The sequence below is a fragment of the Dreissena polymorpha genome, chromosome 1 (assembly GCF_020536995.1).
Source record: "Dreissena polymorpha isolate Duluth1 chromosome 1, UMN_Dpol_1.0, whole genome shotgun sequence".
In the NCBI taxonomy this organism is placed as follows: Eukaryota; Metazoa; Mollusca; class Bivalvia; order Myida; family Dreissenidae; genus Dreissena; species Dreissena polymorpha.
In genome coordinates this window covers 122,114,565-122,186,653 of record NC_068355.1, presented here as the reverse complement: position 1 = coordinate 122,186,653, position 72,089 = coordinate 122,114,565, and the positions used below count along the sequence as shown (strand labels likewise).

At 33.9% G+C, this 72,089-nt stretch overlaps 3 protein-coding genes across 11 annotated transcripts in view; 2 read left to right on the top strand and 1 right to left on the bottom strand.

Annotated features, from left to right (window-relative positions):
* The first annotated feature begins 20,913 nt into the window (after positions 1–20,913).
* LOC127847497 (uncharacterized) lies at positions 20,914–55,476 on the top strand. 2 transcript variants are annotated; one of them, XM_052379496.1, is made up of 18 exons: positions 20,914–21,076; positions 25,879–25,939; positions 26,275–26,405; positions 26,724–26,950; positions 29,797–30,026; positions 30,366–30,475; positions 35,472–35,545; positions 36,047–36,229; positions 38,305–38,519; positions 38,877–38,974; positions 39,429–39,548; positions 41,041–41,125; positions 41,391–41,534; positions 45,501–45,624; positions 52,712–53,439; positions 53,867–54,144; positions 54,354–54,482; positions 54,725–55,476. In XM_052379496.1, exons 2-18 carry the CDS (start codon positions 25,909–25,911, stop codon positions 54,833–54,835), a joined length of 3,018 nt encoding a protein of 1,005 aa, XP_052235456.1. In that variant the 5' UTR covers positions 20,914–21,076; positions 25,879–25,908; the 3' UTR covers positions 54,836–55,476. The 2 variants fall into 2 exon arrangements, with proteins under 2 accessions (XP_052235456.1, XP_052235466.1); XM_052379506.1 differs by lacking the exon at positions 20,914–21,076 and adding an exon at positions 21,351–21,412.
* Positions 55,477–63,365: 7,889 nt separating this feature from the next.
* Positions 63,366–66,975, bottom strand: LOC127847942 (uncharacterized). 4 transcript variants are annotated; one of them, XM_052380196.1, is made up of 3 exons: positions 66,910–66,975; positions 64,643–65,398; positions 63,366–63,614 (listed from the first exon to the last, which is right to left on the bottom strand). In XM_052380196.1, the coding sequence occupies exons 2-3, from the start codon at positions 65,316–65,318 to the stop codon at positions 63,400–63,402; spliced, it is 891 nt and encodes a 296-aa protein (XP_052236156.1). In that variant the 5' UTR covers positions 65,319–65,398; positions 66,910–66,975; the 3' UTR covers positions 63,366–63,399. The 4 variants fall into 4 exon arrangements, with proteins under 4 accessions (XP_052236156.1, XP_052236171.1, XP_052236178.1 ...); XM_052380211.1 differs by having other exon boundaries at positions 66,814–66,939; XM_052380218.1 differs by lacking the exon at positions 66,910–66,975 and adding an exon at positions 66,395–66,797.
* Positions 66,976–69,683: 2,708 nt separating this feature from the next.
* The window catches only part of LOC127847922 (uncharacterized), a 12,126-nt gene continuing 9,720 nt past the window's right edge, over positions 69,684–72,089 (top strand). The window contains exons 1-3 of one of the 5 annotated variants that reach the window (XM_052380165.1): positions 69,684–69,724; positions 70,544–70,673; positions 71,826–71,952. In XM_052380165.1, coding sequence (XP_052236125.1) covers positions 70,652–70,673; positions 71,826–71,952 — 149 coding nt within the window. In that variant the 5' untranslated portion in view covers positions 69,684–69,724; positions 70,544–70,651. Of the gene's footprint in view, positions 69,725–70,543; positions 70,700–71,622; positions 71,953–72,089 lie in introns of those variants that run through there. The other 4 variants (XM_052380162.1, XM_052380173.1, XM_052380184.1 and 1 more) reach the window with 4 other exon arrangements.

Here is a 72,089-nt window from a genome sequence, read left to right as displayed (position 1 = left end):
TTTGAAAAACTATACACCGCATGTATTACACCAATTCTTGAATATAGTGCTTCGGTGCGGGGCACTAAGACATATCAATCACTTGACAATGTACACAACCGAGCATTAAGATATTTCATGGGCGTGTATAGATTGACCCCACTACCGGCACTCTATGGAGACTCTGGCTGGAAACCAGCCTTGTCTGGAAGATGGGTATGTGTCCTCATGTTCTGGAATAGGCTTATCAAAATGGATGACAATAGACCTACCAAAAAAGTGTTTAATTTTGATTATACCAATGTGTGAATAATTGGTCAAGCGACGTCAAGCAGATACTATCAACGTTAGGGATTATCGATCGGTTTCACGCTAAATTATGTATCGATCTGGATGCAGCAAAATCTTTGATGACCCAACATTATATAGCCAAATGGTCACAAGACGTGTTGAACATGCCAAAACTGACAACATACGCAACATTCAAATCGGAATTTAAGTGTGAAGACTATGTGAGGATGAACCTCTCAAAACATGAACGCTTATTACTATGTCAGTTTAGATCAGGAATATTACCACTGAGAATAGAGACAGGAAGATACGCTGGTGAACCAGTTGATAATCGAACATGTAGGTTTCGTGATCTAACGACCGTAGAGGATGAGAAACATTTTCTACTTGTATGTGATTTATATAACAATATCAGGACTGACGTGTTTGGTGATATTCTCTTAAATCACGACTTTATCCATCTTAACCCAGAACAAAGGTTTTGTCATATATTTAATGTATACCCCAGGAAGACTGCAAAGTTCATTGTTAAAGCATATTTGCTCAGGCAGTCCGTAATGTATCCACTGTAAATTTGAATCTGTATCAGTGCTGTAACTCTTATTGATAAAAATATATTAGCTTTTTGATATTACAGTATACCCAATTGTTTTATGCTGCTTTTACTATGAATAACTATAATATTTTAAACATTGACGACATAATCGGGACCACTGTATATATGCTATCTGTTTTCTCAGTCCCACTCGTACATCACTTGTTATGACATAGAACTGTATATATATATGCTTTACGTGTAGATTGAGCTTAACAGCTAAGGTGACTTATAGGTCCAATGGGTCGGGTGCTTTTTTATATGTATATATTATTTTTTATACCATACGAAATGCACATGTCACTATAATAAACTATTTACTTACTTACTTACTTACTTACTTACTTACTTATAGATCTCTCAAATAAATAATTGTATTCTTACCGGAATAAAAACGTGCTATTATGAGTTGTGTACTTGTAGAGTTAGAATAGACGATCAGAGTACATTAAACAAATGAAACCTAACAAATCAGTTAACAATTTAAATTGTTAAATAATTTTCTTTATTTTTGATGCACTGAGAATAATAAATGATGATTTATGAAAATAAATCAAAAATTTAGTTGATATACAAAAATATCTTTGCGTGATATTTGTTATTTTTATTTATTGATTTTTTATTAATGTTGTCTTCCGAAGATGAGAGATGTTCTAAGTAAGTGCCAAGTATTAATCATTTTGGTACAATCTAAACCACTTTCCTTATATGAAACAATGGCTTTGCTGACAATAAGGCTTAAATCAGAAAAACAAACTCCCGTCAAGATATATCGCTTAAGTATAATCGCAAAGAAAATGATGGATTCAAGCGCGAAATATTGATAAGTCGAAAACAGCCCAAAGTTCATTTTTAAAGATTCAATTTATGCCTTCCTCACAAAACCATCATTACGCTGGTGCTTTAAAGGGATCTTTTCACGCTTTGGTAAATTGATAAAATTGAAAAAGTTGTTTCGAATTCGCAAATTTTCGTTTTAGTTATGATATTTGTGAGGAAACAGTAATACTGAACATTTACCATTATCTAATAAAGCAATTATATGCATCTTTTGACGATTTAAAAACCTGAAAATTATAAAGCGTTGCAACGCGAAACGATTGAATAATTTGGAGAGTTCTGTTCGTTTAATTTTGTGAAGTATGAAATACGTCTATAATAGACATTTGGCAGGATGGCCGAGCGGTCTAATTGGATTTTACTCCAGGACTCCGGGGGTCACTGGTTCGAGCGCTGCTGCGGGCTACTGTTTTTCCCTTTTTTAATGTTATTCTTGATTTTTTACTGGAGCTTTTTAGATCCAATGTTTACATTTATCAAAATAAAGCATATAATGACATACTTCAAAACATGCAAAAATCTGTGAAAAGGCCCCTTTAAACATAAATTGGCATTTAGTAGTAAAGCCGACAAAAGCGAATAATATATCAGTGACCAAAATGTACGTACTACGTAATTTCGATATAATAGTTTGTACAACGGCAACAATGCAGCTATCAAGAAAACAAGCAATACGATCAAAAAGAAACAGTGTGATTGTACTTAAATATGCAGTACTTTCTAACATATATGTAGTCCGTTGTTTGTTCAATACTCTTGAAAACGATAAACATATCCATATGATGCAATGCGATCACAAAATCATTCCTACTTGATGAAAACGGCGTAGCCATACCGGAAAATTAATCAAAGTACTGACAGTACTGGTGTGACGATGCTTTTGAAGAGGATTGATATAAAAGCATATATTTAAGTTTACCTACATCACCACAAGTATGTATGTGGGTACGAACATTTTGGGTAGGAAAAAAATGGGTACGAAAATTTAGGGTACAAAAATTATGCAAAAAAAAATAGGGTACGAAAAAAGATTTGCTTACGAAAACAAAAATGGGTAGGAAAAAAATGGGTACGAAAAAAAATTTGGGTACGAAAATAAATTGGGTAAGAACAAAATTGGGTACGAAAAATGTAGGGTACGAAAAAAAAATTGGGGTACGGGGAGGTTGTACCCGTGAGGAAATTGATCAATTCAGCGAAACTGGGAGGCGGGTTACATTCTCGATCAAATATAACAAGAAACTTCTTTAAAAAGATATTCGACGTGTATTTTCTATACCACTTATCGTAAAAAAACGTTCTGTTACAGTAAAACGTTTGTGGGTTATAACATTACGTTTCAGCATATAAATTCAAAACTTGACATGCTTTTTCATAACACCATGCTCTTCAATTTCACGTGAATATCATACCAAACTTTATATTTCGCCGTGATATGACCTTATATGTGTTTAAAACAGCAAACATTATCCAACAAACGAATGAATTATCTCACATAGTATGTGCACTGATGTGACTCTGTAATTTCTGTTTGACAAGTTTCTTAAATATGCAAAATGAGAAAGCACGCATAAGAGCGAGTTTCACATAAGTCAGATGGCTATTATGCTGTTTATATACCATAATCGCTACAACGTTTACAAATGGCAGGTTCGAAATAATTCGTTTTCTTTACACTCATAATCGCGTTGAAAGTTAATTATACACGTTATAATTCGCAATTTATTTACTGAATCACTACAAATACAATACAGAAAATGCATAGTTGTTCTATTGATCTATAAACATATAATGGATTGAATATAATTGATTTAAAATTTACGTTTTAAAACTATTATTAAATCTTTTCCCAGAATATGCTGTCCTATTTATAGCTGAGCTTCGCATACCTTTATCAATGATAATCAGCGAGGTATGCCGATTAGAAAAATCGAGCTATCTCAATCGGACTGGCTCGGTCTTTTACATAGGTCGCCATTGTGAAGAATTTTTTCATGGTATGATAATTTAGACGAGCTGCTTCGCAGCATCGTCAAAACTTGCTGAGTAATCAATATGAGCCTCGTTCTGGGAAAACTGGGTTTAATGCATCTGCGAAGAGTGTCGTCCCTCATTAGCCTATACGGTCTGCACAGGCTAATCTGGGACGACACTTTTAGCACATACACTAAGCCCAGTTTTCCCAGAACGAGGCTCATATGAAAAATATCTGAATGCATCATTTGCAAGTATCATTTATGATAAGATTTACTGAACACAAACTAAATCTTCATTGTAAGTTGGTATATTAGATTCTAATGAATATTTATGTGTTCACGATTCTAGCCCACCGTAAATTTCACACAAAAAACAGAATATGCAATTATGTATTTTTGTTTAATGAACATTACGTAAACCTAATTAAGCATCTCTTAAATAATAAATTCGTTTGCCATGCTTTGAATATTTCCTTGATCGTAACTTTTTTATTTTGGGTGGTAAAAACTCTTAGCAAACAAAGATTTTAAGTTCTGGGCCCCTATTCACCATTAAATTCTCTTAGACGGAAGAATCAAGAATAGACTTCGATTCAAGAAAATTAGTTCAGTGTTTGAATATATAGAGGCCTCAAGTGGTGATTATGTCATTAACAAAATGTTATACATGAAGAATGTTACAGATAGAGGTATTTAATGTCAAGTCTGACTCAAATTCATGCGATTCATTAATAGTCAATTCAATTCAATAGTTTATTGGCAATCCGGCATTCTGCCTTTGGCCAACAACATATATACAAAAAAGATGTGGCCCAGACAGGGACTCATACGATATAACATATAACCTATTTAAGTATAAACAAATATGTCAAACTAAAAATCGTGTGCATAATAACAAATAACATTAAGACTAAGCAATACATTAATGTGTGAAAACATGTAATTATACATGAGCTAAACGGTTTACTTTCTCAGTTCTTATTTTAAAAGCTTCTGTACAACAAAATGCAATAGTTTTGAGTTTTAGAACATTTGTGCAAGACATCATTGATATGTATTTGCTAATGGTAGTACAGGATGTCCTGATATTATATTTTATACGCAATTCGTTATATAATGAACAACAAAGTCAATTACTAGTCTACATGCCTCGTTAAACCACATTGATTTCTTATCACGTTTATTTTTACTTTTATTATTGCCTGTGTGAATAGTTTTACCGTTAATCTGAAAACAAGATATCAAAACTATCATTTGATAAAGCATCGATACAGTTATCCAGAATTGCCACGGTCCGATAACAATATATTTCATATTTCATCAAACATGTACCTTTTCTCTTCTATTAAGTATTATTTAACAGATCTATATTATTTTTTCCCCAAACTATTGTTTTAAAGCTGAGTCCCTTTTGTGATTAAATACATTTATTACAAAGCAACGTTAATTCAATCGGGCAATGATCAGAAAATTCGGTCAAATCTAGTATGTTCATAAAGCTTACACGCGTTAACATATTTTAATTAACGATCACGTAATTAACACTGCTTGGCCCGAAAGTGTTTCGACACAAATTGTAACATGTGTTAAGTCCTGGATCTAGGCGCCAATTCGCAATAAAAAAACACTATTTTCTTTACAAAGCGTAAGCATTTTATTTCCGAACGCATTCGTCTGTTGATCCGCCGACAACCGTAACGGTAAAATATCAATTGGTAAATCTGGCTAAGGCGTATTAACATAAAGGTCGAGATTTATAATATGTAACACGTCCGACTTTTGAGTTAAAATCACCCATTAAAATAATATCTCCAAGTAAGGTATACAGTTTAAGATCGTTCGATATTTGGTCAAATCTAAGTACTGACAGTACTGGTGTGACGATGCTTTTGAAAAGGATGGATATTAAAGCATCAATTTAAGTTTATCTACATCACCACATTTGTGTATGTGTGTACAAAAATGTTGGTACGAAAAAAATCGGGAACGAAAATTTTGGTACAAAAAATTATGCCAAAAAATATTGGGTACGACAAAAAAGTACGAAAAAATTTGGGTACGAAAAAAAATGTGGGTACGAAAACAAATTCTGGTACGAAAACAATGGTAACGAAAAAAAATGGGAACGAACAATTTTGGGTGCGAAAAAGTTTTGGGGTACGGGGAAGAAGTATCCGTTGGGATTTTGACTAATTCAGCGAAACTGGGAGGCGGGTTACATTCTCGATCATATAGCTACATTTGAGGTTTTACCAGCGTCACAGCGTTTGAAGTGCCAACTGGCAGTTTCCTGTCTGGTTCCTGTCCCAAACCTCTCGATACACTTGAAAGAGGACGGGAATCAAGCTGCCTTTGCCTTTATCAATGATAATCAGCGAAGTATGCCGATTGAGAAAATTTAGCTAACTCAATCGGACTGGCTCGGTCTTTCACACAGGTCGCCATTGTGAAGAATTGTTTCATTGTGTGATAACTTAGACGAGCTGCCTCGCTGAAGCAGCATCGTCAATAAAACAAAATCTTGTAGAACGGAATTTACATTTTTAAACAGAAGGGACTCAGATGGTGTTATATAGATAATATATGGTTGGTGACTTTTGATAACATGTGATATCAGACGAGTCTGATATGGCGTGGGAAAAGGCGAGGCTTACCGAACCTTTTCACACGCCATATCGGACGAGTCTGATATCACATGACATCAAAAGTCACCAACCATATATTCCATCTATTATGCCACATTTAAAGAAAATAAAAAAAATAAAATAATAAAAAAAACGCTTAATTTTATTAATGTACGGTAGTAAAATATGCAAATGAGAAGTAGCCGGATTACATCCGCTAGCGTCTATGTATATTTACACATACAAAATAGTTCGCAAGTAAACAACACACAATAAAAATTAAACACACATAATTTAATAAAGCAAAAAAAAATGAAGTGAGAAATCGATACTTAAAATTACAATTTCTCAATGAAAACGAATAACCAATATTTTGTATTATAATCATTCGACATGTACATGTACTTACAAGTACACGTTAACCGCTTTTTTTAAGCGAATGTGTAGTGTGAAAATTTGAAACAATTGTGTCATTTTAAACTACTGTCATTGGTCTGTGCTCTTGTTGAAAGTAGAATTGGTTGTTAAGATCCAATAAGCCATGAGCCTGTTTTTAGTTGTTCGCTTGCGAACAACTGATGTTAGTACTACGCGTTGCAAGTTGGTCTGCTCTTAACTACGCTAGGAACGATAACCACCGTATCTGCCACATCTGAGGCTATTAAAAGATGCGGGAAAATCTACTGATAAACAAGTATAGTGGAATGTTTCGTAACCTCGTTCATAGTGCATGCTACATGTACTACAGCGGGGTTAAATTTGATATTTCTGGGAAACGTTCTTTTGTTCTCAACATAGAGCGGCGATATTTTGTATTTACGGGTGCAAACAAACATAGGTACCTGGCACAGTGTTAGGATTGCATAAAAAACTAATCTAGAAAAAAATCATATATGATAAATAATATATAGACTTCTTTTCCTGGTAACTATTAAATGGTTTTCGATTCCCGTTTGCGTATTTCATTACCAATCATGTACAGGATTCCGATCTATTTGGTATGTTCTGGAAAGCTGTATGCTAATTAAGGTCCGAGGGATTTACAGTTCTATACATATGTATGGACGGTGCTCAAGCTAACCGATCATTCATGCATATGTGCGTAGGACATAAGCCACATAATTATATTGCAAGAAGCCCATGTTCATCAAACGACATCATATTTTAATGGATATTTCACACGCTGTAAGAACAGTGCAATTCATTCCAAACGAACCAGAAATTTGACATTTTATAGTTTTAACACTATTCAGTGACAAATGTTCACTGACTTTTTCAACTTGGACCAACACAATGCTCTACAAACTCACAAGAAGTTATCAAGACAACATTTTCATCTTGACTCACAATTAAAAATTAGAAACCATCTAGACGAAGATGTGCTAAATTCTGAAATCCTGCTTTATATACAATTATATAAAGGCAAGATGTGTTTGTTAAACACTATGTCCTCTCATATATTTGACCTATTTAGATATTTTTCGTGGCATGAGACCTATAAAATCTTTAGATCGTTTTGAATTTTCCCGAAATTCCAGGAAAAGAGAAAAGGTTGTTACAACAACAGTGTTCGGAAGATATACACTCATGTATTTCGGGTTTTACAGCACTTTGTAAAACAGGTCTCAGTAAGTCATCTGTAATGTATGTTACTCCAGGACAGAGCAAACGACAATCCTAGTGCCTTATAATACCAGGGAGCTGTTAACAGAATTCTTGTTGGACAAAATGCTGTGTCTAAAAAGTCTAATGCTGGAAATACCAAAGTGAAATAAGAACCATACCGTTTGGATATAAAGCAGCCATTACAAAAAAAACTTCTTCTAGTTCTACTTCCAGTGAATTTAAGGTAATAAGATTGTAACTGTTCGGTCTTCAAAAATGTATGTGTATGCTGCATTTCAATATAAAGAAGTGAAACTCCAGCTGCTGGAGCAGTATTGAATTTTCATTAAAAACAATTAAACAAGGTTTCTTAAAAAATAATAAAAACACAATACCGCTACCAGCCTCTGAAGGCTGAAAATATAACAACATCGAAGATATGTACGGGGATACACGCTACTGCATCCACGCAGCACACATCAAACTGTTGTGCAATGCAATATAAAGAAGTGAAACTCCAGCTGCTGGAGCAGTATTGAATTTTCATTAAAAACAATTAAACAAGGTTTCTTAAAAAATAATAAAAACACAATACCGCTACCAGCCTCTGAAGGCTGAAAATATAACATCATCGAAGATATGTACGGGGATACACGCTACTGCATCCACGCAGCACACATCAAACTGTTGTGCAATGCAATATAAAGAAGTGAAACTTTAGCTGCTGGAGCAGTATTGAATTTTCATTAAAAACAATTAAACAAGGTTTCTTAAAAAATAATAAAAACACAATACCGCTACCAGCCTCTGAAGGCTGAAAATATAACAACATCGAAGATATGTACGGGGATACACGCTACTGCATCCAGGCAGCACACATCAAACTGTTGTGCAATGCAATATAAAGAAGTGAAACACCAGCTGCTGGAGCAGTATTGAATTTTCATTAAAAACAATTAAACAAGGTTTCTTAAAAAATAATAAAAACACAATACCCTTCATATTAAGGAAACTTTTTTAGTATTTACATCACAGTACATGTATATCAACAAGTCTACTTCATGAATAGTAGCTACTTACAGCAGGTGGTTGCTTAACAGAGGAGCTTGTGCACAATAAAAGGACAGTTTTTGCCTAATATAGGTGACCGCTAACACAGGTTGGACTGTAGTTCCTTATTGAATTATAAATGTTAGCAAGATTGCAATTGTGCTTTTATTCACAAGAAAATTATACAGATGAATTACATGGGATTGCACGAATTACTACAGTGATTCTGTATGCAATTTGTAGAAACGAAATCTGAAAGTGACAATTTCATTCAGCCAGAACTACAGAAATTAAAACAATTTTGGCATTGCAGAAGCTATTCTGAATGATCTGCAAAATACTTTGATCTGAATAACATCACAAGCATTGTGTTAAGTTTAAAGTCACCAGCATCATAACATGAAGTTGACAGCAAATTTGTTATCACAAGTTATAGGCAGTTCCATAAAGTGAGTATGATTTATTTCCTTGTTGCGCTTAAAATTAATTTAGAGAAAAATCTTTTGGTGGTTATACATGTACCAATAATGCTTTAAGGTGTAGATACATTTTCATTCTACAGCAGCTGAAATTTTCAATTGTTTACAGGCTTTTCATATTCAATATCTAACGTATAGCAACAGGTGGGCTGAATATGTGCCGAGGGTGAACATTTATGACACGTAACCCATCTGAAGACTTAACTCAAGAAATAGCAACTCCAAGCTGGCCTGGCTTGAATATATTTTAACAGTCTTCTTCAACCCTGAAACATTAAAATAAAATGATGCTTAACATAAAATTGTAACAATTTTATATTACTTTTATTTTAATTCATATACTTTTGGCAATGTTATAATGTTACATGATGTTTACAGATAACAATGAACTGTATTTACTATACATCATTCCCTGTGCATTATGTTTTGTAAGGGCATATGCAGGCTTCACCGGAAACTGAAATCTGCTTGCAATGTCTTTGTTGAACAAACACTGTAAAATAAAGAAAACTTCTGTTGCAATGTACGAAACCTACTAATTTATTTCACTAACAAGGAAACATTTAATTATGAAGTATATGTTATTGGTCAATTATTATATTTCTAATAAATCTAAAACAAGGGAGGCAAATAAGACTTAAATGAAGTATTTCTTTTTCAGATTTGCTTGCATTTGCTGGGTTAAGTATTATGGAAAACAGTAACATCAATTGGCCTAATTACTTCATAAACATTATATAGCAAAACATTACAAGTTATTTGTACCTGTAAATGACTTTTTATGTAAGATATAGCTCTTTTGTATAGTTGGGAAGTATACTTCTAGCTGTGTTTAAGAAGCAGATCTCAAAGTCCCCGTTAAACCATTCACAAGATAATCACTTATTAAATTACGCAGTAAAATAACTTGACATCCAACCTTCAACCATGATGTCTTATGAACAGTCAAATCTGTTAATTCTGAGGAAATCCCAGAATATGTAGCTTTGAATTCATACATGTCTCTGACTGAATTTGTTAAACGATTCCTATTGTACATGCCAACAAGTAAATTAATTGAAAACAATTTCATACTATTGCAACCTTCTGGTAAAGGTTGTGTTAACACAATCTGAAAATTCTCCTTGATAAATATCGGAAATAACTTCAACAAAACGTTCATCATTTTGACGTGCATTTTCACTGAATGTTACTACATGAGGGACTACCGATTTTAAAGTGATAACTTAAAAACAATAAGTGCCATCATCACTTTACCTTTTTTAAGGTACCGGTGGCAACTGGAAAAAGTCACCAATGAATAGTACGTGGATGCATTTTAAGATTGTATCAGGATTATTAATACAACAAACATTTTTTATGGTCTCAAATGTACGTTTACTTATCATTGAGCACTCATCAACAATTAATGCATCAGTTTCCATTATTGCACATACACTTTTATCATATATAGCATTGTTCTTAAATACTGATGCAATTTCCATGGATTCATGTCTTCCATCATCTATTACAGTGAATTTGTGCACTGTTAGGTGATTCAAAAGGGTGGGGTAGACAGTACAAGCTATTTAAATGCTGCACGTCAGTTTCAATTTTTTTTTTAACCTTTTCAGTAAGTTTTTGTTTACATATTTCTTTAATAAAATGGCTTTTACCAGTTCCAGCCGATCCTAATAACATAAGGCTGTGACCTCCGCTTGTAATATCAAATGCAATATTTTGGCGTTTATTTAAAATCATTTTAACTTTTATGTTACATAAAACATTATTTTGTTTATATTGGTAACTTGTTGGTGTTGTTCGTTACTTTTATCGTTTTATTGTTACAGCTTCCTGAATAAACAACTGTAGCGCCGGGAGCCAGGTAACGGGTCACATTAGTAATGACAAATGAATCACATATATAAAACAGAATTGCATAAGTAACACAGTAAACTAGTGAAATAAAGATATTAAAGAAATAAAGCTTTATCGTATTAGATGATACACCATTAAATAAAGTTTGATAAAGCAAAACAAAAGATTTCTAACGGAAAACTAAAAGCAAATGCCCTTACTCATTACTACATGTTCCTTAACAATAGTACATGAATGTAAAATGTACTCAGTATAAAATATGTATGAAATTCAAAGTAATACAAAAGGCCTACGATTAACTATAATTCAACATTTTACATAATCATTATTCATAAATAGTATATAATATAATGCAATGTATCTAAAGTTACACAGATTTTAACAAATTACCAAATTAGTTCTTTTATTGTAGGCATTATACAAGAAGGTGGCAAATAATTAGATAATATGTTGTTCTGAGCTCATAAGCAAGACAAATTTCTGTTCATTTGAAAGTTTAATAAAAAAATTATATATCTTTTGTACATGTTTTAATAACTTTTCTCTATCATCATGAAAAAATTGAAAATATTGTAAAGTGAATTTCATCCTCTACCAAATTTAATTTACATAAAGTACAGAAACGCTGCTCAGCTGGGATTTTCTGATATTTACCAGTTTCAATTCTTAATTTATTACAGCTAACTCTAATCTTTGTAAACAAATATCTCTTTCTTTCAATATATTAAAATATGGCTCTTTACAACATCTGTTTTTGAACAGGGACAAAGTTCTAAGTTTACCACTCGTATTTGTAAATCTTGATCGCCAAGTTGATTTACACAGGGACACCAACTTTCGCTTTATAAGACAATGAACCTTTTTTATGCACAATAGTAGAATATATATTACGACTTTAAAAAAATTGATTAACACTTGAAACCCAGCTGTTCTTATCACTATTAAAAAGTTTATTGCCTTCACTCAAGGCAGATGACAATAATGCATTTACTTTATTAGAATACATTCTCTGATAACATTTCGCAGTATTACATATAATATCAACATATACAGTATAACGTCCCAGTTCACTATATACAGCATCATAAGACGTTTGCTTATGAACACTAAAAACATATTTTAAAAATTTCACATGATTTTTTTCACAATGAATATTATCAAAAGATTTCAAAATATTATAGTTGTACTTCTTGACTATTGGACTATTGCTATTCACTGTTCCCCATATTTCCCTTCCATATAAAATAAAAGGTTTGATAGTGGGATCAAAAAGATGCAAAACTGTATCAACTTGTCGATGTAATTGCCCCAATGTTTTACTCAGTTTCAAACTTGCCTTCCTAGCCCTATTGTAAAAATCAATTTGGCAATAACTAAATGTTCCCGAGGATGAGAAGATAATTCCAAGATATTTATAGGAAGTTACATGCTGAATTTCAAATTCTGTGTTAAAGTACATTTCCTTAGATATTCTACAATTTGTATAAAACGTTATTATTTTTGTCTTTTTCAAATTAACAACAAGACCATTATTATCACAAAAGTGCTCTAGCTTTCTTATACACCGTTATAGTCCATTAGAACTTGTTGATAGCAACAACAAATCATCAGCATATAATAAACAAATAAAATTCATATTACCAAGAGTAACTTGATCATAAGAAATATCAAATAGATGGTAGATCATTAATGAAGATTTTAAACAAATAAGAAATAAGGTTTACACCTTGTCGAACACCTATCTTTGGGTTGAGTACAGTTGTTAACTTCTTATCTATATTAATATGAACTAAAATATCAGTGAACATATTTTTTATCATGTGGTAAAATGGACCTCTTATACCAATTGAAAATAGTTTACAAAGCAAAATAGAATGCATAACAGTGTCAAATGCTTTCGTAAAATCGATGAAACATGCATACAACTTATTTCCTTTCCTAAAATATTGGTCTAAATAAGTACGCACAACATACATTATGGTCTGATGTTCTTGACATAGGTTGAAATCCAATTTGGGCCTCATTTATAACTCCATTATCAACAAATTTGTGAAGTCTCTTATTTATAATACTATTAAACAGTTTTCACATGAAGTGCATTACAGATGTGTCCCTATAAGTATTTGGGTCTTTAGTATCCCTTCTTTTTAACAATGGTTATATATAGCCAACTTATCAAGAAGATGGGTACACACCTATCTAAGTATATTATTAAAATGTTTTAATAAACAAGGACTTAGAACATGTTATCCTGCTTTCGGCATTTCATTAGAGATGGAATCAAGTCCTAAAGATGTCTTATTATTCAAGGACATAATTGTTTTTGACAATTCTGTTTCAGTGATTGAAAAATCTAATTCTGAAAATGTCTTATTTTTCTCTGAAGATGGTAAAAGGTTTTCAAATTTAAGGTCAATTTCCTTGAACTCAAATTAAATATTAAAGAATTTGGAGAAATAATTAATCCACTCTTCTGATGATATTTTACTTGAGGGGTCATCTGCCTGGCCATCTCCCTTAAGATCTTTTTCTAAACTCCAGTACTCGTTTGGGTAATTTTCATACAAAGAATCTAATTTGCCTATTACAGTTTTCTTGAAGAGATTACATTGTTATCTTACAACAACGTTTGTATAATCTCCCGTACTTAAAAAGGGATCCTTTCAAAAGAGTGACATGAGGATTTTTTGAGTCAAGATAACTTTTTCTTAACAATTCTGTTCTCATCACAGAAAGATCACCATCAAACAATTGATGACACACTCTCTTTTTCTTTTTAGTAGCATTTTTTCTTTAATGACCTATCACATACCTTATAAATAATATCATTTAACTGTTTGGTCATTTGGTCAACATTTTCCAAGGGTGCATTTTGAAAAGAATCAAGTATATGTTTTACATCTTGAGACATGAAAGCTAAATAAACTCAGAATATGACATTTCATTCCATTGCCATGATACAGGCAAATCAAAAAGTACATTTTTGTCAATAGCATTACAATCAAATTTAGCATGCAGCTTCACAGAGATTTTGATCACTTACATGAGGAATAAAGTTTTCAGCTTGAAAATATCAATTGTTTTCTCAAAATTGATCACCAACTTTACAATAATCAACCACACTATTACCATTATACTGAAGACATGTTGGATTGCCATGGCTAACTCCAAATGTACACCATTTAACATAATGAGATTTGCTGAAGTGCATAACTCTAAAAGCTGTTTACCCCTCGTATTAAGTAAATTATCTTTACTTTTCCTATAAGAAAAAGTACCAAAATTTCCAGAAAAAGCTGGATCAGGTAAATATGTGGTGTTCAAATCTAAAAGTTAATTCTTAGCTGTTGTTCTTGCATTTACATCTCCAATAATCATCACATCCCCCATAGTATTATACATACTAACATAATTTTCAAGAATTGACAAGGAAACTAGGTAATTTCTAAATACATATGATGAATGTGGTGCAATATAAGTGAAACATAGGTAAAGATCTTTTTTCCATGTAAAATAGTTTTTACACAGCTTCAGTCATTGGATTTCACTACTAAATTTTTCAAAAATGTAATATCCATACTAAAAGGGGATTTGTTAATATTAACAAAAAACCAAATGCAGGGGAGTTTTCTTCATAAGGTCTTAAAACTACTGTTAGTTTGGTATTCATTAAAACATATCACTTGAGTTTTGCTACATTTGGTTTCCTGCAGGCAAAGTATATCATAACCTTTAATACCCTTCCTAAAATCATACTCATCAATCTTACTTAACAACCCGTTGACATTCCAACTTCCTAATTTAAGAAAACTTCTTGACATGTTCCTTGAGAAAAGGCACTTCACACAAACACAAATGTGTATAGATAATACAAGTAATAAACAAACAAACACTCCTTAACTTTCAAAAATAACTCAAATTTACACAGAAACAACAGTGCACTAATAATACAATTAAAAAGCTATTACAGTATTACTCACAAGATAAATCTTATTTTATAATCCAAGTAAGTGAATTTCATATCTGAGATCATTAACCATAACACACACAATGACATATATAGGTCCAGTTATTGAAATACATGAAATATAGAATTTCCCGTTATATTATGTATATTTTATTCATTTTAAGAAACTAGTATGCAACATCTCAAAAGTTCAGTTATTACAGGAAAACGTACAAGTTCAGACTTAAAAAGCATATTTTATAACTGAATATAATATGATAACATGAAATAAAAACACAAACATAAAAAAAGATAAAGTGGTAAAAAAACGATGATTTTGATGATCGTAAATTTCCGTAATGCGTTCGGCACTTTCCGCAACCATTTTCCCTGATGACGTAGTCGTGAGCAAACTGCGCATGACCCAGAACGACTTCCATTGTTATATACGCAATGCAGTTTGCAATTTTCCCGCAAAACGTCTGAGTATAAAGAACTGTGTTTGTCGATTACAAGCATTAAAACACTTTTCAATCTAGACTGAGTTGATCTCCATTCGATTTGTAACGTGACATTTAGGATTTACCTATTTGTACGATGGTGTAGTGCGTAGCGTTTGGCTGCAACGCTCGTCCCGAGAAGGGGACAAAAGGATTCTTCGGGTTTCCAAAGGACGATGCTATAAAGCGTAAATGGATTCGTGCCGTGAATTCAGGAAGGCTAATTGACGGAAAGGTTGTAGACTTTGCTCGTACGAAAAATTCAAAGTTATGCAATTAACATTTTGAGGACAAGTGTTTTGTTCATCCTCGTAGCGTAATGGCGAGTGCGGGCATAGGGCTGAGACTCTTGCTGCATCCTTATGCAGTGCAAACTCTGTTTCCTGACATGGTCAACTTCAATTCATTACAGCAGAAAGCCCTGAAGTATGTCGAGTAAGGACCACCCAAACGGAAACGGGACACATATGGTGCTTTTACAAAGCGCAATCGTAAAACGGTAAGACCTTAGTACTAAGGTAATGATAAGATACGCATATAAAGTTAATTAGACAAGTTTTATGTTCTTTAAAAAAGCTCAAACACTGGCAATGTAAAAAAAATACTTTGACGTTGAATTAAAAATCAATTACTGGCTGGCTGCCAGTAGCAAAACTGACTTTGGCTGTACTGCAAGATCTAAGTGTTTGCCAGGCATGAGTTTGAGTACGACACATGTTAGTCTTACTCTTTTCCGACGGGGTTAATTTAAATCAGTTGCATAATTGTATAACTTTTTACCAAAAATAAAACTTCCATAAATAATGTGCTGCTTACCTTTTTATTGTTTAAAATTTGAAAAAGGCATCTTTTACTGATTCTATTGTTGTTATTGCCCAACTCTGACCAGGGTCATATTCCTAACAGCAAAAAATATATTTTTAACACATCTACGTCTCTAATCTTATGTACTACAGGTTTATTGCTTTATAAAGTACAAAAGTGGATGAAAAGAAAAGCATATATTATAACTATTAGGAATACAAAGTTAAAGTTATTATACAAGTTTGTGTGACAAACCTTGTAGAAGAAGACAATAAAGGAATTTTACTGTCATCGAATGTAATCATGAGTGTAAAATTAAATCAGCCATTTACAGGTATTTCTTTAACATGTCATTTAGTTGAATCAATTTTGTGGTTTCTGTACAAAGTAAGTAGGTCGCTAAAGTGGAAATACATTTGCAAATCACCATGCCAACAAGTCTTGTAAGTTTCACCAAGTTGGCAGAATTTCGTGTTTTACCACCTTAAAACTTCCATAAATCAAGCTGGTGTCATAAATTTGTTTGTCCTTTTTGTTTCTGTGAAGTTATGTTATCAGTGATCTACTGTTATCAATTTAATCTGGCATCGACAGTAATACAACAAGGTGACTATCAGTCTGCATTAATCATAAAAACAGAATATACAACATACTGCACAAGCAGAAGGGTATTTGAAACTAGATATGAATTAAAATGTTAATATAATAAATAAACTTTTTACTTTAGAACAAAACTTTTAATTGTATTCTTGTTTTGTACGTTTTTGTTTTAATATGGTGTAAAACACACTTATTGTTCATCTTGTTATAATTAAATATCAAATCTACTCAAATTGTTTTATTGTACATATTTTTTTGTATGCAGTAATAAAATTAGAAGTTGAAATTTAACTTAATAATGTCAAATTTTTTTCACCTACATATATAAGCTGGATCATTAAAAATAAAATCACACTGTGATTATTATTCAGGGAGATGAGATTCTGAACTTGGCAAAAAGTTATTTGTCTTCAGAATCACCACTTGGAGCGGTACCTGCAGGCCTTTCAAAAACTGATATATAATATATATATATATATATATATATATATATATATATACTATTTATATATATATATATATATATATATATATATATATATATATATATATATATATATATATATATATATATATATATATATATATATATATATACTATTTATATATATATGCTTTATTTAAAATATAATATGCCATAGGGATAATGTGAACACGTGTGCTTAAGTGCCTTTAAAAAAGAATAAGCCCACCGGATCTTTTCAAATCCTAGGTGGAGGACTGATCATGTTTTGCTTAAAAATTAACATAGCAACTTCGATTTATTGTGAAATCATGTGAATGTATTATTTAGATATATATGTTTTCATTATAACTCCCAGTTGATGGAAATATAACAGTAATTAAAAAATTTGTTCAATATTCCCCATATTGTGTTAAAGTGTTACTATAATATATTACATGTCTCCACCTTTATTCACACGTGTTTTGGCCATTAAGTTTTTTTGTAAGTATTGCTGAATAAAATACGTTTAAATAGTGATTTTAAATGGTAATAGCCTTTATTATACATCACAAATAGATATGTTTATTAAGCATGTGGTTCTTTCGAATATTTATTATTCATCAAAAGTAGATTTTTATATATAGTAGGAGATTAATGCTAATTTACAATATCCCCACTTTGTCCTGAGAACCCAGCAAGCACATCACACATTATACACGCATCAAATGAGCTCCCCGCCAATGTGACATTATTTTATGACAAGCACGTTTTACAAGTACATTTTAGCATGTGATAATTGCGAGTAATTTGAAGACTATATCCTCACCTTGTCGCAAGAACTCATCAAGTACATCATGCATTATACATGCACTCACTGAGCTCCTGCCAAGGCGACAATATCTTTTTTTAAAACAGTGTTGTAAATTGAGCCTGTGATAATTGCTAGTAAGACTATGTGTCCCCATATTGTCGCAAGAACTCGACACGTGCATAATGTATTATGCATGCCCCTGCCGAGCTTCTCTGCCAACATACCATACATAAAAAACAAAAACATATCATTAATTATGACCATATCAATGAATAATCATGATTTAAAAGTTTTATTTCTTTTTCCTCAGCAAGATGTTGATGACCGTCTTCAAGTTCTTGGTTAAAAGTTATGTGCCCAATCGTGACAGGTGCTTCCTATCGTACATAATGCCGTCCATTGGCCTTCCCCGTAACATCAGGTTATTATTGTTTCTTGAAATGACATTTAAATGCCTGAACTGTTTACTTGTCATTTCAACTGAAAGCTTATGAGCCTTCTCATTTAGAGGGTATACCGTTCTTGGTAAAGGTAGCGAAATCACTATTGGCTTCTCCCCAAAAGCCGTATTTTTGGCACTGATCAGGCTAGGCTGTCCATATCTTCGACGATTTTTTCCGACGGGTTCGCTTCAAGGTCATTAATTGCACGTCAGCTGGTATGCGACAATGTCTGGCTTTGTGCCCTCATAACTTACCACACAATTCTGGGCATCCTTAATGGTGTATATCAGCACTTTTTTAACGCAGATGTTATTTTCAGCGATGTATATGGCACTTACATATTTAGTATTAAAAGTTCCAACCAAGAGGCCGAGGGTATTGTTTTTGAAATTCTTCCCTATTAAGGTGTTGTCATTCTGACTTAGAATGTTCTGAGTATTGTTCCTGTTTGAGGGTAATTTTCGTTCCTTATAACTGTTCACTTTTGAGGGTGAGTTTGACTTTTTCTCATTTTCAGTTCTATCTGCTTGCTTGTGGGTTTTCTGAGGTGTCGCCATTTATTAGTCTTTATCTACAAGCTCTTTTTTAATTACCAAAGATTTCGTTCTCTTGATTGTATCTTCCAGTTCAGTTATTTCCAAAGCTTTTTCATCTTTCACCTTTTTTTCCAAGTTCACTTATTTCAGAGCATTAACTTTCGAACCTCGTTGGAATTGAATTCAGCTCAGTCTCGTACATCTCAATCGTATGACCTTGACAGTTAATTTTAGCTTCTTTAATCTTGCTTTCACCCTTTAATTCTGCTCTCATGATTTCTTTTTCCAAGCGAGATTCACTTAATTTCAAGTTGATTTCCCTGATAGCATTCTTTTTTTGCTGCTTCTGTTTTTCCATGTCATGTTCGTAGGATGCTTTCTGTTTCTCAGCATCACCCCTCATTCTATCATTTGAAATTGTAAGTTTATCCAGCTCATTTTTGCATTTCACTGCTTTCTCATCATTCATGGACATTTTCTTCGCATCTGACACTTATGTTTGAGCTTTACCTGTATCTCATTTAAGTGCTTATTTGTATCACTGATTTGTCCAAATTTTCCATAAGGCCTTTTTAAACCAATGAAATTACTCGTTGGAAAATTGGTCACAACAACAACGACGCTTTGAAAAATGGCGACCGCTGATAACTTTCACTATCTATCTATCTATATATACTGCCAAGCGCCCTTTAGAGCATTATAGGCAGAGGGACATTATCGAGTCCTTTTCCTGGGAAGAACCAGTACTAGGTGTCTATGGAGGAGATAATGAGAACGCTCCCCGAGTGGGGAGCGAACCCACGAACTCCCGATCGCTAGGCGGACACCTCATCCACTACACCACCGCGACCTATAACGGAATGGATGTAAATAAATGAAAAATACTTGCTCATTCTGATTGTATTTTAATTAGTTTTTATGGGTAGTTGTTTATTTAACTCTTTTTCATCATTGAAAAGCGATAAATTGTGATAGTATTGTTTGTAAGCACGCATTTACACGAAGGGTTATGGTTAGATTGGAGTTCGGAGTTTTGGGTTGCCTAGTGAAAACTGTCGAGTTCGTCCGATGTGTCAGTTTGTTATTATTAAACGGTTGAAATGAGATTATTTTTTTATGGCCAACGTTTGCAGATGATTGTTAGCTACAATTTTATATATAGGTTTATACATTTTAAACGATAATGACTTTGTAATTTGCATGTTCAACCCCTTGTCTATATATTATATATCATATATGAATTTGTTATTTCTAGAAATGTTTTTATGCAATCCCAACACTGTTCCGGGTCCCTATGTTTCACACAACGACACGACTAAATAACAAGCACATTGAACAAATGTATGTCATATCCCGATCGAACGATATTGAAAACAAACACACGTGATTAGTCAATATTTTCACAGTAACGCGTAGTTTTGATAATACTTATCAAAACGACGCAATGAAAGCTTACAGAGGACATTCCGGTGTTTCATAATACTTCTCATTGTGTCCACACGAGTTGTAATCTATTAATAGAACGCTCCATATTCAACTAGATTAATCCCGCATGTTTACATTAAGCGTTCCTTAAACTGTAAAGAACGAGTGTTATGCTTGTCAACTTAAAACCTTTTATAAAGTTCAGTTCCTAACGAATATGAATAAGAGACACCAAACTGGAAAATATGGCTATATAAACCTTTTAAACAGGTACTGATATCCAAATAAATTAATAGTAAATTATAATAAATATTCATATTTCTTTGTAACGTTTAAGTAGGTCGTGTAATTATAACTGTTATGATATAGGGTAATTACTGATGAGAGTACGTGCTGATACATTAACGTATGTTATTTTATTAATGTGTATTTATTTCATAAATCTATTATCGATATCTTTACATAAAACGGGTACAAACTAACGTTGACCAGGAATGTCTTATTGCTACTTTCGATTTCCATAATGTTACAATTAAGTTTATTTCAAGCGCACTTTCGAGTTCAGTTGGCGTATGCGGAAGATTCATCTAAGGATTGTTATGCCGAGTAAGGAGTCTTAGTTGGTTTTTTATTAACACAAAAGACAAGTGAAGTTTGTTATATAATATACAATATAATATACAATGTGTTACTGAAAACAAACACAAACTTACATAAATATAGAGCATGTTTTATTAATGTTTTGTACGATTTCTTTCATCTGTGAACGTATCAATATACATGTGATGAAGTTTAAAATGGCGAACCCGATTTACCACTACATTGGCTTGATTAGACACGTCGTAAAATCATCGACAAATTGATGGTTGTTATATAGTATTTTAAAGATAACCTTCAGTATGGTTAAATATAAGTGTCATAATGCTTACGAATTATAATTTTGTGGTGTATTAAAGACACAGTGCTACACTGATTTTAAATGCAAAGTTACAAGTAGTTCAGATGAGCGTCTAACCAAAAGGGTCACATTACATGCCCGCGAGGTTGACATACTTAAATAGGTCGACTAATAACGTTAGTTCTTTTAATGTCTTGCAATATCAAATCACACTGGGGCTATTCAAAAATTGATTGAAAATGATCAACAAGTACATTATAGAATGTAGAGTTTTCACCCTTGTATGAATTATATGCGAACTGTTTTGTCTTAAGTTTATATAAGATCATGATAAATATGTGGCGTAACATAAGGAAAAAGTTAAGATTCAAAGCTATTTAGCCATTTATCAAGGGCATGTGGTAATGACGAAAGAATACATAAGATATGTTGTGGTTCGATATATTCGCAAAACAGATTAATCTTGTTCCATACTGATTTAAACTCTGTAAACTTAACATTGTCATTCGATTACCAAGCTAAAACGTTTACCTACCATTGTGTTCATTTTTTAACTTTAATTTAAAAGCGTTTATATAATCATATATACACGGTTCTATGTTATACAAAACATCACCTCTCAAAAACATCCTTTTTGCTACAAAAAATGACATGTTATTGAAGAGAGTTGCTTTTATACACACTTATTCAAACAATTTTAACACAAACAGCGTAATTGAAGAGAATTGTTTTTATTTAAACACACACTTACTTAAACACTTTAATAACAGTTTAACAACGAAAGCTCTTAAATAGTAAAGAATGCCATGCTGCAATATGCTTAAATGTTAGAGGTGAGAATTAAAAACAAATGAGCAGAAAACTATTTCTCGGACTAAACCAGATTTCATCTCATGTTGGGACTATGGCTGAAAGAACTAGTACACTTTGTTATGGTGCACTGAGGTGCGTCGTAATATTGTTTTAATGAGCACACTCTTTTGACTACTTGACGGTGAATGTTTACCATTTCTGAAAATAAATACTAAGGAAACCACAAGTTAATTTTTGGGTTCAATTTTTTTGTTGTTTCAAAACGTGTGTATGAACAATCTGGTAAGTATCCATGTGGCATTGTTTTCCCCGTGTTTGTAACGACACGCGAATGTATGTTGTTCTTGAGAAGTACATCCAAGTCAACACACTTGCTTTTCACAACAACAAAAAACACAACGACAAAATTAATAAGAATAGACTACATTTTTGTATTGACGTATAATGCTAAGGCTTATTTTAACATATTTATTTACATCCGGAACTACCAAAGAAATCGACAAACAACTGCACGATTTTGTTTACAAAAGATACTATTGTTCATATACATGTGTATACATTGACAGTGAATAAATACACTAATCGTGAATAAAATTAACAGCTCACAGAATGATATAGGCTGGTCATTTAGTTATAACTTCTCAGGGAAGTCAGTGAAACGTAATATTTGGTCTTATATATAAACGGAGCGACAGCTAGGAAATTATCATAATGAATTATGGTTTATTTATACAAGTTCATTAAGCTGTCGAACAATAACGCAACATTATTGCAATATATTTATGATTGTATGGAGTGTGGGCATTTAGCTCCGCACTTGACCATTCGTGCGTGTGTAATCCCTTACGTAAAGCGTACGTACGTCTAAACTTATGACGTACGTTTCGAAGCTTTTGTTTTCATTTCCTTTTACCAGCTGTATGTATCTCTCTCAAACGGAGATTTCGAAAGAATACATTTTAGCTGCAAACAGTCTTGTGAGGCAGGATTACTTTGTTTTGTCTGTTGTTTTTTTTTGTCTGTTAAACATGTGTTTTCAACTACCCTTAAATTGCTTGGTGAATGTCAGTTTTGCCGCTTAGTTTCATTAAGATGTGTTGATGATCATCGTAAAGGAAAAAGCGTAAACACATTATTTCCTTTTGTATTTTTTAATCTAAGGAATATACAGGACATGCACTTATGGGCACTCAGTTCCTCTGATCTGCTTGTCAGATTTCGCTCAAACGAATGCAGTTGTAAATACGGGAAGTTTGCTTTGACAAGTGATAGCTGTATTTTTGCCATTTTTCTGTATTTTCACGATATCATATATAGTTCCGAAACTTTGCGTTTTTAACTGCGATAAACATGCTGCGTGGATTTGGTTCAAACTCTTACCTTAATGTTTATATACTGGCAAGGGAAAAGATTGTGTTTAAAATCAGTTTTTCGCAGAATAATGTCAATTTTTCTTTTCTACATTTTTATGTGAAAGCCCCACAATAAAATGTACTCAACCTTTTAAAATATTGCCATATTGCGCTCAATATTTCACAGCTGAGTGCTCCCAAAGAGTCAATGGTCGAAAGAAAAGAAAAATTTGATGCTACCAGTGGCGGAATTATGATCCTATGTCTATTTTTACTCTGTTTTATATGCATGGTGCCCGACGTTTTGCTTACTTACTCTTCTTTGAAAGCTTAGGCCACTCCAAATTGATTTGTTGGTCTACGGATTTAAAAAGAGAAAAAGTGGCAAGCGAAAACAAAATAAATATTTATTTTTTGAAAACAGGAAAATTCTCGAGCGAGCGAAGAGCGAAGAATAAAAAAATCACATTTCGATAGAAAAATATTGCATTAACAAGAGATACAGTTTTAAACAGCTATAGTTTACATTCAAATTAATTCTTATACAAAGAAAAGAATCTATGTACAAACAAGCAATACTATATCTATGAGTTACATTTTTTTCACATAAAAATGCACTAAAATTAGGTTTCAGCATTATTTTGAATAACTCTTCCATGAAGATTCTCTGCTGTTATATGAATTTGCAGCCGTTAAAGATTCCGATATGAATTCATGTCAGAACGGTGCTACAGCAAATTTACGTTAAACGATATGAGGTATATCGACCTCATATTTATAGGAGTAAGTTGCATATGACCTTTCACCACGAAATATAACCATATCATTGAGGTGAGGGACACATGTCTTCCTTCTGCTGCTTATATTTGTTTGAAGTTTTAAATATTGAAAGCTGTGAAAAGGTATACCATGATGCAAGCTGTGAAAAGGTAAACCATGTTGCAATAGCATTTGACGAGGGGCAATCATCAAAATGATAATGACAGACAGTCGGACATAGGCAATGCATATAATCCATTGTCGCTACCTTATTTTCAAAGAGAAATATCAATGGCTAGTACGTATTGTATTTTTCTGAAATAAATTTATACATTACAAAGAACTTTTTTGGTGTTTCTGAAATACACGGACCTATCTGTAAAACATGTTCCGTCAACCATGTATTTTAATACTTATAAAACCTGTGACACTTTTAGAACCAGCCTTTAATGGTTTTATGTTTATATTTTGTTCACTTAAAATTGTGTTATAGGAAAAAATTGCCAACATATAGGGAAATACCGTCCATATGCCCATTTAACGAAGAAAGTGCATACAAAATCTTACGTCATGTTTCCCGATGTTGTTTCAAATTGAACATGCTTCAACGGTATCTGCTGATAGTTGCATGTTGAACGTGAACAAACGCATCCAAATAATTCACAGAACGAAGCAAATGTGTTTATATTTATAAGGGTTGCCTGCAGAAACTTTTCACCGCAATTTGTTAAAACAGTCACGACAGCGAAACATGTGCTGGTCACACAGGAAGCCATTTTTTTTTGGTTGTCTAAATCGAAATTTTGAGCGTCTGCAGTTATTGATTAAAAAGGTTACGAAACACTATATTTTGCATTCGTATTCAGCGTCAAAATCGTTTCTGTGAGATTGCTTTTTTTCACAAATAAAAAAAGAACACAGAGGACACAAAAATTAGTGCGAGCGGTATTTTTTTTTCCATTTTGAAAAAAATGGTGCGGCAAATCCGACTACCAACAAATCAATTTGGAGTGGCCTTATTTGATTTCGTTAAAACTTAAAAAGCTGAATGAACTTCAAGTGCTTTGATTTTTAAGAAAGGAATTTTGACTGCGACCGGTTTCCGGCAGAAATAAGGCAATTAGAACTTGTGAGTATTGTGAATATGTAGTATATGAACATGCGTCACGAGGGCATCAGTATCTGTGACAAATTTCTATTGTTTACCTTTAAAAGAAATTGGCCAACCTTTCATAACACGTTTGTTTCAGAAGTATGCATTGAATCTAATCAGCACAGCAATGGCTACCGGAATGAACGGACAGAGATTAAGTAAGTATGACTTATTTTAATAAGATTGTGTTTTAATTATTAGCAATAGTAGTATTAGAAGCATAAGTAGAAGTAGTAGTAGTAGTAGTAGTAGTTGTTGTTGTTGTTGTTGTTGTTGTTGTATTAGTTCAATTAGTATTATTAATATTATGCTTATTTAGATGTGTGAATATCATTGAAAAAAAACTTGGCCGTGTGATATTGTTAAAACTTGCTATAGTGTACTCGCTAGAAATAATTCATGTCAATACATTCGATTCCGTTGATCACTATAGTCATTAAAAAAATTATTTGAGTCTCAGTCCGTTGAGTGGATATATACATGATTATTGCAGCTGACGACATATGCCGTAGTGTCCTGAGCAGGGCTCACAAGAAAATTATTGACGTGATGAACGCAGACACAGTGCTGGATAAACTACGAGACATAAAATTTCTGTCGCACGAGGATTACAATGCCATTAGGGTATTACATGCATTAAAAAGGCCTGGCCACAGCATGCATACGTTTTTTCCATATGTATTTATACTTCAATGTAGTATGAATTTAAGAACACAAGGCGTGCTCTTTGTAAAAGCGTTAATAGCAAAACGGAATAATTCAAAACTATGACACTTGGTATTGACAATAGAACTATACATAAGAATGAATTGTCAACCGAAGACATACACACAAGTGGATATTGCTTCGAATTGCATTGCCAATTTATAAATATAATTTTGATATTTGGTAATTGTGTTTACCTGAAAATATATATAATTCATTGATATTTTGCATTTTCAGAAAGTAGTCGACAAGTCTACAAAGAATCGCAGCCTCGTCTGTAAAATAAGCCAAAGCGGCAAAAGGGCGTATTGCGATTTCAAGAAAATTCTTAAAGAAACCGGTCAGAACGTAATAATTCAAGAGCTCGAGTCAAAAGAAAAAGAGTTAGGAATTGAGACTGCAGAAAATTCTGCACAATCCGTTCAAAGGATAATTAGTATAGTCCGGGATTCAGCTCCCGAAAGGTGGGTTTGATTTGATTTTTAATGGTTACAGGCCTTTTATCGTGCAATCGAACTAGAACAACATGGATTAAGTAATACCTTGTTCATATAGACAATTCAATTCTTTATTTCGAACATATGGCCTCCGGCCCATGTACAACATATAAACAACATAATATCCAATGGTGAGTCAAGGATAGAACATATTCGAAATTAGGAGATCTTATAAGAAGACACTGTATTATCAATGAATAAACATAGAGTAAATATGGAGTATCCACACCGCATGTTTATAATGTGAGGCGTACGATATGGGTTGTCCATATTTTGCATTTATAATATGACAGGATATATAATTCCAATAAATCCAAAAGTACCAAGTCTACACAGTTTCTCATTACTATACGCACATATAAAGCCAAAAATGCAAAGTATATATAAGAAATGACGATGAGTTACTCTTTACCTTTAATGAATTCATCTCGTTGCATGAAAGCATAGTATATATACAAAGCTAGGTTACGGACTGTTTCAATTTCTGTAGAGCAAAGTAAATTTATAAAATTGAAGTAGTGTTTGTTTTGTATATAGTAATGAAGTAAATATTTTTGACGAATACTTTCAAACAATGGACAAATCAAAACAAAGTGGAATTCGTCTTCAACGACGATTTGACAGAAAACACATGCTCTCTCTCTTCTCTACCAATATTATGATATATGCCTTCTCTACCATTAGGCTTTGAGACAAACTTTTAAACATAGCTAGAGCTTTTCTAAACCTAGAAACGTCTACAACATCAATGTATAATTCCCTAATATATAATTGTTTGAAGTCCATATAATAGGCTTGTTTGGCGTTGTTAGCAACATTATCCCTCCAAGTTTGATTATACTGGTCTTTTAATCTATTTAAAAACATACACAAAAAGTGTCTATTGTTTAAAACATCTTGATTTTCCCAGACAAAGCTAAAACCACTTGAGTATAAGACATGTTTAATGTCTGTAACCCAGTTGCATTGGTCGATAGAATCATAATATCTAAGCATATTGTAACACATCCTTTCATATCTTGAATCAGGCAATGAAAGTGTTTTTAAGCCAATAAGCTATAGAAAAAAAAGATACTTGTGCATTTACAATCAATATAGTCGATTTATCCAAAATTCATATTGCTCACGATAAGCTTCGTTCAATAAACGCATACGTCTAAGAATATATAAAATCATTAAGGGAAATAGTTCGGAATAAATGAAACTGGGTGTATGCCACTTGGTTGGACATCTCCCAAAGAAACATTATGCATACAAAGAAGACAAAAAATTACTGGATATCAGGATATTCATTATTTTCCGCTAATTTTTCATTTAAAGCCAACCACAACCTACTAGAATACAGTTATTAACGTAACAAGTTTTATTGGTATCTATTAAATATATTATAAACATATTTAACAAATGACAAGTAGATTGTTAACTGTTTTTATATGTTGTTGATATCAGTAATATATGTACAAAAAATCTATCCATTTTCATTTCGTTTGCCTATCCAAATTTAGTTATAAGGTACGCGTGTAGGCACTAATATGAGGGGGGTGGGTCGATACTGATACACAGCTATCTTGGAAGAAACGTATTTACAAGTGCAACTTTTGAAACTAGAAGTATGTTTCTCGTTAACGCTGTGTTCCTTATTTTTTACAATTAAACAGGTGAGATAATCGGAAACAGAAAATTTATAATCAGTTAACCCAAAACCAAAAAACATTTAACACACGACGTTTAATTTTTTAGCTTGACAATATTTAAGAGACATTCATGACATTCTTCTATTGCTACTTTAAGCAAGAAGTGCACAGGTGAGCTATGGTGATCACACATTGTCCGGCGTCCCTCATTCTTTGGTGTGTGTGGCGTTCGGTGTGCGGTTTGTGTCGTCAACCTGAATCTCGTTACCCTTGAAGGAGCTACATTTTTCATCCAAACTTAATGAAACTTGGTCAGAATATTAACTATACAATAAATAGGCCGAGTTCGAATCTGCGTCATATGCGTTTAAAAACTAAGTTAGCAGTTCAAGTCTTATGAAAATCTGGTTATTATACTGTTGGCCACATTTATGACTTTATTTAAATGAAACATGGTCTGCATATGTATCTTAAAAATATCTTTAACAGGATCGAATCTGGGTCACGTTTGTTAAAAAAAAATAATTGCCAGGTTCAATTTAAGATAAACGTTGTTACAAATCTGGGCCACTTTATGACTCGACATTGATGAAACTTGGTCAGAATGTAAATCTTTGCAATATCTAGGAATCTCAGTCATATGCGTTTAAATACTAGATCAACAAGTCAAATCTTAACAAAACCTAGTAACCACTGTGATGCCACATTATTGACTTATTTATGATGACACTTTGTCAGAATGTTATTTTTCACATAACCAAGGCGACATTGGAATCTGGTGAGGTGCGTCGAGAAACTATGTCACCAAGCTAAATCTTAAACATTTATCAGCACTTCATGGGCAACATTTATTTCTCAAGCTTGAATTTGTTCAGAATGTGTAAGATGACAGCATCCAGGCACAGTTTGAATCTTGATCAGGTGTGTCAAAAACTTAGGTCACCATGTGTGGTGATTGAAAATTCCATAGTTTTCTCTTTTCATGAAAAAGTACAAATTTTAGAATTAACGGATATAATTTTCTTACGTTATTGAACTCAATTCCTAAAAAAGCGAATCTTCAACGATCAGCTCGATTTATAAGGGAATGTAGTGGCTGTGATGTTTTACAGGCTTACATTTAACTTGTCAAATATTAACCATCCGATTACATGTTTGTAATGTGTTTGCATCGTCTAGAATGGAAACGGACCAACGAGTAGAACCGCCGTCGAGAACATTGCAACCTACAGTACAAAATTCACTGGATGATTTAAATCGTAGTCGTACAGTGACTGTTGTCAAAACCATAAAAAAGGACCTGCAGGACGGTAGACTCATTGAGCTGGACAATAAGACGATCCAATATTTGAAGGAAGTCAGTAGTACCGATGATACACTAGTGGGCGGATTTGGGAGAGTGTACAAATGTTAGTAAGACGTTTTCGTATGCAGCATTCCAAAAATACTATTATCACGAAATCTTATCTAAATCATTTTCCCCTGTGCGAGTATAGTTAGTATATATCAGATTTAAATCATATTTCTTGCTATAGTTCACTTTATTTTGGAAGGGGCGATTGTAAACCATATTGGAAAGTTTGAATTCGTAATGTGCAAGGTAGTCGAAATGAATACTGCATTCCTTCGTTAACGTTTGAACAAGCTTGTATTGAACATACAATCCATGTCGAAAGACGCATATATTGTTTGTTCAAATGTTTTTACCATTATCTGGTATATCTAAACTATGATGATTGTTTTTCTAGCTAAAGAGCCAGTCAAAGGATTCGGCATTAGAGTTGTTCTTAAAGAAATCGATATGGAACGTCGTACAGGAAATCAATCTGCTACTCAAATAATAGGATCAGTAACTAATGTAAGTATCTATGATATTTTTATATTTACGTTGTAAATATATTTAACCAAGTTGAATATCATGTTTATAAGATAGGTAAAGCGGACAGGCTTTCGGGCTAGTTGAGAGCGTTGAATTTATTTGCATTTGCTGATCCTCATGAAACTTGAGATATAGCAAGCTTATACGGAGACCGGTCAATGACTCTAGGGACCAAATTAATGAAATTCCAATGACCAATCTGTTGCATGGAGACCTTGACTGGGAATTATTTGGATCCTGTAGGCTTTACGTCAAGGTCATTAACTAAAAGTAAAAAATGTCTTACGATCAATAATATGATTTGGGTTTGGTTGGGTTATTAACAGTATGATACGCTTTAAACCGTATGATACGCGTTTAAGACTTTTGGACCGGTTCGTTTGTTAAACCGTAAAAATGTGTATCATACCATCGTATTAGACGGTTTAGCTAGAATGGTATCAGACGGTATTTGGGTCATAAACCGTCTGATACGATTGTATCAGACGGTTTTGACTTTTGGACCGATTGTACGCTTAACTGTTTGATGCGAAACCGTCTGATAAGATTCGTATCAGACGGTTTACGATTCATACCATACGGTTTAGCGTAAACCGTATCATACGGTTTACACTGAATAAATCCATTTTTAAATTTAATAATACATTAAATATTACCCGTCATAAACCGTCTTATACGATTCGTATCATGCGGTTTCGAATCATACGGTTTAACTTATGAACCGGTCCAAAAGTCTTCAAAGCGAATCAAACGGTTAAAAGCGTATCATACGGTTTAAAAACCGTCTTATACGATTCTAACTAAACCGCCTGATTCGATGGTATGGTATACATACGACTTTTGGACCTATCCGTACACCATAATCCGTACACCATAATAAACCGTCTGATATGATCGTATCAGACAGTTTTGACTTTTGGACCGATTTACACTTAACTGTTTGATGCGAAACCGTATGATACAATTTGTATCAGACGGTTTACGATTCGTATAATACAGTTTAGCGTAAACCGTATATTTGGTGTACGGATAGGTCCAAAAGTTGTATGCGTATCAAACGGTTTAGTTAGAACCGTATCATACGATTTTTAAACCGTAGGATACGCTTTAAACCGTTTGATATGCTTAAAAGACTTTTGACCGGTTCGTACGTTAAACCGTTTGATTCAAAACCGCATGATATGAATCGTATCAGACGGTTTATGACGGGTAATATTCAATGTATTATTCAACTTAAAATGGATTTGTTCAGTGTAAACCGTAGGATACGTTTACACTAAACCGTATGATACGAATCGTAAACCGTCTGATACGAATCGTATCATACGGTTTCGCATCAAACTGTTAAGCGTACAATCGGTCCAAGAGTCAAAAACGTCTGATACGATCGTGTCAGACAGTTTATGACCCCAAAACTATGAGATACGGATAGATCCAACAGTCGTATTCGTATCAGACGGTTTAGTTAGAACGGTATCAGACGGTTTATAAACCGTATGATACGCTTTTAAGACTTTTGGACCGGCACGTACGTTAAACCGTATGATTCGAAAACGTATGATACAAATCGTATCAGACAGTTTATGACGGGTATTATTCAATGTCCAATCAGCCAATTTATAGATTTATTCAGTGTAAACCGTATGATACGGTTTACGCTAAACCTATCCGAATCCCATACAAAACTGTCTGATACGATTCTAGCTAAACCGTCTGATACGATGGTATGATACGAATACGATTTTGGACCTATCCGTACTATGGGATACGGATAGGTCCAAAAGTTGTATTTGTATCATACCATCGTATCAGATGGTTTAGCCAGAACCGTATCAGACGGTTTTGGGGTCATGAATCGTCTGATACGATCGTATCAGACGGTTTTGACTTTTGGACCGAGTGTACGCTTAACTGTTTGATGCGAAACCGTATGATACGATTCGTATCAGACGATTTACGATTCGTATCATACGGTTTAGCGTAAACCGTATCATACGGTTTACACTGAATAAATCTATAAATTGGCTGATTGTACATTTAAAAATACCCTTCATACCCCATACCGTACACCACATAATTCAGTTCACACTGAATAAATCTAGTTTAAATATCTGTCATAAACCGTCTGATACAAATCGTATCATACGGTTTCGAATCATACGGTTTAACGTACGAACCTATGGTGTACGGATAGGTGTAAAAATTCGTATGTGTATCAGACGGTTTAGTTAGAACTGTATCATACGGTTTATAAACTGTATGATACGCTTTAAACCGTATGATACGCTTTTAAGACTTTTGGACCGGTTCGTACGTTAAACCGTATGATTCGAAACCGAATGATACGAATCGTTTCAGACGGTTTATGAATAGTATTATTCAATGTCCAATCAGCCAATTTATAGACTAGTGTTCGTATACTTGAATTATACTACATGAGCTCATGTTATAGGTGTCCACACATGGAAAATTATAAATTAAACGTGAGGGTGATATCCAACATTAAAATATTTTGTATGTTAGTATTTTACTAAGATGCAGTATGTTTTTCACAAATTCTAGAAACATATTTTCGGTTATTTCATCGTGGAGATTCAAAATCTAACCACGATAATCTTCATTAGAATATTCAAATCAGACTGTGTTATAATAAGCAACCGAGCAAAGGTCGGTAGCGTATTTAAGCTTTCAGCATTTCCGCTTACCGCGTACTGAACTTGATATCCTGCGGCATGAAGCTTTCAGCATTTCCGCTTACCGCGTACTGAACTTGATATCCTGCGTCATGAAGCTTTCAGCATTTCCGCTTACCGCGTAAATTCAAAAAAATGTATTTGAACATAAAACAAAATAAAAGGAAAAGCAATAATTATATGATATTACGTATAAGTACGCCTTATGTAATATGAACATAACTGTTAAACGTAAGATCGCAACCTCTTAATATAGACACTCCGACAAATATAAAGAGATTCGCATATTAAATTATTTGGAGAGTTGTGTGAAGAACTGTTTTACCCGTTCATTATTTCTATACGAGATTCTCACATTCAGTTAGCATCGTCGCAAAACGTAATGTTGCATCACTATACTTTTCAATTTGGCTGATATAGTAGTAGCACATGTCTACTATATTTTATTGCCTACTGATAAAGGACAACTAAACACACTAGCCTATAATGTGAAAGTTTAAGTTTCAAACATTTTATCTTGTTGGATTTTCTTAACCTGTAAATTTATTTAATACGTGTATACTTATTAAAATTTCATTTAACTCCGCTGTTATGCCCCCTCACTTTTCGAAGATGCTAGCATATAGAAGTTGCGACTTCTGTCTGTCCGTCTGTGTTTCAGTCCGTCTGAGAAAAATGTCCTGCCCATACGTTTGCCATATATTGATTGATGTAAGAATATATCATAGATGTAAACCATCATAACAAAATGTGTCGCGTGTTACAGTAAAGGTCGAGTTAACACTTGAAGTTCAATAGTCAGTTTTGGTAATGACACAGCTTTATGTGTGACATTTGTTGAGTTAGGAGACGCAAGTGGAATTTGGGAACATCCGCTACAAATGTCTCTCGTTTAGATTCCTTGTAAATATTAATAAATATAAATAAGAAAACATATATTTGATGATTACACATGGACGCGTTCATTTCATGAATGTTTTATCATTCTCGGTATACCGGTTCATTCGTGTATACTTTTCAATAAATTGAACACAATTTTTTTAATGAAACAGCAAAACCAAATTATGTTGCGTTGTTCGAACAAGGATTGTTCGCTTTTTCGATTAAATAAGTTCAAATCCAGAAAATTATGGATACTTTGACAGTTAACAAAAGAAGGACAATATTTCTGTTCTTATGTACAAGTTTAGTATAGTTTGTTGGTCATTTGCTTTAATGAAACGACTAGCTGACAATAATTTCTCCTTATTCCTGTATATTGAATAAAGCAACAACCAAATTTCGGTGTAGGAATTGATATCACAATACAAATACAATTTATTTTTAAAGAAGAAGACGGCATAGTCAATCCTTCTGTCTGCCTGTCCGTCCGTCTGTCCGTTCGTCCGTTCGTGTCTGAGTGATAACTCTGTCAAAGTTCACATTTGGACATACAACAGTTTGAACATTCCTGGCTCAGTCATAGGCTTACAATATATTGATCAATTTTGACATAAATTGGCTCGAATGTTAAATATTATAAGACGTCTCAAGAGTCAATGTCGTAGTTACAGGTCAAAGGTCAATTTTGGCAAAACACAGCTTGAACATTCCGTCTCAGCATTTACTTTGCAATATATTGATGGATCTTAACCTGGCACAAATACAATCCGTTATAAGAACACCTATCGCTTGTAACACTTTTGTCCCTTCATGAAAAGTCCAGGCCACACTTTGTTTTCAAAGATCAACTTAAAACAGCTTGTCCGGCATGTACAATTGTTGTTCATTGAGTTATTCTATAACAATTTACCACTAATGACCAACATTTCGTGTGTAAATCATATTTCTGTACCTTAGACGTCAGTCAAACTTAAAGGTCAAATATCAAAGTTGGAAATTAAACAGCTTGTACCGGCAGTTACTTTATCATTCATCATACAATTATTAAAATAATTACGATGAGGAGACTGAGTGTAGTGTGTACCACTCGTGTTAAAGCCTCAAAGGTCATCGCCACATTTTCAGATACAAATTGTGTCATTTACAGCGTGTTTGCGACATAAGCGGAGTTTTTAGTCAAATTGGAATGCGGCGGAGCCATGGGAACAAATGTGATTTGTTATTTATTAACTACACACACGTTTATTTAAAGAGTAATATTTAATTGTATGAAAAGTATTCACTGTATTGCATCTTTTTAGTTAAATTAATTATAAAGAACTGTGCGTTTTTGTGTTTTCTCGATTTGCAGTTTTGTGAACGTATGTTCATAATACAATATTTCTCCATTTTCTTGGCAGGAAAAGATTGCGTCTCGCTTAATGCATTTCGGAATCGTCCCCGTACTGGCTTACCATGATGACTTAACTCATGGGTGAGTTCATCGTTTTGTATAACATATGTGGACTATTATAATCAGGACCGAGTACATTAAAACCTTAACTTATTGAGAAAAAATCGAACCCATTCCCAAGTGGTTATTGAAATTAGAATATTAATTATTAAAGACCATTACGATTGTTTCCTTCTTATGATAGTTTACGAGTTAGAGAAGGGAAGTCCAACATCAGTGTGTGCTTTTTCCAGTATTATGAAATTCCAAGATAAGATCTATGTTAATTTACATTTCTGTGACAGATATTGAATTGAAAAAACACTACACAGTTAAAATTATCTTAATCGAATAATTCTAATTATGGTTGATCTTTTTAGAATAACCATATTCTTAAATTCGGTAAACAAAAAGTCATGTTTAGACATGTTAATGTATTAACTTGGTATTTATTTAATTGGGAGCTTTGTATGGCTCCTAAAAACATATAACGTTTATGTTTATAAAATATTGCGGATATATGTTGAATGTTACATATTTTAGGAAGTATTACTTGTTATCGCCATATCTTGTGAACGGGGATCTGTTTCAAGCCATTGCATCTGACAGAAGAAGTTGTTTGGAAAATAAAAAAAATGACATTCGCCTCAAGTGGAATATAAGAATTAAAATCATGTACCATATTGCATGTGCCATAGATTTTATGCACTCAGGAAATGAATTCAGGTTTGTATTTAACTGAAAACTCTATAGTGTTCCACAATTTTGTTATTGAAACTCAAGCATTACTCAGCGGTGTAGGTAACAGCCCCTGTCGCACTAAATGTTACACAAATATTCGACTTAAAATCATCCATGTTTTAACAACTGAAAGAGGGAAATCCTTACATAGTTTTCCATTAAAGGGGCCTTTTCACAGATTTTGCATGTATTGAAGTTTGTCATTAAATGCTTGATATTGAAAAATGTAAACATTTGATCTTAAAAGCTCCAGTAAAAAATCAAGAATAAAATTAAAGAAAGAAAAAAAGGAACCCGCCACGGGGCTCGAACCACTGACCCATGGAGTCATGGAGTTAAAAGTCTTCCATTTAGACCACTCGGCAATCCGTGCTCATACAATGAAAGAGGAAATTTATACTATATATAAGCAATCCTCGTAATTTCACAAAATAAAACGACAACGACGGAACTCTCCAAATTATTCAATCGTTTCGCGTTGCAACGCTTTATAATTTTCAGGTTTTAAAATCGTCAAAAGAAGCATGGTAAATGTTTGGTATTACTATTTCCTCACAAATATCATAACTAAAACGAAAATTTGCGAATCTAAAACAACTTTTTTTAATTTTGTCAATTTACCAAAACGTGAAAAGGTCCCTTTAACATGCTATGAACTTCGTTATTGTATTTATATTTTACGTCATGGTAGATAATTCTGAAATAAGGGAGTCTTATGCAGGTACTTCATACTCTTCGTGATCTTGCTTTATTGTAAAGTAGTGTAAGAGGGAAGTTTCGCATTGAAAAACGACCAGGTGTGTTGAGGTGTTATGCTTTAATACCATAAAGTCGCAATTTTTCCGTCCTTCAGAATTCTAACTTGATAAAATTGAGTTTTCGTCGGTCTGAAATGAATTTCCACGTCACTCGTTTCTACGCTATTCGAATTTTGTCCGTCCTTCCGTCTCTTTGTCTGTACTTTATTGGGTCCATCCATCCGTGTGCCCGTTCATCCGTCCTATCGTCCGTCTCAGTTTGTTTCTGCGCGAGATTGCAGGCACTTATGATCAATTTTGAAGAAACAAGATATGCAGCATACTTGTCAGGACGTTTAATAGTAAGTTTGTTACCTTTAGTGCCGCTCAGAGCTCTCAAGATTCTAAATATTCGAATTTCATAAAACTTGATATGCTGAATCCTTACATTTGGGACATTCGCACGTTTGCAAAAATTGTCCGACTCATTATTTTTCCCAGCGGTTTTGCCATTTGATTATGAATATGTTGTTATTAAATTGATGTTGTGTGTTTTTCTCACAGAGATCTCAGGCATTTAATATCCAAATTCGATTAACTTTTATATGCATTTCCCATTAAGGGTGGATATTAACCCCGTTGTTTATGGGCTGTTATTGCTTGAGGCTTGAATTTTTTATGTGGGTATTGTTTGCAAAAGGTCAGCTAAACAATACAAAAATGCTGTTTTTGCGTTGTTTATTATAGGTTCTATAAAACAAACAGACGATATCTTGTCAAGTCAAATGTTGGTTAAAACGTCGTTCTCAGAAGTAACCTGCAGCAGTTGTTGATACGTAGTGTGTCCCCGGTATCAATATTGAAGATATGACATTTCTATTGTATTGCGTTCTTTCATTGGTTTCGTTGTTGAATATGTGTACTGGCATTTATTGCTTGGTTTTCTGTGACAACGTACGCTCATATTTTTACAAAGTAGGACTGACATACGTTGCTTTAAGTACACATTGTTTGAGGTTAATGTAGACACAGTACGTTCAAAACACGACCCATGACGGTGTAGTTGCGTAGTCTTGTGACAATAGAAACTATCTGAAACTGCTCGAAATTAGAGCTTTTCGTAAAACACAATACACAGTGATATTGGCAATAAACTGCTTCCATTGGAATTACAATTAGTGTAATATGTATAGAACAGTAGAGTAATATTCATGACACAGTCAAAACAATACGTATTAAATGTTTTTATTTTATGATAAATAATGTATTTCTGTATCGTATACCACGAGTAACAAACCCCGAAACTACTTTTCGTTTGTTCAGAGGACCAGTGCTACATATGGATATTAAGTCAAAAAACATTGTTTTGGATAGCCAGTTTAATGCAAGATTGATTGATTTTGGTATTGCCCGAGAGTTAAAAGAAGACGCTGAAACATTGCTTGTGACCTCCACAAACTATGGAACGCCGGGATACTATTCAACAGTCCCACAAATTGTGGTAAAAAAACAAAACGACTATCACAACTTCGGAGTCGGTAAGTATTTTCCATCTGCAATGCATTTTAAGAGCACGCTCATTGCATTATTTACAGGGTATACTACATTTATGCAATTTATAAAAGGTTTTATTTGCTTTGAAAAGTTTGAGAAAACATTAAGATTGAGCTGTTTTAATGTCTAGCACGTATATATATATTCCATGTCTAGTAAAGCGACACACAGATGAGGAGATTGCAAGGCCGTCTTGCTATCTATCTATCTATTAAAATGTCAGATTTTCTGGTAAAATTGTCAGGTCACTTCATATTTCTGGTCTTCTTTTCTTAAAATTTATTCGAAAGTGTTGTTTAATCTTGTGTATAATTTCCAAAAGGTATTTCGAATATATTCAGTTCTGCTTGAGTTGATAACTGGTCTTGAGAGATCTGCGAAAGTGGAGGGGATTGAACTTCGAAAGTGGCACGTTAACCTCATATATGAAAAACGACAGGTGAGCTATCAATTAATCTTTTTTCGTACTGATTATTATACCGTACGCATTTCAAAACTGTTCAGTGATGTTGTTGTTCTGACGATATGATACTTAAATATGTGCATATTCAGTTCGTAATTTGCGCAGCTAATATTTTAGGTGCATATAGTAACATAATTGTAGTTTGGAGACGATATAGAAACTTGGAGTGAAAAGATCCGTGTATCAAGGACACATAATGAGTTGTTTTCGAACATACCATAGTTAAAAGTCTGTATCGCCAAATTACAAAAAGTAAGCACAATTGTTTGTAATGCAGGATTTGTTAGAAACATGAGTCATTTTTGTTCAGTAAATATCGATTTCGTTTAATACGCCATGCGCAATTTTGTGATGTTTAGGGTCAGCCCTAAATTATGTTCTGAGGTTTAACAATCAAACAGGTTCAGCTAAAATAGAATTATACATTTAGGTCTTGGTGTGGCATGTCGATAAAGTTGTCAAGAATGTCGCTGAAATAGCTGTCAAGTGTATTGAAAGTGTAACAGCAAACTCTTCGATCACATCCGAAGAGATCAAGAAAACATTTAAGGTAAGATGTAGGATTTTTGGAACTCCAGATACTCAGCAATAAAGATTCACTCGTTAACATAAGATGTTATTATAATCAATATGTTTGGAATGATTTATTTGATGTCCCTAAGTAATAATCGATAAGTGTACTTAAGCTCATACCTCCATTTCTTTGTAATGTCGAAACGCTTATGTTTTGTTAAAAATGTAGTTAACCTGGTAATCTATTAGATTTTATTAAAACGCTATGGCTCACGACGAAAACATCTTGGGTTTTTACATGCGAATGTGCTTATTCTTATCGTGTTCATCAAGCGATCTGTAATATAATTATCAGAATCCTTAATTGTATTAAGATAGATTTTTTAGCAGGCGGCACCAATATCGCATCCATTCATCCATTCATTTGGTGTATGTCTATATATATATATCAATTTAGATCAAAATAATATATACCAAAATTTGAATAAGATTAAATATTACAACACTGTTCAAAGGAATGTAAATATTACGTTTCTTGCTTGCCACTTTAATAATCTACTAGTTGCAATAATTCAACTCTCAGCTTTATAACCCAATGGGTTGCAATGCGCTCTCTCTTGTCCATGGGTGCAAAATGTTCTCAACAATGCAAGGGTTAAGGAACATTGAAACTGCGAAAAATTATTAAAGTTTACCTGTCTAAACCGCAAACTCATCCAAATGGTACCATAAAAGCAAAAAATAATTGCTTTTTATTGACTTAGTTTTTCGTTTGTACGCTGTATCCGCCATATTGGAAAATTGACCCAATATTGGTAAGGTCGCAGTACACCAATATTTTGCACGTCGGGTTATGTGTTGGGGCCTATTAAAGTCGATAACGATGTTGTATTCGAAACAGAATACACTGTTTCAAATTTAAACATAAAAATGTCAGCGAGAAAAGTGTGTTGAAACATCGTCGTGTTTTTATATGGTGCATGCAAAGGATAACATCCGTAGGTTGCCATTCAGGTAAATTTAACATGTTTATGCAGTTTATTCATTATTATCCTCAATTTGTCACGAAAGACGTCTGTTTAGTGAAGCGCACGGATTCTGTGCGCTGAACTGCACCCATGTTTATGAAGGGGTGCATATGGGCTGCCAGAGCCGCCATAGCAAAAATTATCAAAGGCTCTGGGAGTCCGTTTATATGGACTAATAATCTACATGAATAAATGTCAGCAGCATTCTTAAAAGCGTTTTAAATGCCGATAAGCACAATAACGTAAAATTAAAATATGTCAACATGCTATGGTTGTGAAACAGTAAAATGAATGCGACAATAACCGTAACGCTCAATGCAACACATAAATTAATACATGAATACATCAAAACCCAATACGCAAAGAATATATAGCTTGTCCACTTGATAAAACATTTGCGACGATAACACTAATTCATTTTTTTAAGTAATAATCACGTGTAAGTACAGCAAAACGTTTTTTTCCTGATGAAACGATGTAATAACAATATTTTTTATTAAGAACATGTGCAGAAAACACGAAGCTGTTTGGGATGCCATACAGGCCGATCAGTGTGAAATATGCTTGGTAAATGAAGAAATGAAAGGTATTCAATCTTAACGTGTAATATAAAGCAAGAATATATTACAGTAATTGAAGATTTGTTGTATTATATAGTAAATCAATGTTGATATGTTTCATTTGTTTGATTTAATAATTGTCAAAAGTCAAATGTAAATGAATTTAGAATCAAATAAGTTTATTTTGCCGTCTTCTGTAAAAGCAAAGTTAATTGAGAAAAACTTCACATTTAACGAAAGTGTTACAATTTTTTAATGATTCTATATTTGACAAAAACTCTGGCGTTTTAGTTGGATTTGACGGACATGACACTGGCTCTGAAGAACAAGTGTTATGTTCAAAAAGGATCCGCATTTGCTGCTCATGCATGAGGAATTCATACATCAATCCAGTCCAGTGCCACACATGTGGGGAGACAATTAAGCCATTCATAAGTAAGAATGTTTATTCAATTCAAAACGTACACTTACACATACACAGTCAGTATAAGATATCATAACATATAACATACACTTAGTTCCTCTTGTTATTTTTGTGAGTAGCTTAACCAATATAAGAATACACACATACATGTATTTTTAAGTGTTACAAATAGATTTAATTCGGAACTCGCGCGCTGTGGGTTTTTCCGATTTCTGAGTGCGCGCGGGAGGAACAAACATTGTCATTAATACAGTAATGACCAGTAACGTCGATATCCGATTTGCTTCCCATTCAGTAGTGTATAATAAGTATCTAAACGACAGTAGTGTTTCTTTTAGGAAATGTCAACATTCAAGTCTTTTGTTTTCATTACTATTATTAATAATAATTACACATAACATATCTAACACTGATATACATGTATGTTAGACGTTTAATACAGGATTAAAGTATAAATACATCGTTCAGATGTACAGCCGCCTATACGAATGGGTCCAGTAGCTAACATGAAAAAGAGACTTTGTCAGCTGTATGGTAATGAAGGAACCTATACAAACGGCTTGACATATGCAACATTTCTTCTGAAAAACAATTTTCATGTTCTTGTTTTTTTCGGCATGCTTTATAGATATAGCAAATGAAAGTAATGTATGGTTAAGCTCGTTGATGATGTGCCTTCTAATCTTAAGGTCTTAGTCTTTAGCGAATAATTGTCTTTACTGTTCAGATAAGATTAAAGAAAAGCATCACAATAGAGCTATATCAATAGACATATAAATATCCTAATGATATGGAACGATACATTAGTTCTAGTACTACGAATGGACTGAGAATAGTAAGTTTTTTGTTGTTTGGAACTTGCATGTATGACTTTAAATATATTTGAATAGTATAATATATATATATATATATATATATATATATATATATATATATATATATATATATATATATATATATATATATATATATACGATGGAGTCAATGTCTTGGTAGGTTCGTTGACAAACTTCCATTAAAACTGTATGCCCAGGCCTACGCACAATATATGCAATTACATAGTTACGTTACCGAAGCTGTTTACATGTACATGCAGAATTATATCATGTTACATAGTATTCTTACAAATTAAACACGATCGAGAATAGTTCATCGTAAGAAAAATGATTAAATCATGGTATTTGTATCAACTATAACAAACGTTTGAGCAGAAAAAAGTGGTGTTTAATATTCAGCGATAAGAGAAATTATTGATTCACTCTCTTTTAAAATATGCTAGTCAGCTTTTGTTTGTACCTAACGCGTGCGCTCATATATTTGAAAAACCCACACTGTAGAGTTCCGAATAACAACTATTAGAAGCATATTTGATATTTACGTTTGCCAAAGCATATTGCGAGATATTTTTTAAACTTAAACTGAATACATGCACCAGGTGTTAACACGCTTTTATAATTATATATATGTTAAAGTAATGATGTATATTTCTGGAAGTTAGAAAGCCCCTACTCATACAATTCTGTTTCGACTGAAAACCATGACTGCAAATAAAAATTGCACAGAGCATCACGTTGATCTGTTAATTTATTTTTATAAGATGTTTTATAATAAATGATGTAATATTTACGGAAAAACACTTTAATTTATAATGACCACCTGCACACCGAAAATGTTATCTATACTAAATGTGTCGCTGTCCATGTTTCATATAATACACCACAGCTCGCTTCAACTTGAAACAAATATCGTACCAGTCAATCTTCTACTGGTAAAACACTAATACTTATTTTATAACTAATTGTATTCGTATATATATATATATATATATATATATATATATATATATATATATATATATATATATATATATATATATATATATATATATATATATATATATATATATATATAATATCATAATATCTGCAACAATTTTAGTCATTCTATATTGTCATTGCTCATTATTGTTTCGTTCTCTTTAGAACACATCATACAGTCAACATTTGTTGCAACACTAAGTTAATGTAATTCAGCTATGAAGGTTCGAGCGAAATCGTCCCTGGACAAGTGCAATCTTGAATATGTGTATCCATATTGGTATAACTTGTATCCAACCATTGAATAGATACATGTTTATTTAATTTAAACATGTATTATATTTTATTGTTTAATCAGGATAAAAGATGAATGCTATTGCAATGATCACATTACTGAATAACATTACAAATTTAATATATGCATGCGATCTAATGTGGTCATATAATATGATCCTTTATTTATAGCAGGTGACGAAATGACAAACCGGTTGACACAAGAATGGACATTTAGCAAAAACAAACAACCATACACTATATACAAATTTAATAAATATCACGTCACCTCTTTGGAACGGTTAATGCGGTTATGTGGAGATCTATACTTAGTTAAATTAAGTTCAACCTATTTATTTAAACCCGTTTCCCCCTTTGGTGGAGATCTAAAGACCGCTCCATTATTGGAGAACGAACCCGTCAACTCCCGGTCACTAGACGGACGACATAACCACTACGCCACGGCAATCTTACCTTAATACTTGGCAATTATAATTTAATTTAATAAAGTTTGTTTCATGTTATTATTATTGCTTAGATATAATCACAAGTAAAATCAATAATAGTTGACGAGTCAATTAACCCATCAACACAGATTTGTTCATTTTTAATATTTGAAAAAGTTTCAATTGTTTATCTTTTTTGCAGTGTTACCGGATTGTGTCTTATATTTGTTGTAAATATACATTGACACTATGTTTAACCATGTTTTTAACTTCTGCTTAGTTAATTCTGGACTACGGACTATCTGACTATGCGTGTTACACGACTTCGCGTTATGCTTATCACTTCTGCCAATTCATTTGAACAGACAGTCACGCTGTACAAAGTTATGCTAAACAATTTATTGATTTAAAATTTGATATTGAACTTCAACATTGGCCGTTTACCTAGTAACCACATTAATTAACCTTTTGCTAAATCATTAAAAAAAATTCATGGTTTGACGAATGTTCGATTTTTTATTTTATCTAAAATTTAAGCTTTTTATCGTGGACTTTGCCGTTGACCAAGGAGCCTGACAGTTTTGTGTGAGACTAATTGTCTGATATTGTTTATCACTGATTCTTATTTCTTTGAATATCCATCCATGCAGGTAAAAAGGTGTGATCCCGACAGAGTCAATAGGTTTAAATTCGTATATTTGATGTTTGACATTGATTTTTGACCTTTGGCATCGGTCTTATTATCCACGTCAATAACGTGTGCCGACTTAATATTCAATTATACTGCACAATGCTATGCTGCAAAGAAAGTGCTTAGAAAAGTTGTTCTATATTTGATATTTGACCTTGAAATTTGTTCGGGAGAATATGTTAAGTATGACCAATCATACTGATCATTCGTGCTGCTCAAAGTAATGCTCCGGAAATATCTTCCGCCCATAATAATACTCGAACGACTCTCTGATTTGATACGTGCCAGACTTTGGATAAACCGAAACAAATTTGTAAAGATGTGATTGTGCACATGCACGCTCTATCTTTTCTCAAACACACATGATTATACACGTGTATACCAATTTATAAAAACGCTTTCAAATAAGCGATATATCGACTGAACAACACGACAAGTATTTAAGTTGTATTTGTAAATATAAAGTTAAACCCACTTATTGTTTAATATCAATTCGAGTACCGTTTACTGTCATTTGAGTGTGTTTACTGTTGTTTTCTTCAGTCCGTCATATATTCCGCAAGCCTTAACAATTGTCGATTACGTTATAGAATCGGCGTTGTATAGCATCTACTTAATAATAAAATGCTTTCGATTGGTTGATCTCTAAATCGATGCGATTTTTCCTTAACAACATATCACACTTTAAATGTAGTATATCAATATAACGTATTTGTTTTACTAATTTAAGTGTTCATTTGTTTTAAATAGACGCCAATTGGGGTGCCATACTGGCAGCTGGGTATGATGAAGTAGCCGGAAATATTTTACGAAAGGACATTGAGCGGTTCAAGGACATGATAACGTCGAAAGTGTTGCCTGCAATGTGTTTGAAGTAAGTGCTTCTGTCGATATTGTATTAATCATATATACAATCGATGAATCCATTTTGTATGTATTCTAAAAGACTTCAAAATTGTCATTATACTGCTAGTTATACCAAATCATTGCGACCTTGCGCGTTTCGTACAACATCGTAAAGATGTACGGCCCTCTTAACGATATTACTTTACCTTAACATTAGAGGCGAGTATCGTTTTTCGATGTCCAAGAGTTGAGTTGATGATTATAATACGTACGGTACACTGTGCGGCGGTCTCCGGCATTTGTATAGTTGTCTAAAATGAAGTGTACGGTTTGATCAAATTTACCGTGCACTATTTATAAAATAATTTTTATATAGGAAGTTTATCCTTCGAAAAAAGAACAATTGACTGTGATATTTCACATTATCGTATTTCCATGGTGTTAATTGAGTTTAGTAATTTATTTATATATAATTCTCAATGCGGCATCTCCGTTGCGTAACCTGTTACCTCCGTTATATCATGATGATTTTATAAACATAGGCACAAGACATTGGCGTTTTTTCCTAGACTCTACTGCGACCTTTGCGTGCGCACTATGACTACGCTTCGACTACGCTTCGACCAAGAACGCGATCGTTATTAAAACCTAATAGACGTAGTGTTGAATCAATAAAGTCGCCGCAGAGTACACTTGCTTAAATGTACCAATTTTGTGCGTCTTTACGGAGACTGTAGTCATTATTCACCTATATAATGCCTTGCCGCTACGTCTTAAGGACGATCATGACTTTCTATGCAGGATACCATAAGATTGCCGACTTCAACATTCCCTTTGAACATGTCTAAAGTAGTCGTCGTAAGATATCCATATATCCAGATATTGCATTGTTGGCGTTTGTCCGCCGTCTTACTACGATCTCATTACGGTCGTACCGCATCCTGGGTCGCCGTTAGGACACAGTAAGAACGCCCGATCGGTGTAACGAGGGTATTGGTACCGACTTAAAATGACATTGAATACTGATTACTGAAATGCAGATGTATCATATTTTTTTAAGAAATCGAATACAATATAAAGCTCACATAGACACGATGTGCTCACATGGTGAGTTATTGTGGTCATTTTATGCCCGTCGATTAACATTGTGTGTCGTACGTCGTACGTCGTCATCCCTTTGCTCGGGAACACTATAACAGCCACATTTTTCATATTGATAAAACTTTTTGTACAATATCAAGGAAGGTTCGAATATGTGTTACGTGCGTCTTAAATGTAGGTAATTAAACTAAATCCTACTAAAACCTCGTGAATACTCTAGTCTACATGTGTTATCCAATCTTTATGAAACTCGGTCAAAATGATAATCGTTACATATCTAGGCTAAGTATGAATCCTGTTGAAGTGCGTCCAAAAACATTTGCACTAGGTAAATCTAAGAGAGAAAAAACACTTTAGAGGCCAAATCTTGTTTGCGTGCTTCAAAAACAATTTGAACCGATCAAACCTTAGAACAAGCTCGTGAACATTATAGAGAAAACATTTGTCATCCAACCTTGATAAACCACGCTCGGAAGGTTTATCTGTACAATATATATGATGAGTTTAAACCTGGTCAAATGCGTCCAAACAAAACTAGGTCACCATGTTAAATATAAGTGAATACTCTAGAGGTAACTTTTTTCATTCAATCATTAAGGAACCTGGTCTAGTGTTTATATTAACAATATATTGGTAGGGTTTTATCCTGGGCTACGTGCGTCCATAATTAATTTTGGTTGGCATGTAAGATCTTAAAAAACCTTTGTTACAACTCTTTTGGCTACAATTGTGACCTAAAATGTAATGAAACATATTTATCTTGAAATATCTATGCCGAGTTTGAATATGGTTTATATGCTTCTAAAAACTAGGTCACCAGGGCATATGCCTGACTCTTTCTAAGTGATTCTAAATCATTATGTCTATCTTAAAAATGTCTCGGCCAAATGTGAATATTTGTCTTGTGGGGTCAAAATCTATTTTTCTAAGCGATGTGAAACATTTGACAATTTATTTGGATAAGAAGACACATCATGGCTTTTTCAATAAATTGATTGACTGTTAACTTAAAAGTGTCTTTTCTGTCAACCTGGTTTGTTCTCAGCCGTTTATGATATTTATATATAAATGTAATTTCTTTATAAGCTCGTTTAAATAACGAGGTGCTCAGTCATGTGTAGTTTGTAGAGCGTCGTAAACTTTAGCTCGTTACCAGCATGGTTATCTTGGTAATAGTTAGGCCATGATTTTATCTGGATACTTTAAAATATCAGAAGCTCAACGGACTGATCTTTGAAAGAAACGTCGTTATATTATGCTTGAAGCCACATTTAGTATTCAATCGTAATAAGTTTTTATCAGAATGTTTATATAGGCCAAGTTTAAACTTGGGTATGGTGAGATAAGAAACGAGGTAAACGAGTCGAAAAAATGTAAACACTTGTTACAATTTTATGTACCATCCTAGCAAATTCATGCTACTGATCATCTTCAACCGACTGAAAAGTAAGGCCGAGGAACTGCTGGAAGAAGAGCAAACTGGATTCAGAGCTGTACGGATTACAGTGGCATAAATCTTCAACTGCAGAGTCATCATTGGGAAACACCTGTAACACCAACGCGAGCTCTCTTCCGCAACTTAATTGGCTTTATAAAAGAGTTCAGACGCGTGTTTCACAATACTTATCAATAGTCAGAATTTCGACTTCTTCAGGATATCAGTGGGCGCCTGCCGTGGAGTTCCGTTCTGCCCCGTTCTGCGGTTTTTTGAGAAAATACTAGACTACCACATATCCATCGGTGGCCGACCAATCTCCAACTTAGAAGACAATAGAACATATTGGTGGTACCAGAAGTGAAGATCCTACTAAGATACTCTATGTAAGAGAAGGAGCATACGGGATGAAGGTAAGCACAAAAAAACATGGTGCCCAGCACGAACAACACCAGTGCATACATTACCATGAAAGGCAAGAAGCTGGTGACGAGCTTCATGTACTTGGTGGCATACCTGTCCATGGACGGTATCAGTACCGCTTAGGTCCGAATAAGAAATACCATGGCGACTACTGCAATTGGCAGACTGAGCAGTTGGTAAACAAGCAGCTCCTTCAGCTTCCCCACCAAGCACAGTCTCTACAAGTCCCTCTGAGTCGCCATCCTACTTTACGGCTGCAAGACCTGTACGCTTCACGCTAACACAGAACGCTGGATACAGGCATTTGAACAAAAGTTCCTACGAAGACTGCGCTGAATCTCCTTAATAGAGCTCAAGATTAACGAGTATGTCCGGAACATATAATAGCAGCACTTGTTTGTCCACAAGAACCCCTCATGGCGCCATTCAAACGACGAAAGCTGACTTCTTTTAGTCCCTATGCTTGACTCCTTGTGCAAGATTGTGCTCCAGGGCACGCTCGAGATAGCTCGCCGTCGAGGAAATGCTGGGTGGACAATGTGAAAGAGTGGAAGCCCCTTCCCATGCATTAGCTACTCCTAGCAGTCCACAATATACCAGACTGGCGGAGGATCTCAGTGTCGTCGTCTCTCATTTCCTTCGAACGGCCTGCCCGGTCAATGGATCGATGATGTTATCTAGTAACATGATATACGTATGTTGACTAGTCAATTATTTAAGCTTTACCTTGGAAATCTCTTGTTCCTTGAAAGAACGTATTTACCATTGTTCATCCACATCTTAATTCAGGCGAGGCCAGAGTTTGGATGGTAAAAAGTTGATAGGCAATGCCTAATTATATGCATTTAGTAGACATACGCAGTAAGTTACACGTGATAAAAATAGCACCTTTGCAGAATAGTTCCTACTTAGCTGATCGGTGTGTACTGCATTCGCTTTTAAGATTTGACGGTTGGTTGTTCTATACGAATTACTTTATTCTGAAAATTTTGATACAACTGTACATTCGACTGTTTTATATCATATAATATGTTTTCGATCCTCTTTAAAAATAACGTCCGATTTATTCTCCCAGATATAATATTGAGAAATATGGTTTTATACAAGTCTTTATATTTTTAAACTGACGAAGTCTTCGATATGGCGATTTGCAAAACTTAAATGTGCTCGATTCGCATGCATCAATACATCATCAATGCGATACAACTTACAAAATACGTCAATTGTTTTGTTCTTTGAACAGATGCGCTTGAGCTTATAAAGGATTTTGGTCCAATTAATGATTTTAACGTTAATTTTGATTGCACTGAAAACTTATTCCGATAAATTTCGAGGGACTTATGTTCTTAAACAACGCATCTAAATTGCCTTTAAGCACAAAACTGTCGACCACGTCGTTTAGCGAATTAATATCACAAAATAGAAGTATGCTGTTTCCAGTGATCAATATATATTATATTATGGACATTGGTTTAGTATCATGTGATAAATTCATCTGTACATGTTACCCTAACAAGAATATCTTACAAATGAAGATTATGGTTAAATAACTGATAACTGTATAATATCGTATTTTTTATTACGTTATTATACTCCCAATAAAATTTGAAGGGGTGTACGATAAATTACATGTTGGATGTTTGTATGCTTTGTTATAATATCTTTTCCTCAAAACTACTTTTGTGTTCGAAAATTATAATTCTTCTCACTCATGATTTTAAAAGGAATAGTATCGACATACTCTTTATCTCGATAACTTTGATGGTTGCCGATAGTTGACTTTGTTGGATGAAAATTCTTCCTTTGAACTTCTTTTTCATTTTTTAGATTTACATGAAATTCTTCATATTATAAAGAAGTATTAATGCATTACCTAATTTGTTTGTTTGTTTTTTTAATCTTCAAAATGACCGACTACAAGAACACATGCACTTTTTTCATACACTAATTTTAACGATGTATTGTATAACTCGAAACATAACGTGTGTGGTGATTGGTCATGAAATCCGTTCTATACCCATTATCCCTGATGAGTTATGTAGGACAGCTGTGCGTTACTGGCATACGTATGCGAACTCGGTATAGGTTACCCAGCTAGCCCTAGAAGAATGTGCATTATAAATGTTAATAAGCCGCAATCATATCACTGGAAAAGTGTTGAAAACGGCGAAAAACCCAACTCAACAAACAGACAAAGTAATTAATAGGAATACAACTAAATCCAAATATAAATCAGATTTTCAGTTCATGTTATTATATAAATATACTATATGCTATTTTCGCTTCTCTGTTTGATATTGTCTCTTCAAAACATGATATTGATTTTGTATTTCAAAATTACAGAACATCTCATATTTAAATATACAATGTATAAAAATATGTTTGAATAAAAGCAATGCCATATAACGTATGCAGCTTTTATTTAGTGAATGGCTGGTAAATGTTTTACTTTCTTGCGAAAATAGTTGCTTATTTTTGAAAAGAACATCGAATTCCAATAAAAACAGAACATAACTACAACAATACAAATTGAACAAATATACGGATATCGTTAAAATGTGCATTTTTCACTGTTGAATTGAGCTGAACAGAATTAAGAGGTCAAAAGAGTTAGTTAAAATGTGGTTACTGACCAATTATCTGCAACTCATCTTGCTACCAGTTGTTTATAAAAAATATATATTGTAATCGATATTTTACATGACTCACCCAGTCCTCTAAGCCGAAATGATCCGTAAAACAAAATAGTGTGTTTGTGTCGTATGAACGAATCTGCACTTAAACTACATTTAGATTCACATCGTAAATCGAATCATTTCTTTCGTCAGTTGTCAAAACGAAAGTACGGTTGATATTCAAATGCATTATTTGTCTCTTTCCGGGATATTGTTTGGTATGTTGATGCTGCATTAACAAATATAAGTCTATATCAAGTGAAAACACCAAAAATAAACAACGGTTGCGATAGACACCTATAAACTGTTAGATGCCCATAATATCACTTTAAGTATATATCAATAAAACATGCGATTTCTTAAATAAGCAAGTGTTGAAATGTTTATTCGTAAGATAACAGTACCAACAGGTACTTGACTTGAAAATCGAGTATAGTCTCAGTTAATATGCTTTGTTCACCGTTTCGAATATGGTTAAATATACATGTTAATGGATGATGCCTTATAAATAGTCTATACCCATAGCGCAGACTGATAATTGTTGCATCGTATGTCAGTCGAATTATTTCATAAGTTTGGTTGTGACTGACCTTGCATACATTGTCACATAAATTTATTTTTCGAACATCAACAAGAAATGTAAAACGAATGACTTAGTTCAACTATATATATATTTAATTATTAATATATGAACAATTTATGGCATTTTTATATTTTAAACAACTCAGTACACTAACGCATTTATGAGTTAAGTTGTACTGTAGACTCAAACGTATGAACACACTCTGGTATTCATATACTCATTCCCGTTTTACACTGATATATTGTTTAAACTTTACCCAAACCCGGAGTGCCCGTGTTAAGTTTATCTAATATCCTATCATTGTTCGCTGTCCGTCTAGTCTGGATTACCTGCTCCTGGCACTAAAATATTATAGTACGACGGGAACCAGAATAGCTGTCCGTCGTGAGTTGTGTGTCGTCAACATTACCTTGATTACACCCCATTGCTTTCATATACATCCGGATTAACGAGGCATAATTACAGCTAAATACACAGATCGGTGTCGCGAAATCCACGTCCGGATTCGGAACGCGAGATTCCGGACTTAACGGGGAAATATACTGCATAATAAATCCGTTCCCCTTGACTTTCGTCCGGATCGCGAGATTTCCGGACTATCGAGATCCGGATAAACGCGTGGTCACTGTATATATATTAAGCGTGGCCAGGACATTAGTACGTAATATATCAGCTTAGTTTAAAATTTGATCATCAGGGGTCAACAGTATGTGATTTAAGGAAATAACGAATGAACAAATGAACAAAGGAAGGTCGTTATTTTTACCTATTTACATTAAACGCACTCTGAATATGTGAATATTCAGATGCACATTTCTTCATGAAGCTCCGTTTAAAATCATTCTGAAAAAAAAATGCTTTAAAACAATGCTTTCATGTGCAAAGTTTATTTTTTCAGTCCAAAAAACGTGATTACTTCTACAAAAGACATGAAAGACAAAAACGCTTATCTACCAATAGAACAGGCATTTGATGAGCTGTCCAAACGGGATATCGAAACATTGTTATTTGTATACTCTGGCCACCATGGTGAAAGTGGTCTTCAAGTGGGCGCAGATGTGTTTTATCCGTTGGATAAAATTAGCGAAAAACTAAACAAGTGGCATGAAGAAAACCCAAAGCTACGAAAAGTGATTGTGTTACTGGACTGCTGTTGTCCTAAAAAATTAAATTTGAATACATCTCTCACACTTATTCAGTTCAATGCAACATCTCCAACGACGACCGCAAATTTGAACAAAACAGATGGCAGTCCATTTTTGATGGACGTCATTCAGGCTTTGACAGGCCGTGCCAATGGTAAAGGCTGCAAGCATGAGGAATGTAAATGTAGCGATCATCTACATGACAAATTTATAACTTTAAATGATTTGTGGATGTATCTAAATGAACACATAAAGCAAGGTCATTTGAGTGGAGAAAATCCGTATATGAAGGCAGACAAGCCAAATATGAATGCAGTAAACGTCGAATTGAAAGACACGATCTTAGCCTATAATTATGACTTTGAAGTGAAGTTCAAATTCACAATTGAGTGGCTTGAGACAGAAGTAAATGTCCATGTACTTCCAGGAGAATTCAACGACTTAAAACCACTTAAATTGATACTTGCTGACAAAATATTGAGTGAGTTTATTATTTAATACACGCGTTTATTGGTATAAATTGCGATGTATCAATAAAAATTTATTTTTCAATATAAACAACATACTGACAACAAACATTATTGGCATTCTAACATAAACTAAATGACTATCCGGCGTCACAAATTAACAATTATAATTATTAATTTAAGTTTCAATTATAACAATAATTTCTCGTATTAAAATAATGGAGGTACAAAATTATTTGCTTTATAGTGTTTTCGATTTTTGCTAAATTCTTCTTGTTTCTTTATAATTTGTGAATGCATTTTAATGCAGAAACATGACACACTGATATTGCGCTCACAATATAGATGGTTATTCATGTATCTTACATACACTGAAAAGAGAGTTACAAAATGATTAATGAGCAGAATTCGTGTAATATTACTTGCTGATTTTTATTTCAGAACACATTTATGATATTGGTCCAGTCTGCAGTGATGTCTTGACAAAATTTTCCGAGATCATAAGTGTTGAAATAAATACTGGGCCTAGAACCAAGCATGTTCAAGAGATTGATACCATCGAATTGTTGCTGTTATCATGGAACTCTAAACGTCTTCTGCGATGCTTGGCCCGTCTGTTACCCAACGTAAACGTTGATAAACCAGTTGGGCGGTGTTTAAAAGATGTTCCAGACATACGAAATATACATTTGGATGTTCTTCAGAAATGCAATATGACGGTAATATTAATTCGAATGTTAACTTGCTCGTGTTTCTTTTACAAAATATTGTAAACCTCAATTGTCTGAACATGTGGATATTCTTGAAACGGAAAACTGCTACATCATAAAACAAAATAAGGTTTGTTTTTATGTAAAATGTATATTATGTTTACTTTAATGTGTATGTGCTATATGACATGGGACGTTAACTATATAATGGGTTGTAGGGGCATCAATTGACAAGATCTAACCTTACAAAATATAAGACAACGCTACAAAAGAAAACTAAAAACACAGAAAAATACAACGAATTCATATTTGCTGTAGACATGATAATAAATCATGCAGCAACACAGGTAATTTTAGTAATTTATACCATTTTATCATAAAACATGTAATTCAATAGAAAATGGCTTTTTAACACATTTGCATAGAGTCATTATTTCGGTTTTTGATTGCAAATTATTACTTTTATCTTAAGAATAAACATTTTATTTACTTTTTAAGGGATGACACTGTTTTGTGATTCTCGGTTTCGATATTATCTATCACTTTGTAGAATTGATATTTTAAAATAAATATGTTAAATGTGTTTCAGTTACAAGACACACGTTTGGACATTTCCTTCTTCGACTTGCCAAAAGGCTACACGTTGGTCCACATGAATCTTATAGAGACCACTGGCAATCAGGAAGGGGCGATGCAGTAGATAATGCTCTTTTAATTTGTCCGGTTATTTACTCGCCGTATAACCGGGAAAGACGTGATGTGTTATTGTAATTATTTTTCAACAAACATTCTTCAAACTATTGAGTTAACAGACAAAGTTCACATTTAACTGATTCAATGTACTCTAAGGGTTCGTACCTACCATGAAATATCTTTTGTAAAGTAGCTGATCGCGATATATGGCATTTGTTCGTTTGGGGAATACTTATTAATAGTAAAGCCAATATGAGATTACTGCAAACAATATTTGTGATTTTATGAGATTCCATTGGTCCGCGTGAACAGAAAAAAAATGTGTAGGAAGATTATTATCAGGAAACATTATTTAACCATTTTGTAAGTGTTCATTATAAGTTTGAGCGATTTGCTTTAAATTGCTAGCCCCACGTTCACGTAACTTTGTAGGTTAAACTTCGTTATCATGCAAAACATGAATATGATACAAATGCTAAACGCGAAGTATAATTCGAAAGTTCTGTTGTTTTATTGAGTTCATGTATGCTGTTGTTCGTGTGTTTTATTTATTTTTGTCGTTTAATTTCATAACCAGATAAGGAAATGACCAATATCACCATTGCTCTTGGTCCAGTGTTTGGTTATTAAAGTTATATTTGACTCTGATGTAGTATTTTCTATGTCTATCAATTTCGTGTCTTATTAGGCCTGAACGTCTATAAATTATTATTTTAACGTGCAACTGAGGAAAAGTATAGTCAAGCGAGACCAAATATAACAGCAAAAAGGTTGCCGCCTCTGAGGGTAACTGTTATGGAAGGCGATAAGTTACAGCCTCCTCGCAAGGTACAGAAGCTTGATACTCATCTGCTTACTAGGAATCAGAATAGGAAAGTCGTCAAATGTATTGTTCCTGGATGTCCTGTAGAAAAAAATACACCAAGAAACACTTAATCGGCATTGAAAAATGCCTATTCGTATCCTGTATAGTCCAATATCTATCCCCATTCACTAAAAATTCGCTGCAAATTAAAGAAAAGGAAAACACGTGCGGCCATTATCAAGGGACACAACTCTCAACCAAAGAGATCATCGTGTACAAACCAAGACATTACCGGCAACAAAACGCAATCAAAACGGTATCCATACGGATCAACGAGTACAAACGGCAGCGATACGGACCAAACTCGAGTTGCCCCGGAACGACAATAATGTATAAAAGAAGATGATCCGTATCCAATCCCCGTTCCAGGCAGCACGTGAGTTTGGTTGGATGTCATAGCCAACAGGATAAAGATCGCCGTCAGCTTTACAATTAGATCTACAAGCATCACACCACCCATGGAAACTGACTATACAGATGTGCACAATGAGCAAGAAAAAATACAAAAACCACCGCAAATAAAACTGACCTCTAAAATTCAAACGCAGCATAGATTAATCTGGAGCCCGGGTCCATGTTGAGGACCAGTTACGATAGGTTTCTTAGACTAGAGGAGAGGCTCGGCACAACAAAAGAGATTGCTTCACATACTTACGGCTTTCAGCGCACCCTATACGGCAGATACACGGACAACCGCGGATCATCCCGGATGATTCCATCGTCACGGATCGTCACGGATAAACACGGAAGTTTTTAACTGAACTTTGAACATCTACCGTGTTGACTTGCGGAGCCCCAAGAACATTTCTGCACGTTCCATGCCGGCTATACGGTTCACATACCGGATCGTGCCGGATATGATCCATGTTGATCCGTGTTGATTTGGCATCTATATAATTGATCCGGCTTAAGCCCCAATCTCATTTAGATTCTGGTGGATCCGGAAAGATATGGGGCTGCTTTTTTCCATCCGTGCTTTTGTGGGACTGGGGCTTCAATACATGTGCATAAAGTATCGTCCCAGATTTGCCTGTGCAGTTTGGAAAGGTAAATTAGGGGTGGTACTTTCCTACTATACTTGATTATCATTTGAAAGCGACTGTCTTTTAACGAAAATTTCCATAAACGTAGGAGGTATCGTCCCTGATTAGCCTCTGTGAATGGCACGGGCTCATCTGTGATGGCATTTTAAGCGTGGCTGATAAGTTTGTGTGGACAGCAAAGGATTATCTCTGACGATATTTAATAAACATGAATTAAACCAGGTTTTAAGAGACAGGTTCATATTTTATTTCTGACTTTCTAGTAATTATGATCATCTTACGTGATTTATGGTTTGTTTATTGTTCAATTCACGTAATAATAATTGGTATGCAAGTGCTGTTTACTTACTAGATGTCCGTCAATTTTTTTGGCTCGGCTTATAAATATTATAAGTACATTTTAATGAAGAGCATGACACTTGGTGAATAGAACTGCAAAAAGCAAGCATTGAAAACTGATTTTACTCGGACGACAGTGTTTTTGAAGGCTTCAATATACCTAAATGTATGTTTTTAATTGTTTGTTCTTATTTTGACTATTGTTTACCATAACGAAACTATTTCACTTGCTATGTTTGAATGCATAATTATCCGTACGATTGGATTCAAGTAATACACTATGCAAGTCTCAAACTGTTTTGTTTTAACATGAGTCAACTATTCTCATCTCGTCTTAATCAGGCGTGCACTTAATTGTTTCAGATCTGATGAGATACTCAAACGTTGACCAAAATCAAGAATGCAACGAGCGTGTGAGTCTTGTTCTGTGAAAACGGGGCTGAAGGCTTGTGTGGGTATTGTAGCCCCAGATTAACCTGTTAAGTCCGCACAGGCTTATCAGGGACAGCACTTTCCGCCTTCACTAGACTTTCGTTTGAAAGGGACCTAATTTTAACGAAAAATTCTATAAAAGCAAAAAGTGTCGTCCCTGATTAGCCTGTGAGTCTACGATTGCTAATCTGGGACAACACTTGAATTAAGCCCAGTTTTCCCAGAACAATGCTATTTTATCTATTATTTCAAATAAATGCTGTTTTGTTTAATTGTTTTCTCTTTTTACAGCCGTTTCAATTCTATGTTTACGAACATTTTCAACAATATTTGCTTCTTCAATTAAGCAATCACTAAACAGGCATTGAAAAAATGCGCACATCCTATCTTATTTTGTTTGGTCATATGTTGCTACAAGATTCATTATTTGTTACTACTCACTAGTGATGGTTTGAGGTTGCATATGTTGGTCTCCAGTAGCGAAATAAATGTGCGGATATTTGTCGTGCGTATCGTAGGTATGTACACTGAGGTGGGACGTTGATACAAGCGCATACTTCGTGTCAGTATTGCAACGTGAGTGTAGATGCGTGCGCACGAGGAAGTCTCATTCCGCGGTTCCGTCATGGCTGCAACAAGTTATCGTATTAGTCAAACATAAAGCTCGCAAAGATATAAACCTGATGAATATGTCTGACGAACATGAAATATATATAAGCAACGCTCTGTGAACACCGAGCTTTATGTGTGTGCGTAACATGTCATCCCAAATTAGCCTGTGCAGTACGCACAGGGACGACAATATCCGCTTTAATGGTATTTTGTGTTTACAGGAAGTCTCTTATAAGAATCCAGTTAAAGCCGGACATTTCAGCCCTGATTAGCCGGTGCGGATTGCATAGTTATCTTTGACGACACTTTACGCACAAGTATTTAGTTCAAATCCCAGAGCCGGTCATGTGGACAGATGTACATTGATCCTTGACATGCGTCACATCAGGCGGACAGTCATTTAAGACGAGGTCATTAAAATTGTACGTGTTTGAGATGCATACACTTACTTTTCTCAGCGTAAAATCTCACATAGACGAGTATTCTTTTCAGAAGAATTATTTGCTGTTTTCGGTAGATTATCGAAATTAATTTACATGTAATTTTATTAGAATAAATAATATTTGCTCGTGTGGCACAGTCTCGAATGAAACACATGTACAGTATGACATCATCGATATGTTCTGCATATTTGTTTTCAGTTTTAAAATCTTAAAACGTACCAAATAAATAGCGAAATTCCTATCAAAACGAACTTGGTCATGAAATTGTAATTAAACATGTAGTAATTTAATTTAGTTTAAGTCACTTAGCCAATCATAATTAATCAATCACAATATATAACCACAATTGCTTGAATTGAATCAGAGGCAATTTCTAAAAGGAAATTTAGACTGGTTTAGTATGTGTTAAACTGTTGAAGTATATCATGATGATACATGTAGTATATGTTTATTTAGATATTTTTTATTTTGATCGTCCTTTATTTTGGAAAACTATTTCAAAAATATGCAAAATGGTCTATTGGTCAATCTATGAACGGGTGCGTAAAATACGATTCATGATTGACAATATTAAATAATACTTGGGCTACCGACTTCATAATGTATGAACTATTATAAAATGTGAAGTTGAGACTTTTAAAAGAAAAAATATATTTTTAAACAAATAATAATAAAAATATGTGTGTATTATCAATACGAGCCCCGATCTTGGAAAACGGGGTTTATGCAGTACTCACAGGCTAATCAGAAACGACGCTTTCCGCCTAGAATGGAGTTAAATTTAGAATAAATTTCCTGTAGTAGAAACGATGATTTAACCAGAAAGTGTCGTCCCTGTTTGCACTATGCGGACTACACAGTCTAATATTGGACGACACATACATTAAGCCTCTTTTCACTATGTTTAAATAAAATAAAAATAATAAAAAAGTTACACACCAAATATTGAACCCCTAACCCTTGCGGTGTCTGTGTTGTTAGGGATTATCAAAGACATTAATCTATATAAATCAGTTGACCCCTGAAGCGCAAACAGTTTTGACCACGGAGACATGCTTTGAGGAACTTAGCAAAGAACCACTATATGGTTGGCATGCAACGCAACAAACCAAAGGGCCTTGCGGTTTCAGAGAATTATTATATTATTTATATTTATAAGCAAAACAGTAACCCCTAGGGATGGCAAATTTTCTGCATGATTTGAACAAACTTCAAAGAGAACCTCATAACGATGTTACACACCAAATATTGTAGTCATGCCTCTTGTGTTCACTTTACATATATAAACATTATAACTCTCTCTGAATATAAAATAAAATGCAGCACATGTTTGTATAAGTATATAACTCACGGTCTCTTAAATAAAATATTCATATTTTATGTACTAGAACTTTTACTACACAAAGTTTGGATCAAGATCAATTCAAGCGCAGTCTGATAAGGATCCAAAGTGTTCGCTTAACATCTTTAGAAGTACTGACTGAATGACAAGTATGTTGAACAGTTTGCATCCTGGTCAGACAGCTCTTTTGGAGCCAAAATGGTCGCAGTCTCCCTAAGGTCCAATTTCCTGTTATGTGGCTCATTTATTCTCATGATTGATACAAATTATCATGATATAAAGCAAATCTGTTGTATATTAAATAGTATTTTTAGTGTGCATATTCCACCCATGGATGAAAGTTACAAAGTTGGTTGTTATTTAAAGCTATCAAACAATTAAAAACATTTTCAATTCTTTTTTATTTAAGTCAAATGCATGCTATATTTGTTATAAACATACATATGATTAACACTCAACAAAAGTTTAACGATCACTATAATACACTACACACCTGGCGTGGTTAATGGTCTCTATTGAAACAATATAGTATAATACATGCAAATGGTGCTTTAAAATATAAATATTTATAAAAATATGTTTACTATTATCATTAAAAGCTTCTACAACAGTGTAATAAGATATATAAAATACATAACTATCAGCGTATATATACTCGTCTTTAAATATAATTTGCGCTAAAAAATAGTATTTCAATTTCGTCGAACAATTTTGTTTAAAGTCTGCAATATTAATTTGCTGTGTGTTTTTTTCTTTTAATACAAAACAACTACCGGTAATACGCACATTTCATATGATGTTTAACGAATTGCAATTGACTCAAATATGTTTGCTTGAATGTGTACAATTATACAAATGTTCTGGAATTGTTTTCAAATTATCGTTGACGATGATTTGTAGAAAATAAAATAGAAAACGGTCTAAGTACAGAATTTACAGTTTTTGCATTTACATATCACTTACTCTGTTTGTTTGTTTTTTGTACAGTAGAGTTCATGCAATTTTAGTCGGATTGAGTGATAAGACAAAAGTAGTTCGTGAATAGGTCGATATATCAATTTTGAAAGAGAAGCGAATGCTTCTGATTAGAGATTCGCGTAAAGCCGTGGATTAAGAAACTGTAAGTTCATTATTGAATTAAATATTTGTTCGAATAGGGCGTTAAAAATTACTTACTTATTTTAAGAATAGAACGTGACCACTTAAACACCTCGCTGTTCTTTTAGTGTGATTGATTGGCCCTGACTGTTAAGGTTGATAAAATTTATTAAAACTGTTATTTGGGGTAAACAAGCTTCCGGTGGAAAAGAATTACTGTCAAACCAATTATTCACATATAAACGCATGCGTATTGATTGGGTATATTTTCATGTACAAATGTCTGGCTGCCACGATGTCAAAAAGAGCTGGGGATTAAGATCCACAAATGTATCAAGGCTCTGAATATTTAACATGTATTAGAAAATGAAAACAGTGTAGTCATACCCTTCAAAGAAATCAGTCTGAAATGGAACCATTTGCCACTAATCAAATCGCAGGCAAGTCGTCAAGCTGATGTAAATCGCATCAAATATGACTTTACGGAGATTTGATATAACAGCGTTAGTATTACCATTAACCGCTGCAACTGCTCGGCATCGACTTCCACCGTCACAATCATAAAGAACAGCATTACACTCAAACTATTCTTCCGTACATTAAAGAAATATTTGATTTTGAATATGTACAGTAATGTGCTGCATAACATGTTAATTTCACATTTAAGTGGGTTTTAATGAGAAGAAGAACTTCTAACATATTCACGTCAATCATGCAACCTTTTCCGAATATTGATTTAAACGTAAATATTTATTAGATTAATAATTTTTACGCAAACAAGTTTCGGGAACTGCCCATATAAGATTGAAACAAATGTTCTGACCAAGTTTCATAAAGATTTTACCTGGTAACCTAGTTTTTATATGTCACATGATACAGTTTTAAACTCAGCCGAGAAATTATTAGGACAACTGTTCTGACCCAGTTTAATGAATATTCGACTTAAAATATCAGTTCAAGATTGTAACCAATGTTTAAAAATATTATTAACAACGGTCACTACAGTTATTTAAAGCAAACTGACCCGCCCCCTTGCTGCCATGTATTTTAACGGACCGAGACCACTTTTAAAATCCGCCTGAACATCATTAGAAAAAATATCCTTACCAAGTTTCATGAAGGTTGGACTAAAATATTTGACCTTTAGAAAAGTATCGAGATTTGACTATAGCTGTATACAAATAAAAGAAAATTGCCACTGTTTTTCAAGGAACCATTAGAATGTTCGAACATGATTTAGTCATTTATTTGACAGCTTGCCTCAAACTTAGCATATATATTATTGGCAAACATGTTCTGACCAAGTTTCATGACTATTGGATAATTAATTAAGCCTTAAGAGGGTTAACCACGAACGCATAATTCACGACGACCAAAAAGCGATCTTAAAAGCGTACCATGAGCGCGTTCTTCTGAGCTCAAATCGATGTATGGTAAACAGTATTATATCAAGATGTAAACGCGTTGTTAATTAATCCTTTATATTATGTATACATGATTATCCGAAAATATCTAGTTAAATTAAATATCAGGTATTCATTTGCATACAGTATCGTGTCACTTTCTGTATTTTTTGTATTTTAATTATGGTTTTTATAATTTAACTCATTATTGTGGACATTTAACTACTTTAAATAACAGGTGGTGAATCCAAAGTGTTATCATTATTTATATTCAAATTGAAAAATAAAATCTAGCATATTATGTTTTATGCATTCTAGCACATTGCTTAATCGATTATTCCTACCTTAAGAACGCGCAATCCGTACAACTGTGATAATGTAAAGATCTTAATGTTGGTCACCTAGAAAGATTATTTGCGAGAAATCTTGCACAGCGATAGGGCATTAAGCCCTCTACCTCTCAAAACAAACTTTAGGGATCGACTAAATTTGAAAATTGCAGCTATAATTCACAATTCGTTCTCACCTTTCGTGAGTCTAATAAGTTAATTTGGTAGGCGTGCTTGGACACACTTTGGGTCCGCACAGCCTCAAAATGCACACACGAGATGTGTATGTGTGTGGTGAATGTGCGAAATGCGTTTGAGTCCAGTTAACACTTGCAGCGCGTTCGTTTATCACACAGGAATAGAATATGTATCGAGTTTGTATACCGGAGCTACGCTACATGACATAGGACCTATATTGCCATAACGCGGCTCAGTTAAGCGTTGCATACCTTAGGAAACAATACTGTTGACCGCGGTCGAGTCACCGACGCGCAATCGCAATTTTGCTAATTATTAACAAAATTAAAAATAACGAATTTGTGTCGCCGAATTGCTTTATAAGTAAATGGACTAGGATACATGATAATGGTTATTCGAGTGGCTATAAATTCCGTTGGGGATTGATTCGCAGTGTTGACAATATATGTAATTGGTTGTACATAGTGTTACATCGATATGTTAGAACAGGGCGTCGTCCGTGGTCGACAGTAGTCGTTAACGTCGTGACCCAGTTTTTGTCGCACAGCTTCGGAGATTGTCGAGTAATCTTCTGGACTAATTGTCGGTTGCCGGGAATACACGAGCCCTCCTTCGTACCACCAGTCGGCTGACATGTGTCCGCAGTAGTAGACGATGATGTAGTTGCCCGACCACGGAAAATCTGAAAAATACATTTGTGAAAAAAATATTTTCAAAATTTACTCCACACTGTAAACCAATCAGTTACTTAAACCACTTTGTAAATTGCGTGTCAAGACATTATATACAAAAAAGCATGAATCATAACATGGGAGACATTGCAACGCAAGGAAAAATCAAGTGTTTTCTTTCATTCCATATTAGCGACAATTTTAAAAAAATTCATATGAACCGACAATTACTTGTATTGTGTCTTTTTCATCAGGGTCAGTCCCGGATTACCCAGTAGGCAGAGTAAGCAACTGCCTACGGGCCCCGCGACTTTAAGGGGCCCCATGAGACCGTGAATATACAGACTACAGTAATTGTTTTCCAAATTCTAAATTTAATAATTTTAATTTCTTATTGGTATAACGGTATCATAATGTCATTTTATACTTATAAAAGGACATTTTAATATGTGATTTCTTGCCAGCCTTCGCACTGGTAGGCTAATAAAAACGATTGGGCACTGACGTTTGTGTAGACACCTGGCCGACTAGGGACCTGGAGGGGATTGGGCCCGAAACATTTCACTGCCATGAGTCCCAATGTTGCTAATCCGGCACTGATCATGTTTTTTTTTAAATTACTAAAACCTGCTGTTAAAAACTGATTTATTTTGCTACAACGCGTTGATGTTTATGACGTCTTTGGTAAAAATAGCTTGATGAGAATTGTTAGAAACGAAACGGATAATGGCAATTAGTATGGCAAGAGTATGAAAAATACTGTTGGAAATGTGAGGAAAATGGGTTAAAGTTAAAATCCACCAAAACATATAAGTTCATTCTGCCAAGTGAGTGTTTTTTCGTTACCAAGTGTACACGTATTTCGTTTTGGTAATATCGTCTATTGTATTAATATACATGTATATAAAATATTATATTTGTTCCAGTGCCAGATTGCCTATATGTTCACTCATATAAAGTGATGATGCATCAAATCCCCAATGGACTACTTGATTGCACTTCTGATGTGTGTATTTTTTTCTACCGCAATGCAACTTACCAACTATTTGCCACTTCTCGTACATTGTTATCCCCATCATGTGGTTGGTTAAGTCCAGCACGCCGGGTTTTAGCGGATCAAGCTGCGCGACCTGCTGTGTGGTCATCTCGTGACGTGTACTTCCATTCAACATTATAACGTCATAAAGTTCGGTGAGTGTGTAATTGCTTGAGGTCGGCACGGGTTTGTACGTCGAAATTTGACAGTCGAAACAGTCGTAGTCCTTGTTTAACCCAAGGGCTATATACCACTGACCAGTAAGTTCGGATAAACTAAAATTGCTCAATGTCGACACCGGCGGAGAGCAACGGAATGTCGGATCTGGTGGCGTCAATGTTAGGCAGTGGTTGTCGTCAACCATGCATTTCATGAAGGCGTCGAACACGGCGTCCTCATACGTGTTCATGCATTCGTACATACACTTCTGGTTTGTAAGTCCACACTTCGTAATGCACTCCATGTTGTGTCGGCAGTTGGCGTCGGTGACGCAGGCAGCCGATTGCCGACCACAATGTTCGGCAATGCATAGCACATTCGGGCTACTTTTGGCATTCACCGCGTGTTCAATGATCGGACTTTCAAATAAAAGAGCATGGCCACCGCATATTGCAATCAACACGACAACTAAATTAAACTGGTGAAGCATTCTTTTCAACAATTTTTTTGTTCTTTCCATTGTATTTAGCAGTGCATCCTTTTTATACTCTCTTACAACATCAGACACCGAAAGACCACGTGATTGTTATGACGCTATGACTTTGTAGGAAAAGTTTTCGCTTTTAGGGACAATATACGGGACATACAAAAATGGCAATAGTAGATATTGATTGTACTTGAAATTGGATATGAGGTCATGTGAACTTGTGATTTGCTAACGCCATCCATTTTCATCAAGACTAACAGCAGCCTTATTTGTATTTGAGTTTGTCATTAGACCTAAAACATGGCATTGTTTGTTGTCTCGTGGTTTTAAGCCGTGCGCAATATCCGTATATGAATATATTAAGATACGATCTAAGTTACACTTTTTTCGAAAAAGGTTATTGCAAGGGGGCTCCAGAGATTATCTGTTGACTTGAATCGTGTTCTTTTTAAACCTCGAAGTATTGATCTTATTAGAAGGCATGTGTATTCATGTGAAATATACATTAAGTTGTTGCTCCAAGTAATCTAGAAATATTATAACGCATTGGAAAGTAAGAAGGCATACACGATTCAAAACATACGATTACAGCTTCTTACATGGTAATAGTAATTTTTTGTCAACCATTGCTCCTCATTTAATTAATTAAACTATGGCAGAGTTTCTGTTTATGAGTTTAAAAGCACTTATATTTAATTGCTTATCAATCGACGATCAGACTATCACATCAACAGGAAAATGTCTGTCCATAGTATCGGCCCTCTTAATGAATACATACGAATTTTGGAAGTGAATAAATAAATAAAAATCGCATGTGTTATATGTCAATATATATTTGAATGTATATTCTTGGACATAACAACGAAAACTGCATTTAAATGGACAATGTTTTGACAAAATACTGGCTCCTTGTAGTAATCTGTTTCATGCACAATTGTCTCATAGTATCGGCCCTTCTGATTGGTTGCTAAGATTTGTTACTATGCGTATGTGCTAGTTCTAAAAACATTTGAAGGTACTATTTATCCATAAACACACTAACACACTAACATAATTGTGTGTTACGTAATTAAAAATCATAGCATCACCCTGGAATAAACATGACTTACATTCCAAAGAACACCGGAAATCATAAGAATGATCGTCGTTATAGTCGTGAATAACCATGAAATAAATTACAAGTTCTAAAAATTGAAAAACCATTAACTTTCCAGCACTTCTTGACAGTTTTTCGTTAAAAGCGCGATACTATGAGGATGACCGATAATAAGAGATTCAATGATATGTGCTGGTATGTTTTAATGTATGATAGTTTTCTAGTTGATGAAAATACAATCAAACCTGATTTATTGATGCAAGAAACAGAAATACTTTAGATAAGAATATACAAATAACGAGATTTAATATACATTAATTCTATGGATGTCAACCATTATTCGAATATCCGAATATCCGGATACCGGATAGTTATTCAGTATCCGAATATTGGTATAAAAATATAAATATTCCTATTTTTTTGAATCCACACATGCTACAGGTATTTGCAAGCGGTCTTCACTTATATCCAAACGTGTAAAAAACATGCTCGATTGGTTTATGATTAATTGTCTAAAACTACTCTCACTCGCTGAAGGCAAGGAATATGTTCGCTATTGCATAATCTTAGACGCAACTCATTTTTCAAAATTAGGTTATCGCATTACATATTGTCCCAATGTGTGGACACGTTACTTTAAAGGGATCTTTTCACGCTTTGGTAAATTGACAAAATTGAAAAAAGTTGTTTCAGATTCGCAAATTTTCGTTTTAGTTATGATATTTGAGAGGAAACAGTTATACTGAACATTTACCATGGTCTAATATAGCCATTATATGCATCTTTTGACGATTTTAAAACCTAAAAATTATAAAGCGTTGCAACGCGAAACGATTGAATAATTTGGAGAGTTCTGTTTTTGTCGTTAAATTTTGTGAAACTACGAAGATTGCTTATATAAGGTATAAAATACGACAAGTGTGTGTACTCGGCGGAATAGCTCAGTAGGCTAAAGCGTTTTTACTTCAGGACTCTGGCAGGACTCCAGGGGTCACTGGTTCGAAACCTGCTCCGGGCAATGTTCTTTTCCTTTTTTTAATTTTATTCTTGATTTTTAACTGGAGCTTTTACGATCCAATGTTTACATTTATCAATATAAAGCATTTAATGAATAAGTTAAAAAATGCCAAAATCTGTGAAAAGGCCCCTTTAACAACATTTGGTGATTTCACACCAAGTCACGTTGACATGGGACAGTTGGTTGTATAACAAGAAATGGAGATGTCACAAAACGTGAGCACTTTAACACCTCGCTGTTCATTTAGTGTGTTAGATTGGCCCTGGCTGTTGAGGTTGATGAAAATTTATTTAAAGTGTTATTTGGTATTAACAAGCTCCCGGTGGAAAAGAACTACAGTCAAACCAATTATTCACATATGAATACATACGTATTGATTGAGTATATTTTCATGTACAAATATCTGGCTGCCACGATGCCAAAAAGGGCTGGGGATTAAGATCCACAAGGCTCTGAATATTTAACATTTATTAGAAAATGGAAACAGTGTAGTCATACCCTTCAAAGAAATCAGTCTAAGAATGGAACCATTTACGCGTGTGTGTTTTCTTTTGCAACATTTATTTCACCTATATATTGATTTAACGTTTTATAACTTTCCATTGTGAATTTATGTATTGTCCTCGGTGGTAATGAAAAGGTCATAGACCGGACGGACTCGTATGACTTGAAGGAAAGAACAAACACAATATTGTTGATTGAAAACGGGCATTTATTATAAAATGCCATAAAAAAGATAAACATAGAACAGATTCTTTCCAGAAAGGCATAATGGGTGGTAAAAAATGCCATAAGAAAGATAAAAATAGAACAGATTCTTTCCAGAAAGGCATAATGGGTGGTAAAAACACGCCACGCGTATATACACATACAAAAACATGAATTTGAATGTGATGACGGCGGGAAAAACACGCCCAAAATAAGTATAAAAGAAAAATATTTGATGCGTATAACAGTAAAATAAGAAACAAATGTGTTTTACACACAGGTAAAAACATACATAGTACGGGAGTCAAAACCTTATGGCGGAGAAGGGGTGGAGGTGGGTTGTTAATTTCGACCATATTGGATTCCTCGTTAGTCTAAAAGGATACAAAGGGCCACAATGGCCAACACTGAATTTGATTGGTCAAAAGAGCCCATGTGACCCCACCCTGAGGTTATACACAAGTAATTAAATATAAGGCTTGAACCAATATAATGTTCAACAATTAAGAAATCGTACAATGACATAAAATCTTTTATGTGTGCATAAAATATTATTTATGTATTGTCCTCGGTGGTAATGAAAAGGTCATAGACCGGACGGACTCGTATGACTTGAAGGAAAGAACAAACACAATATTGTTGATTGAAAACGGGCATTTATTATAAAATGCCATAAAAAAGATAAAAATAGAACAGATTCTTTCCAGAAAGGCATAATGGGTGGTAAAAACACGCCACAAAGGGGACCGGAACGGGAACCCCGCCGCCCATGAAGTACGGGAGAGGACCGCAATTCGAAAAGGGGGTAGTTGCCCCTGAATGAATATAAACGTAGCCTTACGATTAAGGTCAGATATGTGAAAATTAAGGACAAATAAGCATTATAAGCTAGGCTTAAATCATCCATCTGCTAATTAATAACAAATTATAAAACCTAGTGAAGTAAATTAATTGAAAACAATAGGATTGGTGTTCAACGATCACTAGAATAAGCATAACTTAATTATATGTGTATGCTCCATAAGAAAAACACTGCCAGAAAAAAGCAGTGTTAATAAGAACTGCTTAACCTTATTGTCAACAAAATTGACTTAGACCTATATGTAAATAATTGGAGCTGCGACCTTAACCAGTCAGACATAAAACAACCAATATTTGTATAAAGTAAAAGCGCTAGTAAAACTGGTGAAAGACTACCTGCAGCCTTTAACTGTCAGGGAAACGTAACTTTTACAGCAAAACAACAAAAGTAAAGTAAGAAGATGCCCACTTAAAGGAGTAAGCAATCATGAAGAAAAAAAAAACATGTATCTGCGGCCTTAAACTGTCATACAACATAGGGGATATATCCAACAAATAATGGCTTTAATAAACAGCCTTGTTAACAGAGCGACTCTGGTCCCTGGCCGTCTTTACCTTATATGGTAATCATAACCATATATGTCACAACACAAACATCTATAAATAAACGTTATGAATGAGTGTAATATGACCATATATGAAGAAAGCGTAATCAAATAACGTGCGAGGGGTACCGAATGGAGAAACAAGAAAAAAACATCGTTGGAATAATCTTCCCTTTTGATTGCACACGAGCTTTCAAACGGTTGAGATCCGGTATTGTATACGTTTGTGACATTGTTTTGAGATCAAGAAGTCATTTCGGCGCTTATATATTTCAGTTTTGTTTTTGAACTTACAATAGCTATCTTTTAATTGTGATTTGGTGTATTTCGACGTTGTAAAGTGTATAATTCAAAGTGGCATTCATTTTCGCGACCAAGTCCTAGTTACTCGGTGTGAGTGAACGAAGGATTTTTGTTTACTTTTCATCTTAAGTTCAACTGTGCGTTTTATTACCCATTTTGTGATCTATTAAAAACACGTGCTTCGCGCATTTGGACACTTACAGTGTGTTTTACACTAGTGCAATAATTGACGCTTTTGATGTGTTTATAGTGACTGTGTGATATTTGCATTGAATGAACACTTACCAGTGGATTGCAATTTTGAGTGACACTTTAATACTAATTATTAAAAAACAGGTGTTTCGCGCATTTGGACACATTCAGTGTGTTACACACTAGTGCAATAATTGACACTTTTGACATGTTCATAGTGATATTTGCACTGAACACTGACCAGTGTATTGCAATTTTGACACTTATTGATTATTGAAAACTAGTGCTTTTTAACTTGTGTGACCTTTATTTTTATTAAAGCGTGATTGATCTGTTTTGTTTATATTCTTTTTGTGTAGTTAGATACACATAAGACAAGTTTAGTCGTCCTTATTAGTCTTGTTGCAATAGTATTGTTAAGGTAGTATTTTGGTTGTTAAGACTTGTCTTTTTATAATTAGTAGATTTATTACGCAGGCTCTTTTGAACAGGATGCAGTGTTGTGTCAGGAAGCATTTTCCTTTTATTTTTTCAGGTGCCCAAGACAGGAGAAAAGTGAACCGTATTGCTGGGGACTCCAATGCTCATCGGATTAAGGATATTCTTCCTGATGATATAGCTGTCAAATGCCTGCCAATCTCTGATGAGAATATGTAATGACAATGGTATAGAACAGTAATTACAGTTTCAGGTTTGTTTCTATTAATGGTATCACATGTACACATTTTTCTAAACGTTAAAACGAAATGATTAATGAAATAAACAAAAGGTTACCGTTTAAACGGTATCCATATGTCAGTTATAAAAGCGTCATTGACATCGCATTTCCAAACTGAAAGTAATGATTATTTCCAGAAGTTATATTCAGATCATAACCCATTTGGGCAATGACGTCATATTAAAACCAACTGTTCTTGCTGTTGTTGAGTCATTGGGTACACATTTTCTACTTACATGCCATAGTATTTTATAACAAAGACAAATAAATATTGATCCCACATTTCTTCAATAAGACTACATCTGTGTAAATTTTTTATTATTTTCTACCTAACAAGATGTACATAAAAACGAGTATCTGTTTATTAAATTAAAAATGAATGCGGATGAATAAATGTCGGAAAAAATTTCCTCATGCACGTTGTGCTGACGCGCGTCAAATGTTCAAGACAATTCGGGGAATGATCATGCAACAAATAGCTGGAAAATTTTCCCGAGCACTTTGTGCCGACGTGTGTCAAATATTCAAGCCGTCTAGGTCGTACATGGTGTTTTGTTATGTTTACGCTGTTGTGAATAAGGGCCATCTGGCATACATGATACAAATGTATACCAGTCTTTTTTTAACAGCTTTTAATAAGTTTTGCAACATTGTAACGTAATGAACTAAAATGGATTATGTTGATATCAACAGTCGTTTAAATGTTTACTGTTTTTGTAAACATTTTTGAGAAAACACGAAATGCCACCATTTAAACGTGATACTCATAGTTTCTATAAATGATGTAATTATTTCATTTCTTTATACTTAAACAGTTCAAATGTCAAGTCCTAAGCTTCGTATGATTACAGTATTTGTCATCAATATAAAGTTAAACTTATTATGCTTATGTGCAATGATTGGCATCATTGCGTTTTCTAACTAATTTGCATGGTTATATATTTTATTTAAGCGTGTGGAATATTTTACAGATTGTAGGGAATTGTAATTGCAAACTTTTCATTTTAATCTTGAGGCAAAGCATGAATTTTCCTTGTGTATTCATTCATGTATATTTGTGATTTATTTACACAGACATTCGCCAACTCTGTTTTCAAAGGTGCCAAATTTTCTTGTGATCGTTTTCGCCATGCATTGTTGAGAGACTTGCGGAAGATGGATGTTCAACAGCTGTATCTTCATCTAGGCTCAAATGACATTCTTACGAATGAAGCGGTGTTTTACCGGTACATATACAATTATAAAAAAAGCTTTGATATTTAAATTTAATGTAGTTGTTTCCCATAACTATATAAATTTGCAAAACTAACATTTTACATGGTTTATTCCTCAATGAGTCATGGAAACTTGCAATCATTTTAGA

What these genes read in the sequence shown, in the direction of transcription:
- LOC127847497 (XM_052379496.1), top strand. Translation starts at nt 25,909, where the DNA reads ATGGCTACCGGAATGAACGGACAGAGATTAA. An exon ending in AGATCAAGAAAACATTTAAG is followed by an intron (nt 39,549 to 41,040) that starts GTAAGATGTAGG and finishes TTTTTTATTAAG; the next exon opens with AACATGTGCAGAAAACACGA. An exon ending in TTCAGAAATGCAATATGACG is followed by an intron (nt 54,145 to 54,353) that starts GTAATATTAATT and finishes AATGGGTTGTAG; the next exon opens with GGGCATCAATTGACAAGATC.
- LOC127847942 (XM_052380196.1), bottom strand. Translation starts at nt 65,318, where the DNA reads ATGGAAAGAACAAAAAAATTGTTGAAAAGAATGCTTCACCAGTTTAAT. An exon ending in CGAGAAGTGGCAAATAGTTG is followed by an intron (nt 63,615 to 64,642) that starts GTAAGTTGCATT and finishes TGTATTTTTCAG; the next exon opens with ATTTTCCGTGGTCGGGCAAC.